This window comes from Rana temporaria, chromosome 3 (assembly GCF_905171775.1).
Source record: "Rana temporaria chromosome 3, aRanTem1.1, whole genome shotgun sequence".
NCBI lineage: Eukaryota > Metazoa > Chordata > Amphibia > Anura > Ranidae > Rana > Rana temporaria.
In genome coordinates this window covers 483,054,945-483,127,033 of record NC_053491.1, presented here as the reverse complement: position 1 = coordinate 483,127,033, position 72,089 = coordinate 483,054,945, and the positions used below count along the sequence as shown (strand labels likewise).

The window sequence follows — 72,089 nt, the reverse complement described above, 5'->3', positions numbered from 1 at the left end:
CCGAAATACTCTGCACTGCTGGAGGACTCTGCTCCTTCCTCTATAACTCTCCTCCCCTGAAATACTTTGCACTGCTGGGAATGTTGAGTTGCTCCATATGTTGGGATCACATACACAATACACATATATATGAGGGAAGGTCGGACACATCGGAGGAGGAAGTAAGGAGAAATGTTGCTCTCAGTGAGAAGAATGCGGTGAGGACACATTGTTAGATTGTACAGATATGACTTGTGTCTGAAGGGAACAGCAAGGTACAGGTCTACTGATCACTGTCACTGATAAACCGCAATGACAACGTCTTTTATCCCATATTCGCTGAGATCTTATGATGATTTTTCTTTTAAAGTATAGCTCCGCCCAGCATTGTTGACGTCATTCTTTCAGGGTGTCTTGTCAGATTCAGCGACCAGTCAGAAAGTGTAATGGAAGTGACGTTTCGATGCCGCCATCTTGCTACACCCCGCACTCCTCCATAGTAAGGATACACTGAGAAGGGGCAAGCGGACATCTTTTTACACCCATCGAAGTTTTGCATCTCACACTTATTTTCAACAGTAAACTGACTTTCTATAGTGAAATCCAGTGCTTACAACTCCGTCTTACTGTTTAGATGTTGAACTTTTTAAAATCTGCGGCAAGCCTGCTGATCTTACAGGTTTCTCAATCTGACAGAAGTTTGCTGCTTTTAAAATTCAACATGTAAACAGTCACATGTAGTTATAAGCAGGGCTTTTTTTCAGCGGGAATGCGGGGGAACGCAGTTCCAGCACCTCTAGCACTGAATGTATGTAATGGCAATGGGTACTGGGGTATGCTGGCAGGAATCTATTTTTGTGTGGGGATCTATTGGGGGAGGGTAATTGTTGAAGGAGAGGTCTATGGTTGCTGGCTGCTGGAGGGTCTATTGATGCTGGCTGCTGGGAAGCTTGTTGTTGTTTCTGGGGGGGGGGGGGTCTATTGTCATTGGGGTGGTATTTTGTAATGGGCTTTCTATTGTTGTGTGGAGATCTATTGTTGCTGGGGTGCTTCTAGTATTGCTGGGGGTATTTATTATTGCTGGGGGATCTATTGTTGCTGGGGGGGATTTATTGTTTCTGTGGTGAGGTCTATTGTTGCTGGGGGATCTATTATTGCTGTGGTATGTCTAGTGTTGCTGGGGTGTCTATTATTGCTAGGGGGTCTATTGTTGCTGGGGTGGGTCTAATGTTGCTGGGGTAGGTTTAGTGTTGCTGGGGTGGGTTGGGTTTTGCTGGGGTGGGTCTAGTGTTGCTAGCTGCGGAGGATCTCGTTTACTGCTTTTCTTGCAAACATACAAATTACTTGGCACCACAAAATAATACTTGGTTCTGTATTCTCTAAAAGGGCCGGTACTGGGAGGTGGGTAGGGGGTGAAACCAAGGGATGGTGCTCAGGGGTGGGTAGGGGGCGGAGTCAAGGAGGGGGGAGTTCCTGCACATAATCTCTGAGAAAAAAAGCCCTGGTTATAAGTACTGTGTAGCACTACCCCCGAAGGAGCTGCTGGTTTGTTATGGGTGGCACGTTACCTCTTTCTTCCCGCCGTCTAGGGTACTGGATGAGAGCTGTAATAAAGTCAATGTCCACGCTGTCGATGCCTTTTCTCTGCTTTATTACCCAACGGGGTAAGATGATAAAAGTAGTACTAGGTGAAGGGATAGAAGAAATGGAAGATAGGGGGATTCAGGGTTAACTGGTTACTGGAAACAGCCCTGCTTCCAAAGACAACTTTCTTCGCCACTCTAGCCAGAGTGGGTATAGTGCATCTGGATAGTCCTCTCTCCCCAGCCTAGTAGCCAAAGTGTCACTCGAAAACTTTAGGGTGAAGTCTCTGCCACAGACCCTCCTAAAAGGTGGAGATAGTCTCGGTCCAAAATCCTTCTCAACTGGATTCGGCACCCGGATCTCCTTCAAACAGCTTTAGTTACGTCAGGAACTGATAGGCGACCATCATCCAGCCTCTCAGATACGAAGTGTCCTTCAATGAGCAAGTAGGCCTCTCCTGAGACACCAGCCTGGTGCTCGGTGTCCCTCAGACAGGCTCTCCATCGATCGGCTTCCTCCCACGGGACGGACAGCCCAGGACCACTTGTAAATTTCAGACTCAGTCTACCTACTGAGTCTGCGAGGTAGAGTAATGCTCAGGACCAACGTGGCCCCGGAGCCAGGAACACTGCAACACACACACCCCAGTCAGGAGGGCCATGCACAAGGGTCTGGAATGGATATTTGGGGGGAACCCCACATATTTTTTTTTAAATCGAAGGTGGGGTCCCCCTTAATATCCATACCAGACCTGAAGGGCCTGGTAATTGAATTTGGGGGGGCCCCCACGCTTTTTTTTTTTTTTTATGAATGAATTCTCTCTGAATTGCCGGGAGCCGACAATTCATTATAGCCGCGAGTCATTTTAAAATGACTTTTTTTCCTTCAGAAATGACACTTTGTGCAGAGACAGTTCTAAGTACGGGAAACATGCGCTATTTCACATGCATACTTTACACCCCCCCTAGGTACGAAATTTGAAGGAATATTTCACTTTTATTGTTTCACTTTAAGCATTATTAAAATCACGGCTCCCAAAAAAACTTCAGTTTTAAAAACTTTTTTTTTGCATTGATACATGTCCCCTGGGGCAGGACCCAGGTCCCCAAACACTTTTTAGAACAATAACTTGGATATTAGCCTTTAAAATTAGCACTTTAGATTTCAAACGTTCGAGTCCCATAGACTTTAATAGGGTTCTAAAGTTCACACGAATATTTGGTGTGTTCCCAGGTTCTGGTGCGAACCGAACAGGGGGGTGTTCGGCTCATCCCTACCTGAAACAAAGCTGAGCCAATACCGGTGCCAAATTAAGGTCAGAAAACTGGTCAGTTCCCCTCCGAACCTGGACACCCAGATACCGAAACTGATCCGCCCAAAGTAATGGGACGTTTGAAGCAGCCTTTCTAGCTTGGGGATCCAATGGGAAGACCGTCGACTTAGCCCAGGTAATTTGAATGCCCGAGAACCTACCAAAATCATTAAAGAGACTCATCGGAATCCTGGAGATATAACAGTGCGTCGTCGGCATATAGTGAGATTCTTTCCTCCAGGGATCCCACCCTCAATATCCTAACCCGGTTGGAGCTTCGGATCAATATGGCCAAGGGCTCAAGGGCTAGGGCAAAAAGGGCAGAGGACAAGGGTCATCCCTAATGCGTGTCTCTCTGCAGTGGGAAAGACACCGATAGGCTGTTGTTTGTCCGGATTCGGGCTTTGGGTGCACTATGTAAAATAAGCAGCCACTGGAGAAACCTGGGGCCAAAGCCGAATCTATGCAGTGTCTCCCACAGGAAGTTCCATTGACCGAATTGAATGCCTTTTTGGCACCCAGGGAAGCAATAAATCTATGTCCACTGTTAGTATGGGATACTGAGAGGTTGAGAAAGAGGCATCGGAGGTTAATGTCAGTGCCCTTCTCGGGCATGAACCCGGTTTGATCAATATGGATTAGCTCCTCTAACACCCCGACAGCTGATTAGCCAAGATCTTATCCAAAATCTTGGCATCAATGTTTATGAGGGATATGGGCCTATAGGAGGAGCAGTCCTCATGGTTCTTGCCCGTTTTAAGCACCAACACCACCACCGCCCTGGACATAGATTCAGGTAAAGCACCCAGGGAGAAAAATTGGTCAAAAAGAGAAACCAGTCTAGCGCCAAGCAGCTCCTGGTGATGGAAGTAGAATTCAGTTGGGAGGCCATCCATCCAGGGAGTCTTCCCAGCCTGGAGTTGCGAGAGAGCGATCTGTATCTCCTCTAGGGTGATAGCAGACTCTAGTCCCTTACTCATCACAGGGTCAAGGGTAGGGAGGGCAACGTTATCTAGGAGAGTTGCCAAATCATCCAAAGTGTAGTCCACCCTAGAGGAGTACAGAGCCTTGTAGAAGTGAAAGAATCTCTTATTTATACTGCTAGGCAATCTCAGAATTTCTCCACTAGAGTCCTTTATCCCACTAATGTGGCTGATTGCAAACTGCCCCCTGGCTAACCAAGCCATCAATTGGCCATTCTTGTTGCCGTATTCAAAAACCCGCTGGGGGGTGTTTAAAAGGGATTTCTGCGTCATTTCAACCCTAAATAGGGAGACCTCTCTCAGGGCGAACTGCCAAGCCCCATAAGTGCGATGATCAGGGTTGGCAACGTAAGCAGCCTCCCTCTGTCTGGCCACCTCCTCCAACCCCTCCAGAGACGGCACAGATGCCCTTTGCTCCGCAGAATTCTGTATATACTCTCCCCTGGACCAGGCCTTAAAGGCATCCCACTGTATCGGGGGAATGGTAGTCTCAGCAATGGTCAACCAGTATGGGCATATTCCCTCCTGAACCGTCTCATTTTCAATCCAGTATCTGGACAGCCTCCACAACCTCTTACCTAGAGGACCCAGGGACAACCTCAGCAACATGGGAGCATGGCCCTAAATGCCTCTCTGTAAATTGTCGACTGCAGAGACCTTTCCGGAGTAAGGAATGGGAGGCATAAATTAGGTCGATACGGGAGAGAGTGCGAAAGGTAGAGGAGTGACATGTAAATTCCCATGCTGTGGGGTGAAAATTACACCAGACGTCCGTAAGGGCAAAAGTACTAGCCCACTGTGGCAAACCTGGGACCCATCTAAAGGCAGAGTGGAGCCTGTGCAGATCTGGGGAGGGGGTCAAATTGAATTCCCCAACCAGTGGCGTTGCTAGGGGGGGTGAGGGGGTTGCGGCCCGCATCCGGGTGACACCCGCCAGAGGGTGACACCAGGCTCAGACTGGTCTGACTGGCACAGTCGTCGTGGCTCCCTCCTTCCCTTCTGGGATTTCCTCAGCTGCACGTGATGTGCAGGGAGAGTGGGGGAGGAGGGAGTGAGACAGAGGTGCCCTGGGCCTGACCTCCCACAGGCTGCAATCATATCTCTCTCCCCACTGGCTGCACCCGCCTCCTCCTTGGCTCTGACGTTTCAAGTACACAGGCCGGGAGGAGGAGCCAAGGAGGAAGAAGAGAGATACTGTTGCCTGGCAACTAAATTTAAGAGCAAGCCTGCCTAAACATCAGGGTGCTACATAAGTATAAACACATCTCCACAGTAGTGTGCTAGTAGACAATAGCTGAGTTAATTAGCACAATAAACAATGGGTGAAAGAGCCTTAGAAGGCACACTAGACATACTTACAATAAACACATTATAGCAGACAACCCCGTTCAGGTGATTTGCTGATGACATCAACATCTGCTATGAGTCCCCACAGTGTGAAACAGTCACTATTTTTAATATGGCAGCTAGGCCTTACTTAGGAACCCCTCCAAAAGCCTACCAAGCTGTGATAATACTCCCCCGTTCCATACTTCGACAGACCCAGCTAGATCCAATACGGGTCAGCTTGGGGATGTCTGGGAGCTATAGTACAATCAAAGTTTGGTTTGCCGGGAAAGTCCATCTGCATTGCTGCTTTGTCATCCCGGCCTGTACTGCACAGTAAAGTTGTAGGGCAAGACTCCACCTCAATAAGCATCCATTGTCTCCAGATACTCGATTTAGCCAGATCAAATGGTTGTGGTCAGTGAGCACTGTGAAGGATCGTCCACAGAGGTACGGCTGATGTTTTTTCAAAGCCCACACCACTGCCAAACATTATTTTTCCTCGGCAGCATACCCCAACTCCCGGGGCAGTAAATCGTGACTGATGAAGGCAACAAGGTGCTCACTGCCATTGGCTCCCACTTGGCTTAGCACTGCTCGGTGTCCGTGAGTTCCTTCAGCCGATTCTGGAGCGCTAGTATGTATCTTACCACCGAGGTCTTCTCAGCTCTACACCTCCTTCCCAATGGGCTCTAAGTAGATCTAGTGGCCCCTTCACCATCTCCCATACAATACCTCAAATGGGGAGAACCCCGTAGATTCCTGCGTCACTTCCCTGTAAGTGAACAGGAGGTTACGGCAGAAATTTCTCCCAATCCTGGTGAGAAGTTGTTAATGACCGCAGTTTTTGCTACAGTGTTCCATTAAACCACTCACATAGTCCGTTAGTCTGGTGGTGGTAGGGAGAGCTCTGTATAGGCTTAATTCCACAGTGCTTTCACAACTGCCAGGTCAGGTTCGCACTAAACTGAGTCCCTTGGTCTGAGATAATCTCCTGAGGGAAACCCAACCTGGCAAAGATCCGGAGCAGGGCCTCTACTACTGTCTCTGCATGGATGTTGGTCAGAGGAACTGCCTCCGGGTAACAAGTAGCATAATCTACCACTGTCAAGATATATCTCTTCCCAGAGGGATGGGGTCAGGGTAACAGTCCTACCAGGTCTAAGGCTATCAGGCTAAAGGGCTCAGCTATGATCGGTAGGGGGTACATAGAAGCTTTAGATCGGTCGCCCTTATTTCCCACACGCTGACAAGTATCACAGGTACAACAATACTGTTTAATATCCCCGGTTATCCCTGGACAGAAGAATAGCTGAGTCAAACAGTGAATTTGTTTTGGTCACTCCAAAGTGACCAGCTAGGGGAATGTCATGTCTGATGCTAGGCAGGTCGCGCCAATATTTCTGTGGCACAACCAGCTGTCGATTGGGCACCAGATGAGATCCCTTCCCTTTGGTCACCCGATAAAGTAATCCCCGATCCCACTCTATTCATTCCCTTTCTAATTCTAATCCCTGCCCTCGCCCACTAACATCATGTCAGATAGTAGTTCCTGGGTAAAGTCAGTCGGGGAAGCCCAGGTAAGGGGTGGTACATTCTGGTCAGGGTTAGGGAAGTTAGGTCTTACCTGGGTCCCATCATAAAGTGCCATCATCCGGTGCCTCCTCTGTTCGCTTTGCTTGCTGCCGAGTGGCCATAAGAAATCCACATGGAAAGATGAAGAAAGATGCCCCAAATCATTTCCAAGTAGAATATCAGTCGTTATACCTCTCATAACGCCCACTTCCACATCTCTAGATCCCAAGCCCCAATCCATATGCACTTTGGCAATAGGGATGCATAGAACTTTGCCTCCAGCCACTCGCACGGCTATGAACCACCCTGTTTTCTTGGTCGATATAACCATCCTGGGCTGCACTAAGGTAATAATAGCTACGCTGTCCCTGGGTCCTTGGGAGGGTAGCCCATTTACCTTTATGGCCTGTCGGTGATGCCTGTGGTTGTCATTGGCAGCAGCTTGGATCGGGTTCACTTCATTAAGTAGCCCAAATTCCTCTTCACACTAGCTGGTAGAGGTAGATGGTGAGGTGGCCTCCAGGCAATGAGCGGCTGCTCGGGCTGGGCCAGGGGCAGCATGGTTCCATGAAGTAGCAGTGACACAAAGACAGTTAGCTCATAGGTGTCCCATTTGATTAAACCCATAGCAGCGAGACCCGGTCTTCTTGATGGGTATAGCCGGTCAGGCCATTGCAGGGAGGGTGACTGGCTGCTGGGTGGATGGCTGGATATGGGCAGATGCTGGCGGTGGTCTGGAAAAGCTGCGAGGCTCCTCTCAGTGGGATCTCCAGGTATCCATATACTGATCGGCTAGTTCCGCTGCTCTGTCTACCATCAAGGGCTTTTGGTCTTGGACCCACTGGTGGACGTCAATAGGGGATTGTTCGTAAAACTGTTCGGACCAGTTGGGCAGCATCCGTTAAGGTAGTCGCCTGACAGCCAGAGAACCATGCATCTACCGATCGGGACATCTGATGAGCCCATTCTATATAGGGCGCTTCCCATCGTAGGCTGCGAAATTTGAACCAATGAGCTTATGGGGTGATTGTGCATCTTGCCAGCAGCTGCTCCTTGACTCGCTCATAGTCTTTTTTTGTCTTCTGCAGGTATGGTTTCAAAAGCATCCAGTGCTCGACCAGACAGCTAGCTGATGAGCTTCGTCAATTCCCTGGAGACCACACTGGGTCTCGAAGACATGAAGGTACTGGTCGATTTCCTCCACCCCATTCTCGAAGGGTCGGAACAATGCATATGGAAGTTTGTTTGCGGCTACCCTGTTCTGCAGCTGCAGTACCCCCTATCTCCTTTTGGACCTCTAGCATTTTCAGATGGGTCGTGTCTGCAATAATCTGGGGTATCACCTCTTGGGGAGGAGTGGTGCTACAGAGTGACAGCCACCACTGGATCTCTGGCTGGAACTCTGACATCCTGGACCCCTCCATAGCTGCCCCTTTGCTTCGGTCACTGGCCTGGTCATTCTCCATCAACTCAGCAATTAGGGTGGCCTTTGACTTGTTGCTGGCATTCTGTCCCCTTGATTCCAGCAGATCCTTGAGTGTGCTTCACTTAAGGTCCCGTTGGTGGTTTAGATGTTCCAGGCAAAAGAAGCATCACACCACTGCTAACCAAATGTGACGAAATCCGGACACCCTGACTGGGTATTTCCACCAAGAAGCTTCTGCCGAGGTTCTGGAACATGAGACCAGTGTATCTGGCTATAGTAACCCCAAGAACTAGGCAACACCAGTCTTGGAGTAAATTAGAAATAAAACTGTTTATTAGAACCAGAATATAGGCTTTTAAACACTTGAGAAGGAGGTTCTCCCCTACTGATCATATTACACTTACCACTGGAGACAACTTGGCAATATGCTGTGGCTGGGGGAACACTACTGCCAATTTGTGTACCAGTGTTCTCCCCTCTCTGTACGTTTGTGTTCCTGCCTTCCTCAACCTGAGAACCAACATCTGAATCAAGTAATGGCTGTCCATCGTCAAGGAGCAAGTGGCTGAGGCTGTGTTTAAATAACTCAGCTGACTCCTCCAGGCCTGATGCTGGGGCTATGGCAGGAATGAAAAGTAGGGGAACACAATAGTGACCCCTACCTATGGGAATAAGGAACAACTCAAATAGGCAGTTTAAAGTTAGAATTATTTGATGGTTACTTACCTGTCAGGTGATTTTCAAATCTTCTGGAAAGTTCTACAGCTTGTCAGGTGACCCAACAGATCTATAAGATCAAAGAAGAAATATTAGAGACATCAGACAACGGTAGGAGCTGAAGAAGAGGCATCTCCTGTGTGGCTCTCCCTCTCACCATGGAATTCTTGCTGCGCCAGATTATAGAGCGGGCCTCTGCTTCTGACGGGGATGCCTGGATGCGACTGTCTTTCTTCCCTTCCTCCTAAGTCTTCTCAGCAGTTTATCGCCTCTTCACTTTCTTTTTCTAACTAATTTCTGTGCCAGTCTGCTCCATCTCCATCCTCTTCATCTCTCCTTCCTTCTGCGTCTTTTCCGGTGTTCCCTCTGGTCCATAGTTATTGGCTTCCTTCAGATCCGGCTTCTCCTTCTAACCATTAGAGATGAGCTGAACACCCCCCCCCCCCCCCCCGGTTCGGTTCTCATTTTAAAAGGCTTATATGCATGTTATTGCCATAAAAAGTATTTGGGAACCCGGGTACTGCCCCTGGGGATATGTATCAATGCAAAAACAGTTATGTTAATGGTGAGTAATGGTGGTATATATTTCTACCCAAAGCTTTGTACTCTATAGATTTGTAAAATCATGAAATCAAAAAAAAAAAAAAAATTAAAGTAAATCCTTGCCGTCCGGCGCTAAACTATACAGCAGTCTTCCTCACTATATGGTGTGGGGCTGGTCCCCATCACCCACAAAACATGTGGTAAAGCAAACCTTCTTTTTAAGTCCAAACAGAGCTCCTCTTAGATTCCCTTCTGAGTGTCATGCCAGGGTTCTCCTGTGCTCTCTTCCTTCTCATTTAAAGTCCACCTGTGGACTTAAGTGGACCACAACATCTGGACCAGAACCAAGCCTGCCACAGAGGCTATAAAAACCCAGGGCAGATTCTGGTTCATTCTCTTACCACAGAATGCATTCAAGGTGAAATATACCTATTATCCACTACTTCACCTTGCATACCGTCACAATATATATATATATATATATATATATATACATACACACACAGTTGCAATAAAAAGTATGTGAACCCTTTTGGAATGATATGGATTTCTGCACAAATTGGTCATAAAATGTGATCTGATCTTCATCTGAGGCCCCGTACACACGACCAAACATGTATGCTGAAACTGGTCCGCGGGCCAGTTTCAGCATACATGTTCGGTCGTGTGTGGGCGCGAGCGGGCCGAATTCCAGCAAACATTTGCCCGCCGGGCCTTTTCCCAGCGGGCAAATATTCCTGGACGTGTTTTAAAACCGTCCGCTGGAATCCTGCCCGCTCGGACATGTACGGTCGTCAGTACAGACCTACCGTACATGTCCAGGCGCCCGCCGTCCCTCGCATGCGTCGAATGACTTTGACGCATGCGTGGAAGCCTTTAAATGGCAGGCCCGCCCACGTCTCCGCGTCATCGCCGCGTCATCGTCGCGGCGACGACGCGGACACGCCCCGCGTATTGTTTACGCGCGGACTTCTGTACGATGGTGTGTACAACCATCGTACAGAAGACCTCTGGCAGACATGTACGGTGAAAACGGGAGTGGGCGTTCCTAACATGTCTGTGATTGACGTTTGACCAAAAACGAGCCCCCCCCCCGTCGCGTAAGCCGCGTCACGATTGGCGAAAGGAGCCGAACGGCGATGCGCATGCGCAGTATAGCGCCGACTCGCCGTTCGGCTCCTTTCGCCAACCGTGACGCGGCTTACGTGATGGGGGGGAGCTCGTTTTTGGTCAAACGTCAATCACAGACATGTTAGGAATGCCCACTCTCGCGGGACTCCCAAGCCGGATGCCACGGGTGAATATGCTGTACAAAGGTATGTACAGCATAAAAAAAAAATTAACACCCTTAATCGTATTGTAATGTGGGGGGGACAGTGTAATAAAAAAAAGTCGTTTTTAGGGTGAACCACCCCTTTAAGGACCGCCTCCTGCACATTTACGTCGGCAGAATGGCACATGTACGTACAGGTACGTCCTGTGCTAGTACCCAGACCCGGTCCGAAGCTCTGTGACCGGGACCGCGGGACCCAATCGCTGCTGGAGTTCCGCGATCGGTCCCCAGAGCTGAAGAACGGGGACAGCTGTGTGTAAATACAGCTTCCCCGTTCTTCACTGTGGCAGCGTCATCGATCGTGTGATCCCTTTTATAGGGGGACACAATCGATGACGTCACACCTACAGCCACACCCCCCTACAGTTGTAAACACACTTCAGGTCACACATAACCCCATCAGTGCCCCCTGTGGTTAACTCCCAAACTGCAATTGTCATTTTCACAATAAACAATGCATTTTAAATGCATTATTTGCTGTGAAAATGTCAATGGTCCCAAAAATGTGTCAAAATTGTCCGAAGTGTCCGCCATAATGTCGCAGTCACGGAAAAAATCACTTATCGCCGCCATTAGTAGTAAAAAAAAATTTTTTTTTATAAAAATGCAATAAAACTATCCCCTATTTTGTAAACGCTATAAATTTTGCGCAAACCAACCGATAAACGCTTATTGTGATTTTTTTTACCAAAAATAGGTAGAAGAATACGTATCCGCCTAAACTGAGGAAAGAAATAGTTTTTTTATATATTTTTGGGGGATATTTATTAAAGCAAAAATTAAAAAATACTGAATTTTTTTCAAAATTGTCGCTCTATTTTTGTTTATAACGCAAAAAATAAAAACCGCAGAGGTGATCAAATACCACCAAAAGAAAGCTCTATTTGTGGGGAAAAAAGGACGCCAATTTTGTTTGGGAGCTACGACGCACAACTGTCTGTTAAAGCGACGCAGTGCCGAATCGCAAAACCTGGCCGAGTCCTTTAGCTGCATTTTGGCCTGGGTCTTAAGTGGTTAAACTAATATCACACAAAGAATTAAATGTTACCATGTTTTTATTGAACACCCCATGTAAACATTCACAGTGCAGGTGTAAGGCTGCATTCACACTATAACGCAGCGTATTTTGCCGCGACAAATTGCGGCGTATTGTACCACGATTTGCCGCGACAAAACGGGTCGTTTTAACCTTTTTTTTTTACAACACATTGTTGTCTATGCCGAACGCCGAAAGCCGCCTGAAAAAAAGGGTCCGGGACTTGTTTTCAGGCAGCAGGCGTACGGCGTTCCGCGTGAGATGTGAACCATCTCATAGACAACAATGTAAAATCGCCCCTCCAGCGGCACGAGCGTCGGGCGTAAATACGCCAAGGTGTGAATGCAGCCTAAAAAGTATGTGAACCCTTGGATTTATTAACTGGTTGAAGCTCCTTTGGCAGCATAACTTCAACCAAACGTTTCATGTAGTTGCAGATCAGATGTACACAATGGTCAGGAGTAATTCTTGACCATTCTTCTTTACAGAACTGTTTCAGTTCAGCAATATTCTAGGGATGTCTGGTGTGAATCGCTTTCTTGAGGTCATGCCACAGCATCTCAATCGGGTTGAGGTCAGGACTCTGACTGGGCCACTCCAGAAGGCGTATTTTCTTCTGTTTAAGCCATTCTGTTGGTGATTTACTTCTATGCTTTGGATCATTGTGATTTTGCAACACCCATCTTCTGCTGGTGGACAGATGGTCTTAAGTTCTCCTGCAAAATGTCTTGATAAACTTGGGAATTAATTTTTCCTTCGATGATAGCAATCTGTCCAGGCCCTGACGCAGCAAAGCAGCCCCAAACCATGATGCCCCGCCACCATACTTCACAGTTGGGATGAGGTTTTGATGTTGGTGTGATGTGCCTCTTTTTCTCCACACATAGTGTTGTGTGTTTCTTCCAAACAACTCAACTTTGGTTTCACCTGTCCACAGAATATTTTGCCAGTACTGCTGTGGAACATCCAGGTGCTCTTGTGCAAACTGTAAATGTGCAGCAATGTTTTTTTTTTGGACAGCAGTGGCTTCCTCTGTGGTATCCTCCCATGGAATCCATTCTTGTTTAGTGTTTTACGTATCGTAGATTCACTAACAGGGATGTTAGCATATGCCAGAGACTTTTGTAAGTCTTTAGCTGACACTCTCGGATTCTTCTTCACCTCATTGAGCAGTCTGCGCTGTGCTCTTGCAGTCATCTTTACAGGACGGCCACTCCTAGGGAGAGTAGCAGCAGTGCTGAACTTTCTCCATTGATAGACAATTTGTCTTACCGTGGACTGATGAACAGCAAGGCTTTCGGAGATACTTTTATAACCCTTTTCAGCTTTATGCAAGTCAACAATTCTTAATAGTAGGTCTTCTGAGAGCTCTTTTGTGCGAGGCATCATTCACATCAGGCAATGCTTCTTGTGAAAAGCAAACCCAGAACTGGTGTGTGTTTTTTATAGGGCAGAGCAGCTGTAACCAACTCCTCCCATCTCATCTCATCGATTGGAGTGAGTTGTCAGCCAACAGGAGTCCAATTAGCTCTTGGAGATGTCATTGGTCTAGGGGTTCATATACCTTTTCCACCTGCACTGTGAATGTTTACATGGTAACATTACATTTTTTGTGTGGTATTAGTTTAAGCAGACTGTGATTGTCTATTGTTGTGACTTAGGCCTCGTACACACGGACGGACTGTCCGATGAAAACGGTCCGCCGGACCGTTTTCATCGGACATGTCCGCTCGGAGATTTCTGTCTGATGGTTGTACACACCATCAAACAGAAATCCGAGCGGACACGATACGGGGTGACGTGGCCGCGCCATCGCCGCGACGATGACGCAGCGACGTGCGTGGCCCTGGAAGGTCCATGATTCTACGCATGCGTCGAATCACTTCGACGAATGCGAGGGCTTTCGGACGAGCGGACATGTCCGGTGAGTCTGTACAGACGACCGAACATGTCCGACGGACAGGCTTCCAGCGGACATGTTTCTTAGCATGCTAAGAAACATTTGTCCGCTGGAAACCTGTCCGATCCGCCGGAAAATTGTCCGGTCGGACATACAGATGACCGAACATGTCCGCTGAAACTGGTCTGCGGACCAGTTTCAGCAGACATGTTCGGTCGTGTGTACAGGGCCTTAGATGATCAGATCATATTTTATGACCAATTTGTGCAGAAATCCATATTATTCCAAAAGGGTTCACATACTTTTTATTGCAACTATATATATATATATATATATATATATATATATATATATATATATATATATACACACACATATATATATATATATATATATATATATATATATATATATATATATACACATACAGACACACACACTAGTCTGACTGTATATATATACAGTTGTGCTCATAAGTTTGCAACCCTGGCAGAATTTATGATTTCTAGGCCTTTTTCCGAGAATATGAATAACACAAAAACTTTTCTTTCACTCATGGTTAGTGTTTGTCTGAAGCCATTTATTATAAATCAACTGTATTTACTCTTTTTAAATCATAATCACAACAGAAACTACCCAAATGACCCTGATCAAATGTTTACATACCCCAGTTCCTAATACTGTGTATTTCCCCCTTTAGCATCAATGACAGCTTGAAGTCTTTTGTGGTATTTGTGGATGAGGCTCTTTATCTTCTCAGATGGTAAAGCTGCCCATTCCACTTGGCAGAAACCCTCCAGTTCCTGTAAATTCTTGAGCTGTCTTGCATGAACGGCACGTTTGAGATCTCCCCAGAGTGGCTCAATGATATTGAGGTCAGGAGACTGAGATGGCCATTCCAGAACCTTCACTTTATTCTGCTGTAGCCAAATGACAGGTGGGCTTGGCCTTTTGTTTTGGATCATTGTCATGTCCAAGTACATCCCATGCACAGCTTCCTGATGAATACAAATGTTCCTCCAGTATTATTTGATAATACACTGCATTCAGTTTGCCATCAGTTTTGACCAGATTTCCGGTGCCTTTGTAGCCCACACATCCCCAAAACATCAGAGATCCACCATCATGTTTCACAGTAGGAATGGTGTACCTTTCATCATAGGCCTTGTTGACTCCTCTCCAAATGAAGCATTTATGGTTGTGGCCAAAAAGCAACATTTTGGTCTTATCACTCCAAATGACTTTGTGCCAGAAGGTTTGAGGCTTATCTCTGTGCTGTTTGGCGTATTGTAAGTGGGATACTTTATGGTATTTGTGTAGTAATGACTTTCTTCTGGCGACTTGACCAGCCCATCTTTCTTCAAGTGCCTCCTTATTGTGCATCTTGAAACAGCCACACCACATGTTTTCAGAGTCCCGTATTTCACCTGAAGTTATTTGTGGGTTTTTCTTTGCATCCCAAACAATTTTCCTGGCAGTTGTGGCTGAAATTTTAGTTGGTCTACCTGACCGTGGTTTTGTTTCAACAGAACCCCTCATTTTCCACTTCTTTATTAGAGGTTGAACACTACTGATTGGCATTCTCAATTCCCTAAATATCTTTTTTTATTTTTGCTATATACCTTGAAAAATTGTTTTGTTTGATTATACCATTGTGCGCTGGGATCAGAGTGATTTTAGGATTATTTCTGATATTTTTTGTATCTTTTTTTATTTATTTTTTAAATTTTAACGTTTTATTGAAAAATAAACATACAGTGGAACCTCGGTTGAAGAGTAACTTGGTTTGAGAGCGTTTTGATTTGCGAGCAACTTTTTTTATACCCAGGATGTTGTTTTTGTGTCTGAGGCTTTTCAGGGCCCTAGCCAAAAATGTGCCCATCTTGGCTCCATATTCATAGTAGATTTTCCTTTTAAAGAATAAAAAGTGTGTAGCATCCAGTGTTTGTTGCAGCATTTTCCTAGTGTCCAACAGTTCAGTTACGAGTCTCATTGTTAAAGACTGCTTGTGTTGGGCTCCCATGTCATTAAAGGGTCAACGTCAGGAGAGACATTGTGCTCAAAAAATTCCTTTAGAAGGGATGTCAGCTGTGGCAGTAGCTCGGGGTATAAGGAGGACTCTAGTTGCCAAGTGGGGGATCTGGAGTTAGGGGCTGTCAGGTCCAGTGTAAGTGAAATAGGGGCGTGGTATGATATGGATTGGAGGCCTATTTTTGCTTCCGTTACCGTGTGTAAATCTCTGCGGGATACAAATAGGTAGTCAGTCCAGGAATATCTAGCATGTGGAATAGAGTAAAAGGTGTAATCTCTATCTTCTGGGTGAAGATATCGCCAAGAGTCTATCAGATGTAGGGAGTTCAGTGTTCATTAGTGCATTAAGACTTTTCAGAATCCGGTATGTTATGTATGTTTTTGCTGATGAAGTATATGTCAAGGGGTTTAAGGGCAACTTGAAGTCTCCACCCAGGATTATGCATCCAGAGCTGAAGCTCTCAAGTTCCCTCACCAGTCGTCGGCAGATGGATAAGTGGGATGAATTCGGAAAAATACGCATTTGCTAACGTGATGGGGACACCATTATATTTCCCCTTGAGTAAAAGATATCTCCCTTCCGGGTCCGCAAGCTTGTCAGTCAATTCGAACGAGACTTCCCTGCTAATCAGGATTGAAATCCCTTTTGATTTCGCTAGGTCATTAGTGGCATGATGTGCATCAGTAAAATAGGAATCAGTGAGCCTATGAGTCTTGAAATTAGTTTCTTGTAAAAAGGCAATGTGCGGCCTACCTTTCTTCAGTTCTCGTAGCAGGGTTAACCCTTTCTCAGGGATATTCAGCCCTCTCACATTGTGAGAGATCACCGTGTGACTATGGCCTATAGAGGAGTACGCCATGGATCAGAAGTAGAGAGATTCAGAGAGCTGTGACCTGTAAACAACACTTAAAAAAACGTGAGGGTGAATAAATAAAACGCTATCAGATGACTACGTCAGGTACAAACAACCACTACTAGTAAAAAGAAACATAAAAAAATAAAGTAGAGTGAAATGGGGGATTGTGAGTTATTGTTCTGATACCTTTTAAATAGGTTTACTATCAACAAGGTTATACGTAGTGTACTCTGATGTGACCAGGTGTCACGGTGGGAGACACTTTGCGAGGCGATGGGAGGTACCGGCCGTGAGGAACAGTGGCCAGTAAACACCTGGCACTTTCTAGAGGGATTAAGAAACGTATAGGTGGAGTTTAGAGGTTCACAGCCTCGGTAAGGGGCTAATAATAAGGTTATTAGTAGATATTAAGTAGGAGATAGGATGATGAGCAGTTAGTCATAAACCAGACCCTCGTGGATGTACAATGCTTATACTAAACTTGTTACAACAGTTGGAGCGTATATCTATAATGTAAAACTGTGATAGATAACAGCAATATAACAAATAAAAACTGTTTCATAACTAAGATGATGGGAGTAAACAGTTTAGCATATAGTTTACAGTCCAATCAGAGGCACATATATAGAGATGTACAGAAAAGATATGAAAATGCGTGCTCTTGCAAACATATATAGACTCAGCTGAGTTAAAGAGCGACTTCCAGTTCTTGGTAAGTGTAAAATAATGCCAAGTTGTGATAGTTGCCATGGATTGGAAGACTGCTGCAGCCAATTGCATAGTGGATCTGCAGCCGGGATACTGTCCAGCGTCTCTGTGTGGTATTATGTGGAATTAAAGTTCTTGCAAGTAAACAAACAGCAGGGTGCAGTTTAAGGCAACATGTAGAGAGTCCAAAGTCCAGCTGTAGACGAACAATGAATATATCTTCCAGTGTTGGGCTATGCCATTCACGGACTGTTTGGTCAGGCTATGGGGCCAGAGATATATATTCTGGGTTTGTGATCCACGTTAGCTGCCTTTCCCATTGTAAACTGACTGAGTCAAACAAAATAAAATAGATACCCGTCCAACTAGAGGAAGAGCGGCTCCAAATCAAACAGGTGTAGTAAAATAAAATAAAATAGTAACAAGTACATACCGAATGATGGTAACATGTGTGGAGCGGTGGTCAAAACGCCATCTTCTGCATTTATGACTGAAAATTGTGGATCAGACATTAAGCATCATCATCATCCGGGGCTCTGAATGAGTGAGCCCTGTTGTTGTTGGGTGTTGCGGTGATCGAGCTTCCCTGGTGGCCTTGTTACAGCTTCTTGGGCTGATATTTCTCCTGGGATGCAAACGGTGAGCAAGGAGGGCTCCTTTCCAGAGAAGGAAGGCGGAATTCTTGATACCACTCCAGAAGATCTACTGGTCCCAGATGGAGGGAGAGAACTCTGGTAGATCGTCGGGGAAATGCAGGGAGTGCTGTCGACCGTTGTGAGTGACCAGCAGTGCAAATGGAAAGTTCCAGGTGTAGCGTAGGTCTTTCTCATGGAGCTTGTCTAAAAGGGGGCGCAGAGCCCTGCGGTTTTTCAAAGTTATTTGGGACAAGTCATGAAAAAGCATAATGGTTTCCCTATTAAAGATAATCTGATAGTTTCTGCGAGCCTTCTGCATGATATTTTCCTTTAGTACGAAGCTCTGCAGACAACAGCTCACATCCCATGGGGGCATGGTGTCTGGGCTTCGTGCTCTCACACACTCTATCTCGGTGTCTTCAGGCCTCTCTAATAAGCTATTAAACACCCTTTGCAAGGCTGGGATGATTTGTTCATTATCTACAGTTTCAGGGATCCCCCTGACCCTAATGTTGTTCCTTCTCCCTCTATTATCGAGGTCTTCCAAATGTCTGTTCATTTCAATGAAGTGGTAGGAATGTGAGGACGTCACTCTCTCTAGTCTGCTAATCGCTTTCTCCCTATGCTTCCCCGCCGCTTCAGCAGAAGCCATCTTGTCATTGAGTACCAGCAGGCTAGATTTGAGATCAGTTATTGCTGCCGAGAAGGTGGATTTAATGTCCGCTGCTATGATGGACATATTGGCATATGTGAGGGGAAGGTTAGGATGTGAGGGTCCCCTACCGTTGTCCTCCGTCGCTGACTGGGAGTCTTCACTGAAGTCTTCTGCCGTGGAGTCCGCGCCATCTTGCCTCCAGCCACGATGCTCCAGGAAAGAGACTGTTTTTTAAATGTGTCAGAGATGTTTCTGCCCATATATACTGCTGATGTGTGACATGGTCTGGAGTGGGGTGTCTGGTAGCTCTGTCTGCTCATTATCAGGGGTTGGAAGTGCAGAAAAACGGGCTATAGGCTGTGATTCCTCCAAAGCTCCTCTAGAATGCTGCCATCTCAGCCGTGCATCAAGCCACGCTCTGAATATCTTTTTATATCCCTGCTGGTCTGACAGGTGGCAGAATAGAAGAAATGGTTGGTAATCAGGAGCAGTGCTGGAATGTGAGGCACAGGCACCCAGCACTAAATGAGGGGCATGTGTCCAATGAGCCTGACTCTAGTTATGCCCCTGCCTATGGACACAATGGATATGCAATACAGGATGATAATTTTTCTGAAGTAGGTACATTATTCTTAGTGAGATTTTTTTATTATCTATATCCATTCATATATCTAACCCTGTGAATACAGTACAAGTCACAGATCAGCCTCACCCTGTGTAGGAGAATGTGACCCATCCCAACTGCATTCTTCCCCGGTGTCAGAGACTTTCATTTCTCTTTTCTGCTATCAGCAATGGCGTCTGCGAGTCTAGGAGCTGAACTGGAATGTTCCTTCTGTCTGAACATTTATACTGATCCTGTAAACCTGAAATGTGGACACAACTTCTGCCGGGTCTGTATTGATCGTGTGCTGGATAAACAGGAGGGGTCTGGAGGATATTCCTGTCCTGAATGCAGAGAGAAGTTTCAGGATCGGCCTGCACTGCAGAGGAACATAACACTACGTAACATAGTGGAGAATTTCCTGTCTGCTCAGCCAGATCAAGAGGAGTCCGGGATCTTCTGTACTTACTGTGTGGATTCTCCTGTACCTGCTGTTAGATCCTGTCTGCTCTGTGAGGTTTCTCTGTGTCATAAACACCTGAGAGTCCACAAAAATTCCCCAGAACACATCTTATGTGACCCCACCTTGTCCATGGAGAGCAGGAAATGCTCCATCCATAAGAAGATCCTGGAGTATTACTGCACTAAGGATGAGACCTGTATCTGTGTGTCCTGTTTTATGATTGGAGGACATAAAGGACATGAGATGGAGTCGCTGAATGAGGCTTTTGAGAAGAAGAAGAAGACACTGAGGAATGTTCTGCAGAAACTTCTGACAAAGAGAGAGGAGACGGAGGAAAGAGTCCAGAGTCTAAAGGAACACAGGATGAAAGTAGAAGAAGAAGCAGCTGTTGACACTGAGAGAGTCACTGTCCTGTTTAGAGATTTCAGGAAACATCTGGAAGACCTGGAGAAGAGAGTCCTGAGGGAAATCTCCGGGTGCGGAGAGAGGGTCTCGATATCCATCCGGGATCTGGAAATAAAGAAGGAGGAGCTGTCCAGGAAGATGCGTCACATTGAGGAGCTGTGTAACATGACGGATCCACTGACTGTCTTACAGGAATCAGACACAGGTGACTTGTGTGATACTGAGGATGGAGATAATGAGGACAGAGAGAGACATGAGAAGCTCCTCCATGATGGAGGGGGTCTGGATGTGGCTGGGATATCACACACATTACACACATTATCTGATATAATAACAGAGGTAAATGTAGACTTCTATATACAGGGAGCTGCAGACATATTACTGGATTTAAACACAGCCGATAATTTGCTACATATATCAGATGACAGGAAAACTGTATCCTGGTCAGATAGAAAACAGAATCGGCCAGAAAAAACAGAGAGATTTCAGAATCGTCCTCATGTGCTGAGCAGTCAGAGTTTCTCCTCAGGGAGACATTACTGGGAAGTGGATGTCGGGGGGACAGATTGGTGGATATTCGGGATGTGTTACCCCAGTATAGACAGGAGAGGGGGGCAGTCCCAGATTGGATGCAATAAGAAGTCCTGGGGTTTGTACAGGGGTGGTAATCACTATGAGGTGATACATGACAATAATAGGATCCTCTTACCCACCAATATCTTCAGTAACAGAGTCAGGATATACCTGGATTATGAGGCCGGGCGGATCTCCTTTTATGATCTGTGTGACCCGATCCGACATCTCCACACCTTCACCACCACCTTCTCTGAGCCCCTCCATGCTGGGTTTGGTGTATGGAGAGGTTGTATAAAGGTATGTGAGGGGAATCAGGAGATGTGAGAACTCCGCCCAGAGACTGGCAATGTCATAGGGGGGTTGGATTGGTGGAAAGATCATTTATTAGGGACATTTAGGTGATAGTTTTTCCTACCTCACAGTTCACTGTGATTGGCTGGAATAACTAACCAACTACAGGAGTCACTGCTATGGTACAGTCACTAAGATGATCTATCTAACATTTGTTTTCCTCTAATTCTCTAACCAGGAAGTTATCACAGTGAATGACAATGGGAATATTTCCTCCTTTCCCTCCCCCACCCCCTCCCCCCCCCCCCCCCCACATTTGGTTTCTCTGTATTGGGTTGCAGCAATGATCAGATTCAGAGGATGAAGCGTGGTCACTGTGATGGGATAGGATGTGGTCACCTCTCTTCTCTTTCCTCCTCCTATTCCATGTACACTGAGGAGCGGTGTTGGTGTCAGTGGTGGTGTCAGTTGGCGGCACTAAGATGGATGTTCCTGTGCAGCATGTTCTCCGGTCTCATGTGTTCTACATAATGCATGAGGAGTTTCGGTAGAATATCACACTCGCCGATCGATGAAGAAGCCGAGGATACACTTCAGTGCTGCTAACAGTGACACCAAGGCCACTCCTCAGTGTACATGGAATAGGAGGAGGAAAGAGAGGAGAGGTGACCACATCCTATCCCATCACAGTGACTACACTGCATCTTCTGTACATCTTGGACATGGAAAGGACAGAAGTAAGGTCTGGTAGATGGTGGTGGGTGATGAGCTCCATATGTCCTGGGGCGACTCATGGAGATCGAGGTGACTTTGGCCAATCGTGGCTCAGGGGGCTGAGTCCACACCCCACACTATGTAAGACTGCTTACATAGCGGCCATGCATTGTGTTATGAATGAGTGCAGCAAAATGACATTTGTAAAAGGAACATTTTTTAATTCAAAACTGCTTGCGACTGTAATGTATTGTCGGATCCTAGCAATATACATAAAAATCATTGAAAAAAAAATGGCCCAAGTTTTCCCCCGGTATGGTATTTTTTGAGGGATATGGATTGGATTTTAAGGGTATGGTATGGATTTTAAGAGAGACCCTGCACAAAAAAAAAATGGCATGGGTTCCCCTCAAAATCCAGACCCTTCAGGTCTGGTATGGATTTTAAGGGGGAACCCATGCATAAATTAAAAAAAAGAATTGTGGAGCCCCCCAAAATCTAAAACAGACCCTTATCCATGCACACAACCTGTCAGGCCGCAGGAAAAAGGGAGAACGAGAGAGCACCCCCCTCCTGAACCGTACCAGGCCACATGTCTCCCCAAAGCACCTTGTCCCCATGTTGTGGCGATCAACCCCACAACCCTTGTGGTTGTGGGGGGTCTACAGGCAGGGGGCTTATCAGAATCTGGAAGCCCCCTTTGTCAAGGGGACCCCCAGATCCCGCCCCCCTATGTGAATGGGTATGGGGTAGATTGTACCCATTCACCCAAAAAAGTGTAAAAAAAGTAAAAATGACCATAGACAATTTTGGACAAATCCTTTATTAACCACTTGACCACTGGGCACGTAAACCCACTAAATAACCAGACCAATTTTCAGCTTTCGGTGCTCTCACAATTTGAATGATAATTACTCAGTCATACAACATTGTACCCAAATGAAATTTTCGTCCTTTTTTTCACACAAATAGAGCTTTCTTTTGGTGGTATTTAATCACCGTTGGGTTTTTTATTTTTTGCGCTATAAGAGAAAAAAGACTGAAAATTCTGTAAAAAAAAAAAAAAATTCTTTGTTTCTGTTATAAAATTTGGCAAATTTAGTATTTCTTCTTCATTCTTTTGCATAAATGTGAAAGATGAAGTTACGCCGAGTAAATAGATACCCAACATGTCACCCTTCAAAATTGCACACGCTCGTGGAATGGCGCCAAACGTCGCTACTTAAAAACCCCCATAGACGACGTTGCAGGGTATTGTGGAGTATTGTGGGGTATTGCGGAGTATTGTGGGGTATTGCAGGGTATTGCGGAGTATTGTGGGGTATTGCGGAGTATTGCGGGGTATTGCGGAGTATTGCGGAGTATTGTGGGGTATTGCGGAGTATTGTGGGGTATTGCAGGGTATTGCGGAGTATTGCGGGATATTGCGGAGTATTGTGGGGTATTGTGGGGTATTGTGGGGTATTGCGGAGTATTGTGGGGTATTGTGGGGTATTGCGGAGTATTGCGGGGCATTGCGGAGTATTGCGGGGCATTGCGGAGTATTGCGGGGCATTGCAGAGTATGGGGGCATTGCAGAGTATTTTGGGGTATTGCAGAGTATTTTGGGGTATTGCAGAGTATGGGGGCATTGCAGAGTATGGGGGCATTGCAGAGTATTGCACAGGGAGGGATGGATGGCTGGATCTGTGACTGCATGTGTCACAGATCCAGCCCGCAGCAGCAGCTGCTGCTGCTTCCGCTCTCTCCCCTCTCCTCTCTCACACTGTACCGTTCGGTACAGAGAGGAGAGGGAGGAACCGGCGTCATCACATGACGCCGGTTTGTTTACTAGTGATCGCTCCGTCATTGGACGGAGCGATCACGTGGTAAACCGCCGCTATCAGCGGCGATTTACCGTGATCCGTGATCAGCCGGGTCCGGAGGACCCGGCGGTCACGGAGATTCCCGTGTGCGCGCCCCACAGGGCGCGCGATTCTGGAGGACGTACATTGACGCCCTCCCAGAGTTAAGCAACCGCCTTGTAGACGTATTTCGTCTATAGGGCGGTTGTTAAGTGGTTAAAAAATCGTGTCCTGTTATGCAACTCCATCTTCGATCACAGCGCCCTGACCGGAAAAACTTGCGGGACACTGTCTCCTGTCATTTTAACTTTTTTTACACTTTTATTGGTGAATGGGTAAGGGGTACAATGTACCTGATACCCATTCACATAGGGGGCTGCGATCTGGGGTCCACTTGTTAAAGAGGGCTTCCAAATTCCGAAAAAAACCCTGCCTGCAGACCCCCACAACCACCGGGCAAGGATTGTGGGGAAGAGGCCCTTGTCCCCATCAACATGGGGACAAGGTGTTTTGGGGTGGCGCCAACACACCCTCTCCATGTTGAGGGCATGTGGCCTGGTATGGTTCAGGAGGGGGGCGCTCTCTTGTCCCCCCTATTTTCTGCGGCCTGACAGGTTGCATGCTCAGATAAGGGTCTGGTATGGATTTTGGGGGGACCCCATGCCATTTTTTTTATTTGGCACGGGGTTCCCCTTAAAATCCATACTAGACCTGGAGGGCCTGGTATTGTTTTTGCGGGGACCCCATGCTATTTTTTTTTGGCGCGGGGTTCCCCTTAATATCCATACCAGACCCGAAGGGCCTGGTAATGTCTCACACCGTTTATTTCAATGATTTTTATCTATATTGCCGGGATCTGACAATACATTACAGCCTCGCGCAGTTTTAAATTATACTCTTTTCCTTTAGAAATGTATTATTGCTGTGGTACTGTTATAAAAACGGGACAGATGCGCTACTTTACAGGCATACTAAGGAGACCCCCCAGGCACGATATTTAAAGGAATATTACATTTTTATTGTTTTACTTTAAGCATTATTAAAATCACTGCTCCTTTTTTTTTTAGCATTGATACATGTCCCCTGGGGCAGGACCCGGGTCCCCAAACACTTTTTCTGGCAATAACATTCATTTTAGCCTTTAAATTAGCACTTTTGATTTTTCATGTTCGTGTCCCATAGACTTTAATGGTGTTCCCACAAATTTTTCCCCTGTACGCATGTTCTGCTGCAAACCAAACCAGGGGTGTTCGGCTCATCCCTACTGCAAATATATGATCACACACTAACCTGTCGGCATCCTACACAATTGTATTATAGGGGGCATGTAGGGAGGAAGTATAGCAGCAAACCTTGGGAACTACTTCTTCTATAAAATAATAGTTCCCTGGCTGTCATGCTGATCCAATGGCTTCCATACTCTCTAGGTAATTGACCCAGAATAAGTATTCAGTATGGTAGTTTTCAATGAAGTTGAATTTCTTCATCTGCATAAAAGTATTGAGACAATACAAGAAACAGCCAGGCAAACAGCATTTTCAGAAGGTGTCCATCATTGTCTTCTCCATAGTCCCCACAGTACAGGTTTCCTTTAAAGTCTCAGCATGGGAGATTATTTTGCTTTTTTAATTTTACGGATATACAAAATGCTTAACAATAACTATAATGTGTTTAGGTCACTTAAAAAAATTGTGTTGGTGATATTTACTATCTTTTGTGTCACTTTTTTCGATAACTTGTATATATACTGGTACAAATATTTCCATTGATGACAGGGCGCTTCCATGACACGGTGTCACTGGAAATTCTGGGCTTCCCTATCAGACAGACCAGCAGCAGCTGCTGACTTTTGGGTTGTCTCTCTCTCATTGATCCTCCACACAAAGCTGTATGAAGTAGAGGCGGGGAGGTGGGCGTGTCCTTCCTCTGACTCCTCCCGCTGTGTGTGGCCTGAATATCAGGAGATCAAATTACAGACTTCACAGCACATAAGTCAGCAACTGGAGGAGTGCTGGAGAACTGACCCTATAGCACCACCTGCTGTCTGCACTTGGCAAATGTGAAATATTCATATCCAATATTTTTTTATTAACCTGGGATAAAAAATGTTTACATTTTCTAATCAGACCTGATCATAATCATTATGTAATGCAAAGGTTCAGCAACAGAATTCATTCACCAACTCCAAGGAAGTAACAAGCACACCTCTAGTGTTTATAATTAAGTTCCATTGGGAGGAAACCTGTCAGAGGGAGGAGTTTGTGCAGATGGTGTTGTATCAATAAAGTTGATTGTCAGACTGGAATCCTGAGTGTGGATACTGCTTGTTTTTGGAATTGGTGAATATTCGGCTTGGATGAACCCAAAGATCAACCCAACGTATCTCCAGTCCTGATTTCATGATTTAAAGGAAAGTACAATGATTTATGGTTATATAGTAAAAAAAATGTTTAAACATTTTTAATCTGATCAGTGTGTTTGTTTTTATTTGTATGAAACCTTTATTTTAAAAATGTAAACGGAGCATCCATGACACTTTATTTATAAGCCCCCATTCACATCTAGGCGTTTTTACGCCTGTAGTGCTACGCCGCTGCCGCCAGAGGGATGAGAACACATGTCCCTCTATGGAGATGGTTCACATCTCCACGCCGAACGCCTGCCGCCTGAAAAAAGGTCCCGGACCTTTTTTTCAGGCGGCTTTCGGCGTTCGGCTAGGAGATGGGAAGCATCTCCATAGAGGGGGTCAATCTGGGGCACATCTAGGCGGACAATACCGGCGTTTTGTCGCCGCAAATCACGGTACAAAACGCCGCTATTTGTACCACGATTTTGTCTGACTAGGTGTGAATGGAGCCTAAGGCATGCTGGGTCTTTTTGGAATCTCCAGACTGGACAAGGAGCCTGACTAGGCCCAGTTTTCCATCCAAGTGCTGTCATGTCCATCCTCCGGTAGGCTGACCACATTTCCAAACTACCATTCAGGGACACCTTCCCAAAAATCAGCTTGTGCTGTAACGAATCGCAGTACAGTGATTGGACACAAGAGGCAGGATTTATGAATTCTCCAATCACAAGCAGGGGGCGGGGATTGTGCTCCTCCAGGCATTTCCGGCAAGGACAAGTACTGTCAGTGAGTAAAGCGGTGATGTGGCGGCCTTTTTTGGGGGCATCAGATTGGCCGGGAGGGTGGCTGTGTCAGTTTCATTCCGGGACACTGTATTGTCCTGGAATGAAGGTGCCCGGGACAGACCTGCAAAATGCGGTACTGTCCCAGGCAATCCGGGACACGTGGTCACCCTATCCTCCGGTGTCCTTTCTAATAGAGAACATGACATGATGGACATTGTTACAAGGATCTAGAGATTGATGGTAAAAATGAATTGGGAGTCCGAGAAATGGAAACCTTCAGTCACCCCCTATTACCAATGATAAGATTGCCGCCTCTACCAACACTTACAGCCCAGAAACACAGACTGTCCTACAAACTGCTGTAACCATTGTGTCATCCTGATACCATATATACATATAGCAGTGCCCCCCATGGGGTCGCTGAGTGTAGTAGTTCCACCCGTCACCCTGCTAGGCCACCTCCCGCAGCAGGCTGACCATGAGAATATATAGGAGGTCTGCCCCCTGCCAATCCTAGTTGGGGATTGGTTAGGGCTCCCAGATACACTCCATGTCACTCCCCAGCCCCCAGATCAAAACATACAGGCCTAGCTCACAGCCTAATTTTACCTGCACTGGCTGTAAATAAAAAACAACTACTTCTAGCAACCTACATAAGGTAGAGGGTGCTACACTCACCCCCACCAGAATTCAGCTGGTCGCCAGCTGTGAAAATGGAAAAGTGGCCCCTGGGCCCAAGACCAGGGGCATCCCATTAATTAAGTTGGATGGGGGAAGGGAAACAACTTGGGTGGGTAACTGCACAAATAAATTATGTATAAAAATAGATATACCGTATATACTCGAGTATAAACTGAATTTTTCAGCACATTTTTTTGTGCTGAAAATTCCCCCCTTGGCTTATACTCGAGTCCCCTTTTTGCGCCTGATCTCCTGGACTTTGGGGACCCGGTACTGGCCAGCCGTAGGTCTCATGGACCCCAAACTTGGCACACATGTAGCCCCACTCTTCCTCTGAAAGTGTGCAAAGTTTGTTGTCCGGGGGACCTATGGCTTTTTCTAAAGCCAGGAACCCCTTACATAGACTCCCATGTTAAACGCCAGTCTAGTCATGGGCACAGTGAGGCATGGGCATAGTGAGGCATGCACATGGACACAGCTAGGCAAAGTGAGGCACAGTGAGGCATGCAGACGGACACCCTAGGCTTAAACTCGAGTCAATACGTTTTCCCAGTTTTTTGTGGAAACACGGCTTGGGGACATGCAAATACTCCCAGAACACGTCATCCTCCCATCCACCCCAGGAGCTCTCAATGTCCTTCAAGATCTGAGAGGGGACGTATGGGAAGTCCAAGCCCCTGGTCATTAAGGGGGTAAATCCTTCCAGGGCTGAAGTGGTTATAAAATTGTGACAGCAACATCGACAGACTTTATAGTAACCAATAGGGAGCTTTCCTTCTCCACCCATAATAAAAATAAACTCCACATCAAAATAAAAATGTATGTTCTTCTGTGAAGCCGCCCCATCCCCCGATTTGTATGAATTATCACCGAAATCCATCCCTGGTCTGCTCTGCATACAGGAATGACATAAACACATTTGTACATCTGTAAGTATTAAAAGGTCACAAAACCTGAGCACAAGGATAAGAACTGTTCCAGAGCCATCCTCTATCCCCCTCATTGTACTCAGCTCCCCTCACACCACGTCCTGGTCACACTGTGATGATGAATCTTGGGAGGAGCTTGATGATGTCATCACAGTGTGACCAGGAAGTGGTGTGAGAGGAGCTGAGAACAGTGAGGGAGATAGAGGCCGGCTCTGGATCAGTTCTTATCCCTGTGCTCAGGTTTTGTGATCTTTTAATATGAATGCATTTTTATCTTAAACTCTTCTCCTTCCTCTATAACTCTCCTCTCCTGAAATACTCTGCTCTGCTGGAGAACTCTGCTCCTTCCTCTATATCTCTCCTGAAATAAAATACTCTGCACTGCTGGAGAACTCTGCTCCTTCCTCTATATCTCTCCTGAAATAAAATACTCTGCACTGCTGGAGGACTCTGCTCCTCCCTCTATACAGTGCCTTGCGAAAGTATTCGGCCCCCTTGAACTTTGCAACCTTTTGCCACATTTCAGGCTTCAAACATAAAGATATAAAACAATTTTTTTTTTGAAGAATCAACAACAAGTATCTCGTAAATCTCTGCAATAGGTCAGGGATGGTAAAAAAATAAACTGACAGGGGCTATAACCCTCCCTTACTCTATCCAAAATGAAAAAAAAAAGTTTTACCTATACAGTGGAACCTTGGATTACGAGCATAATCCATTCCAGGAGAATGCTTGTAATCCAAAGTACTCGCATATCAAAAAGAGTTTACCCATAGAAGTCAATGGAAACAAAGATATTTTGTTCCGCATTGACTTCTATTGCATGCAATACCGCATGTGGCCAGAGATGGGGGGCACCGGAGAGCCTTGGGAACAGCTCGGCTGATCTTGCAAAGGTTCGGAAATACTCGGGAATGGAGTATTTCCAAGTGATTCCGAATATTTCTGAACCGTTCTGAGTGTCATCGGTGCCCCCGCACCTCTGGCCAAATGCGGTACTGCTAACCCTATTAGCTTGAAGCCGGCGGGGACTCTTTCCATGCTGCCCCCCTGCAAAGTGCTGCCCTAGGCCTGGGCCTTGTTGGCCTAGGCCAGGATACAGCATTGCCTGGGACCATTCAGAGTGATCCCTGGTGTAGTGTGAAGTTAATTGGGTGGAGAAACTAGCATTGCACAGTGAGGTTTTGTGCAAGAGGAGTCCTGGGAGTAATAGACTGCAGGAATTGGTGCAGAGGAGGAGTTATGCCGCGTACACAATCATTTTTCAGCATGAAAAAGAACGTCTTTTTTCAGCATGTAGAAAAAACTAAGTTTTTCCAACTTCATCATTAAAACGACGTTGCCCACACACCATCGTTTTTAAAAAATGATCTAGCAAAGCGCGGTGATGTACAACACGTACGACGGCACTCTAAAGGGGAAGTTCTATTCTTTCGTGTTAGTAAAAGACGATTTGCGCTTTTCTGTCTGTTACAGCATGATGAATGTGCTTACTCCATTATGAACGGTAGTTTTACAAGAACGAGCGCTCCCGTCTCATAACTTGCTTCTGAGCATGCGCGGGTTTTTAGTATAGTTTTAGCCCACACACGATCATTTTTTTACAACCCGAAAAACGACATAGTTTAAAACGACGTTAAAAAATGCAGCATGTTCGAATTTTTTTTTGTCGTTTTTCAGAACCTGAAAAATGATGTGGAGCCCACACACCATCATTTTAAATTACATTTTTTAAAAACAACGTTTTTTTCATGCCGAAAAATGATCGTGTGTATGCGGCATAACGGTCTGCAGAAGTAAAAAAAAAAAAAAAAAAAAGAAAAAACAATAGAATATAAAGAATATAACCATTTCCCAAAATTCAAATAGAATCAATTAGAATTTGAATAAATTAGAATTGGAAGATGGTTATATTCATTCTATTCTGTTGTTTTTTCTATTCTATTCTTCTCTATTATTTTCAAATTGTATTTATTTATTTCAGGTACTTATATAGTGCCGTCAATTTACGCAGCACTTTACATATACATTGAACATTGACATCAGTCCCCGCCCTCAAGGAGCTTACAACCGAAGGTCCCTAACACACATTCATATAGACTAGGGACAATTTTTTAGACATCATCCCATTAACCTACCAGCATGTCTTTTAGAGTGTGGGAGGAAACCGGAGTACCCAGAAGAAACCCACGCAGGCACAGAGCAACATGCAAACTCTAGGCAGGTGGTGTCGTGGTCGGAATTCGAACCAGTAACCCTTTTTGCTGCTAGGTGAAAGTGCTAACCACTACACCACTGTGCTGCCCATTTGATTTTATTTGCATTTTGGAAAATGATTATATTATATATTATATTTTTTTTATTCCTATCTTTTTTTATTCTATTCGAATTTCAGAGGATGATTAAAATTTTCTTTTTAATTCTATTTTGTTCTTTTTTACTCTATTATATCCTATTCTTTTATTTTCTGTTAGATTATTTTCCATTCTATTACATGTTTTCTATTCTATTCCTTTATTTTCTATTCTATTTTATTCTCTTTGGAAATTGCAAAACTATTCAGAATTGATTCCACTTTGAATAAACAAAGCAAAATCTGAAAACGAATTAAATGAATGTAGCTAAACAAATTAATGTAAATAACAAATCTAATCAAATGTTTACATTCTGCACATGTCTAGAGGAAATAGTGGGTGGTCAGGGCAGTGCTGGGACTAAGAGTACTAAATGTGGGAAATGTATTTGGTGTGCCCAACTCTAGTTATGCCCCTGGCTATGGACACAGTGGGCATTCTGTACAAGATGAGCTTTTTTCCAGAACAGGTACATTTCTCTTAATGACGCCCTTTTATTATCTCTGTCCCTTTACATAGCTAATCCTACGAATACAGAAGTCACAGCCCAGCCTCACCCTGTGTAGGAGGAAGTGACCCTCCCAACTGCATTCTTCTCCGGTGTCAGAGAGTTTCAGTTTCATTTCCTCTTCTGCTGTCAGCGATGGCGTCTGGTGACCTGAGAGCTGAGCTGGAATGTTCCGTCTGTCTGAACATTTATACAGATCCTGTAAACCTGAGATGTGGTCACAACTTCTGCCGGGTGTGTATTGATCGTGTGCTGGATACACAGGAGGGGTCTGGAGGATATTCCTGTCCTGAATGTAGAGAGAAGTTTCCGGATCGTCCTGCACTGCAGAGGAACATAACACTACGTAACATAGTGGAGAATTTCCTGTCTGCTCAGCCAAATCAGGAGGAGTCCGGGGTCTTCTGTACTCACTGTGTGGACTCTCCTGTACCTGCTGTTAGATCCTGTCTACACTGTGAGGTTTCTCTGTGTGATAAACACCTGAAAGTCCACAAAAAGTCCCCAGAACACATCTTATGTGACCCCACCTTGTCCATGGAGAGCAGGAAATGCTCCGTCCATAAGAAGATCCTGGAGTATTACTGCATTGAGGATGATACTTGTGCGTGTATGTCTTGTGTGATTGGAGAACATAAAGGACATGAGATGGAGTCACTGGATGAGGCTTCTGAGAAGAAGAAGGAGACACTGAGGAATGTTCTGCAGAAACTTCTGACAAAGAGAGAGGAGACGGAGGAAAGAGTCCAGAGTCTGCAGGAACACAGGAGGAAAGTAGAAGAAGAAGCAGCTGGTGACACCGAGAGAGTCACTGTCCTGTTTAGAGATCTCAGGAGACGTCTGGAAGATCTGGAGAAGAGAGTCCTGAGGGAAATCTCCGGGAGGGCAGAGCGGATCTCCATCTCCATCCGGGATCTGGAAATAAAGAAGGAGGAGCTGTCCAGGAAGATGCGTCACATTGAGGAGCTGTGTAACATGACGGATCCACTGACTGTCTTACAGGAATCAGACACAGGTGACTTGTGTGATACTGAGGATGGAGATAATGAGGACAGCGAGAGACATGAGAAGCTCCTCCATGATGGAGAGGGTCTGGATGTGGCGGGGATATCACACACATTACACACATTATCTGATATGATAACAGAGGTAAATGTAGACTTCTATATACAGGGAGCTGCAGACATATTATTGGATGTAAACACAGCTCATAATAAGCTCCATATATCAGATGACAGGAAAACTGCATCCAGGTCACATAGAAACCAGAATCGTCCAGAAACTCCAGAGAGATTTCAGAATTATCCTCAGGTGTTGAGCAGTCGGAGTTTCTCCTCAGGGAGACATTACTGGGAAGTGGATGTCGGGGGATCAGATATATGGAGAGTCGGAATGTGTTACCCCAGTATAGAGAGAGGAGGATGGGAGTCATGGATTGGAAATAATAAGAAGTCCTGGGGATTGTACAGGAATAATGATCAGTATAAGGTGAGACATGACAGTAAAGAGATCCTCTTACCCTCCAATATCTCCAGTAACAGAGTCAGGATAGATCTGGATTATGAGGCCGGGCGGATCTCCTTTTATGATCTGTGTGACCCGATCCGACACCTCCACACCTTCACCACCACCTTCACTGAGCCCCTCCATGCTGGGATACATGTAGGGAGAGGTTGTATAAAGATCTGTGGGGGGAATCGGGAGATGTGAGAACTCTGCCCAGAGATTAGTAACATCACAGGGAGAGGGGGATGGGGTGGAAAGAAAAACGATTGGATATATATAATGTGGTATTAATCCCACAAGCAAACTAATTGTAGCATACTAATTGTTAGATATTGATGTCTGCATTTGTTTTCTTTTTTAAACTTCTTGTTTCTCTTTTCCATCTGGTGATCTGGCCAGTAAGTCTGCTGTTTAAAAAAAAAAAGCTCCTCTGTATCAATTTACAGGGATGAGACAAGCCATTTACCACTGACAGGGGGGCGTACAATGATCAGCTTTTATTTATGTAAATCGTTTATCCTAAAAAGAAAAAAAAAACTGTTTGTTGTAACTGATTATAAAATGTGAGTTGGAACTTGACTGCAATTTGTCAGTGTATTTAAATCTGCTAGTGCATCTAACACTCCCATCCCCCCAGACTGACTATGCTCTTGTCCATTAGTGTCTCCATTGCTCCTTCACCCAGAGTGGGGGGGAGGGTGCTCTAATACAGGAAGTGTGCTGTGGGGGGAGGGGGCTGGGAAGAACAGAAGTGAGGTCTGGTAGATGGTGGTGGGTGATGAGCTCTGTCTGTACTGGGAGGAGTCATGGAGATCGGAGGAGGGGTGAAGGGTGACAATAGAGCAGGTTGGGGGAGGGGTACACGCTTTTTTTAGCACCTGCCTCCTGGGCCGGGCCTTTTGGCTAGGACCGGAGGAATTTTTTATTCCTGGCCGGAGGGCCTGGTCATTGTTTCACCACAATGGCCAATTCTTTCACTCTCCTCTCCACTATCCCTTCCCCCACTTTATTTTATTTAAGCCTGTGTTTGTCACTTTTTTGTCTTTTTTTGTTGTACACGTTTTGTCACTGTGTGATTAGTAGGGTGCGGGTCCTCGGGCCAGCCCTGAACGTCTTGGGAGTGGGTGGACATGGCCTTCTGGCTTAGTTCGCCTACTCTCATGGGGTCTCCCTTCGGGGGAGCCCCACCTAGTACTGGGAGGGTTCTGTTTCGGCAGTCCCTCCGAGGAAGTTGGGTCCGTGTCGGCTTCGGTTGCTCGGACCACAGTACCTCAGTCCCCGTCTGGAGCCTAACGCCCCAGGGGATCAGGGTTTGGGTCCCTCTTCACAGGAGGACCACTTGACGTTGCACCCATCTGCACGTTTTTGTGAACACTCTTTATGTGTGTGCACATTTTTTCTGCACCGGGTGGAGTTTTTTGGGTGTGTTCACACGCCATAGGCTTTTCAAAAAAAAAAAAAAAACTAGTTCCCTGGCTGTCATTCTGATCCAATGGCTTCCAGTATTCCGATAGGTAGTTTTGAATGAACTCAGATTTCTTCATCTGCATAATTGTTCCAGGTCAGTGTCTCAAAGTACTGAGACAATTCTAGAGACAGTCAGGCAAACAGCATTTTCAGGAAGGGTCCAGCATTGTCTTCTCCATAGTCCCCTCAGTACAGATTTCCTTTAATGTCTCAGCATGGGAGTCTCTTGTATTTTTATCATTTTCATTTTTACTGAAATACAAAATGCTTAAAGGGGTTGCAAAGGTAAATGCATAGGCTGCATTAAGGTGAAAAAGACAATTTTAAAAAAAACACAATGGGCCGGATTCAGAGACAACTTACGCCGACGTATCTGTTGATACGCCGCGTAAGTTCCAGGATGCGCCGTCGTATCTATGCGCCGTATTCAGGAAACCATATATGCCTGAATTCTGGCTCCATCCGACCGACGTAAGTCTCCTACGCCGTCGTATCTTGGGTGCATATTTACGCTGGCCGCTAGGGGCGCTTCCATTGATTTACGCGTCGAATATGTAAATGGACTAGATACGCGATTCACGAACGTACTTACGCCCGTCGCAGTAATCTACGCCGTTTACATAAGGCGTACGTCCAGGGTATAGTTATCCCTCATAAAGAAGGGGGAAGTCATGTTTAGGTATGGACGTCGGAACAGCCGTCGTATTTTACGTCGTTTACGTAAGTCGTACGTGAATGGGGCTGGGCGTAAGTTACGTTCACGTCGTACGCATTGAGCCGTTGTATCTTAGGGAGTATATGCGACGTGATTCTGAGCATGCGCCGTTCGTACGGCCATTCATTTACATGGGGTCTGCCAACACTTACATCCCCGACACCGACTGTTCTACAACCTGCTGCCTCCATTGTGTCATCCTGATATCATATATATATATATATATATATATATATATATACACACACACACACATATACATATACACACAGTACATACAGTAAGTATCTCACAAAAGTAAGTACACCCCTCACATTTGTGTAAATATTGTATTCTATCTTTTCATGTGACAACACTGAAGAAATTATACTTTGTATCTACAATGTTGTGTAGTGGGTGTACAGCTTGTATAACAGTGTAAATTTGCTGTCCCCTCAGAATAACTCAACACACAGCCATTAATGTCTAAACTGCTGGCAACAAAAGTGAGTGCACCCCTAAGTGAAAATGTCCAAATTGGGCCCAATTAGTCATCTTCCCTCCCCGGTGTCATGTGACTTGTTAGTGTTACAAACAAGGTCTCAGGTGTGAATGAGGAACAGGTGTATTCAATTTGGTGTTATCGCGGAGTACTCACTTTTGTCTGCCTATACAGCATACATAAACCCAGATTCACAGAGAGGTGGGCGCACATTACGCCACCGTAACGCAAACGCCACGCCGACGCAGTGCAGAGCTGCAAGCATGGATATCAGCAAGCCAGTGCTCCCAACGTTGCACCAGCGTGGCGTGGGTTTCAAAGGCGCAGGCCGGCGTAGGTGGAAGTGGGCGTGACCCATGCAAATGAGGCGTGACCCCATGCAAATGATGGGCCGAGCGCCAGACAAGTACGTATAACGAACTGCGCATGCGCCATGACGTGGACGCATCCCCCTGCGCCTGCTCAAAACCACATCGGAACAACTGCCTAAGATACGCCAGATCACTGCGTACGCCATGAAAGTAACCTACGCCCAGCCAGACACACGTCCAATGTAAAATACGCCGGCTTGTGTTCCCTGGTGCAGACCTTTGCATGTCTGCTGCTGTGTTGCGCCTCCTTTATGGGGCATAACTTTACACCGGATGTACAACTTACGAGCACCTCTCGTAGCCTGCGTCGGGCGCAAGCAGGTTCGTGAATCGCCGTATTTCCCTCATTTGCATGTTTGAATGGCTAATCAATGGGAGCGGCACCATGCTCCCAGCCTAAATGTGGGCCCACTCTACGCCGGCGTAAGCAAGATACGTCGGCGGGGTGTAGCCTGGTTTTAGGCGCATATCTGTTTGTGGGTCTTGCGTACAGACGGCGCACATTTGCACTTACTTCGGCGTAACTTGTTATATGTCGGCGTAAGTGCTTTGTGAATCTGGGCCATCATATATACTGTATATTCCAGTAGTTGTCACTGCACACATATCTGAGATAAAATGGGCCCAGGTGCTCAGTAAAGCATGACGTCCATATAATACAAATGATAAGGCGGCACTCACGGGTCTTGAAAGGTGAACACTCAGTGATGGGGTTTTATTTTGATGTTTCGCTGAGGCACAAGCTCGTCTTCCTCAGGACAACAGTGAAGTGACACAAAACAACATGTATACCTTAAAAAAAAAAAAAACTCCCATCGCCACCCACATGTGATCACATCATCATGTGCAAAGGTCAAAGTTCTAACTAAAAAAATGGCAGCATATGTCCAAATTGCACAGAAAAACATCACCAAAGTAGTCCATGAAAATGGTGAAAAATGAAGGATGGAGCCAAACCCAGGCACCAATGGCAAGTGCCAGAGTGTTCAATTTACAAGAAAAAGTACAAGGGAGGCTCTGAGAACCTGCAACCCCAGAGATAGAGATAAGGAGACAAGCCCACAACCAGACATGAACCCGGTATAAAATAACCAAATAAATGTGCAGAGAGGGAAAATAAACAGAACTGGGAGACAATACTTGGGGAGCACAGATGGTTCCGGCATCCAGAGCAGAGTGTTCCCAGAGGCAGCAGAAGGATCCATGGAAAGGATGAGGAGCGAAATCTCCACAGACCTGTGATAGGGATCTCCGTAGGGAAGAGGACTGGAGGGGGCGGGACCCAGGAAAGGAGGGAAGGCTTCAGAGTGGATAGCAAGCAGCAGTGGGTGGAGACAAAGTGTGGGAGGCGGAGTGAGGGAGACATAGCAGAGAATGTCTGCTGATCACATGGTAAAGGGACATGAAGATTATAGACAAGGGGCTAGATTCAGAGAGAATTTACGCCGGCGTATCTATAGATACGCCACGTAAATTCAAATCTGCGCCGGCGTATCTTCTTTCTGTATTCAGAAAGCAAGATACGCCGACATTAGCCTAAGATGCGACTGGTGTAAGTCTCTTACACCGTCGTATCTTAGGGTGCATATTTACGCTGGCCGCTAGGTGGCGTTTTCGGCGTAGAATATGCAAATGACCTAGATACGCCAATTCACAAATTTACATACGCCCGGCGCTATTTTTTTACGTTGTTTACGTTAGGCTTTTTCGGCGTAAGGTTACTCCTGCTATTAGGAGGCGCACGCAATGTTAAGTATGGCCGTCGTTCCCGTGTCAAAATTTTAATTTTTTATGTTGTTTGCGTAAGTCGTTCGCGAATAGGGCTGGACGTAATTTATGTTCACGTCGAAACTAATGACGTCCTTGCGGCGTACTTAGGAGCAATGCACACTGGGAAATTCCACGGACGGCGCATGCGCCGTTCGAGAAAAATGTCAATCACGTTGGGTCACCAAGAATTTACATAAAACATGCCCCCTCATCCACATTTGAATTACGCGCGCTTACGCCGGCCCCATTTACGCTACGTCGCCGTAACTTAGAAGGCAAGTGCTTTGTGAATACAGCACTTACAGCGGCGTAGCATAAATATGATACGCTGCACCGCTGTAACATTGCGCGCCCCTACCTGAATCTAGCCCACAGTGACTGAACAGGAAATACAATCTCCACACAGAAATTGGGGCCAGAGATCAATATCTCCATTATAACCAGACCACAGTAACAATGATTATACCTCAGACAGGAGGCTCATATCTTATGCATTATCTTTCTTTAATAATGCCCATAGCAGAAATACAGTAAACATTTATTGTAACTTAAAAGAAAAAATTCAAGGAACTACCCTTCCCAGCAGTCCCTGGGCCAGCGTAGCCCCTCCCAGACCGTAATCTATATAAGGGACTGTCTGAGGTAACCTATTCCTCTTTCTTTCTGCTCATGGCAGAGCACACAAGATAAGTATTTCATGTACCTTTATTATTTACAAGATAGGTGTTTCATGTACCTTTATTGTTTGATTGTATAAATGGTCTCTGATACCGAGTGCCCCGGTGTCGGGTGATTTTGTTCAGTCTTGACTGATATGTTTGAGGTATTGTGGAACATGGGGAGTTTCCCTGGAATTCCTCCCTGATACCGAATGCCCCGGTGTCAGGTATTTTGTCGGAATTGATTGTTCTGTAGTTTTTGGAAGATGTGGAATACTGGGGGTTCTCCCTGCTATCCCCCGTTTCTGCGCTTTATTTCTGTCTGCCTGACACCGGAGCGGTGTCAGGCAGATATGTTTGAGAGGCCACGTTTGTTTGTTTCCAATTCTTTGATTCTTTGCTCAGTTTTTTTCCCTTTCTTTGACGCCGGAGCACTGGGGCGTCCGTGCGGGATCCGCGCTGTTTTTCATTCGCTCCCTCGGCAGGCGCCATGCCTGGGCAACTGTCCCCCCCCCTCCCTCCCCACGCTCCCCTTCGCGCGCTCAGGTGGGGGGCGGGGTCTCCGCCGCGGCCGCTCCTCTCCTCCTCTCCTCTCTTTCGGTGCCTCTCTCGGTATCGAGAGCGAGACGGGGGAGAACGGTTCTCATCGACCGTTCCGTCCCTCACAACCTCGGGCCAATAAGAACTCCAGAGGCCGTAGTCTCGCGAGACTTCGCCTCTGGAGTTAGAATCTCGTCAGGCTCCCCTCACACCGCAGGATGTCCTTCCCAGCGGTGTCGTAGCCAGGAACCTGCTGCTGTTTCACCATGCTTTCAACCACTAGATGGCAGTACATCTTTTCAGATATATATATATAAATATATATATTTCATTCCAATGAATCAATATCAAATAAATAAATAAATAAATAAATTAAATTAAATAATTTAAATAACCGAATCTACAAGATAGATCAATAAATCAATACATTAAATAAAGAAATTATAGCATGTTTATCTCCGGGGAATTTATTCCCTACAACATACTCCTAATAAATAATGTATTAAATAACTATCTAAGGATTGAATGAATAAATACATTTATTATTAATGATATTATTATTAATATATATTATTACTTATAATATATAACTAAATCCATTATTCAATTTTACAAATAATAAATTATAGATGGATTATACAAATTATATATTCATTATATAAATAAATTATACAAATATGTATAAAAAATTGTATTGAATTGTACAAAGATTCTACAATTTAATGAATATCATGGCATTGTTCATGCCGGTACCCCGGATAGGGTGGACACAGTCCTAGGAGGCCAAATCTCAACAGTGTTACACAGTTGCCAAAACTGATCGGTAGACCAATCTTTACGACCATGGCGTCGGTTACCCCCGCCTGCACACCATATGCCCGGACCATCCGGCAACGGTCTACCGCCCCTGAGAAGGGCTGGGCGTTCCAAAACGCTGCCACGTTTCTGTGGCCCTTGACTCCCCGACAGGGGAAGTAAATAATATGTCCCAGGCAGTACCCTACCCGGACTGCCGAACCACTGCCCTCCCAGACTCTGACCGACCCCCGAGCCTCGGGGAGATGCACATGCAGAGGCAGCGATCCGTTAGACGGACTAAGCCAGACCCATTCGTGGACTCTTCCGCGGAGTCTGAGGCGGCTAACACCTTGAGTCTGAGGTTGTAGATGATGAGAATGATGATGAGTGTTAGGGCAGTGGGCACATGGCGCTCTATGACGACGCCAACCCTGTTCCCAGGGTGACACTCTATGGATTCTCGTAGAGAGCCATTATAGATCCGGGGGCGATATGCCATCCACACTCCGATGACTGGGCACCTCCGCCCGAGGTGATCCAATATATCACATAATGGACCCCGAGATCGGTCGAAAAACTCACCGAATCATTTTCAGGGTGTAACCCCCTTCCTTTACCATTTATGGCTGTGCACACTCCCGAGGTGAACCCCATACCCTGGGGGTATCCCACCATACACGGGAAATCCCCCAAGCTGGGAATAGAGAGGTCCTTCGGATCATACAGACCAGGGCCTTGGATCTTTGGGACCTATCACCATCATCCCACACCTTAGTGAGCAGGCCACGCCGCTGAACAGCCGACTGACCTGTCCCAAATCGGGGCTGGGCCCAACGGGCGGTCGCCTCCTGGGATGCGTGGACACTACGGGTCCGACTGGACACCGCCGCTCGAATCTTAACGTGGCTTGTTCCCCAGCTGTCTCACCTAGCCGAATCAGACCCCGGTCCGACCACCGAGGGCAGGCTAGTCGGGATCACACTGATTAAGATATTCCAAGACGGTAGGGCTCTATTCCATCCCGGATGAGCCCAAACGTCATCAAAGTCTAACACGGTACAGTGCCGGTCTATCAGGATTATAGGACCGGAGATGGACCTAGTCCCTCTTTCCTCGGTCTTCAGACCTGAACACCGCCCTAATAGACAACGAATTGCAGGGCCTCTGGTTCACCCAAACGATAGTGGAGACGGACCCGCTCTCCCCGGGTTTCCCCAACAACGTCTTCCTGGTCAGGAAAGGAGGGCGGTTATCGCCCTGTAGTAACTTGAGAAATCTCTCGTAATTACCGTATACAGTGACGACATTCTGCGACACAAAGGGTGAGGTTGATTATCTACTTGGACGACCTACTCTTAATGGCTCGTACCCCTCGCCTGGCGAACGAACACGCCTCCGGGACAGTCCCCCATAGATCACGGGGAATCTATCCTCTCCCCATCTCAGGAGGTAGAGTTTTAGGGTTCTTGGTGGACACCAACCTAGTGCTCCTTCGGCTACCCATGACCACTTGGCCGCCATCTGCACGAGGTCAGTATCGTGCTGGGCTAACGACGGGTATCCTTACGCGGACTGGCTCGCCTGGTCGGCCTGTTTCCGGCGTTAATCCAGGCCATTTGTCCAGCTTCTTTTCACTATCGAGACCTTCAGAGTCTCAGTCCCTACGTCTTTGCCAGGGGCTTCACTGTGCAGACGTCGTCACTCTGGACACGGAAGCCATAATTGAACTACGGTGGTGGTACGTCAGGTCGACAGACGGCACGGCAGGTCCACCTGCAACTCCACGACGGATTCATCTTGGAATAGGTTGCCAACCACCTCGGTTGGGGTACTCGATGCGGTCCCTCGTCCACAGGAGGGGCGTGGCCCACAGCGGAGTCTCTGCTGCACATTCACACGTGGAAATCCTGACGACCGTCTTGCCATCAGGACTCTAATGCCACACACGTCCACCTACGGTGTGTTCTTGCGCATGGACACCGTATCCGCGGTCCAGTACGACCTTCGCTTGGGGGGTCCTTGACTCAAAATCCTAACGGATCTAGCAAGATCTCTGACATTTCTGCCTGGAACGCGACATCGTTCCAGCTGAGAAATGTACCCCAGGCACTTCCGCTATGGTGTTAGATTGGAATTCTCGTTACCCGCCCAATTCCATCGACTGACGACTGCACCGGTCAGTGTTCCTGGCCCTTGCTCCCTTATGGGATCCTTTCTCTCCCCAGTCTGTACGGGGATCTGCACCCTCTATTCACGACGCACGTCCTACTTCTCTTCGCATGGTTGGGTTTTCGGGGTGTCGGTCACGGACAGCGACCTTTTCTTTTATAACGGGGGTTCCACTTGCCTTGATCTAGGCCTTGGGACTAGATATACATTTCGATCATCCGGAGGACTCTGGGTTAGTTGGTGATCAACGACAAGTTAACCTCATGAAGGCGTTCGTCTGAGATGACCAACTACTTGGTGGACTCGTTTGAGTCCGGGAGGTCCTATAGCTCCCCTGCGCCTTCCGCGCTGCGAACTCGGACTACCGCTCCCTTGTAGACTTACTACCGGTGGGATAACACCCATGGTGTACCGACTTAGTAAGCGTTAAGTTTCAACGCCCATCACACCCAGGGTATCAACGCTCTTGGGAGGTGATCAGTGGTCCTGACCATGCGCCAGGACTGGGGGGACAATCTCACTCTGTCGGAGGTTATTGTCGTTTGAGCTACTGCCCCTTCGTGTCTGATTCCGTCAGACGCATATCAGGTGTCACGACGTTGGCCATTCCAGGCGTCGGATCCCGCCTCGGAGAGTCGGGGTTTTCGGGGACTTCATCGTTTTTTTCTACCCGTTCTTCCCCGCACATCGTACTCCGTTGTCTACGGATTTCTTAGTCCTTCACGGTTCCACTGCGATCTTCGCATCTCTTCCTACGCTAAACCTCAGTTTCCGGTTTCCTCAGCTACGCTAGCCAGAGGGGTACGATCAATCATGGAAATGGCAGGGTCTTACGTAACCCCGTTGGGCGCCCACCCCTCCAGAGGAGCGGTGGCTCCTAGGTCATCACCCCGGGCAGCTCCCTATAGGATTTACGGCTAGCGGCGGACTGGTAACCACGATTGCTTTCCGCCAATTCTGCTTGGATCGGAGGAACACATATCTATATCAATTTTGTAGTTGTTTCATTTGTTATCATCTATATATGCATTGTTATAGCTTTGAACTTGCATAAGATATGAGCCTCCTGTCTGAGGTATAATTCGAGATTTTCCTAGCTTGTGACGGAAAATATTGATTATATGAAGACAGGAGGCGAGTATCTTCCCTCCCGACCCAACCCTGTCACGAGGTTGTCTCTCTCTCGTTCTAGACTGTTGAACCACACACCCTGCAAGTCGGAGGCTGGTACGCCCCGGCAGTTCGTTTTCACTAACCCCGTCGGGATTGCTGTTCCGTTTCGATCCATGGGTTTAGTTCACCGCAGATGGAGGCTCCTACTACGTTCCAGATCCGGAGTCGGGATGCCGTTGACTGAATCCGTTGGTCCATGTTCCTGAAGACGACTGACCGGTCGGCTCCGAATGGTTTTGGTTTTCCTATAGTCCCCGTTGGGATGAAGTTGGTCCGGATGAAGTTGGTCCATGTTGGCCTTGTCCTTTCGTTTCCTCCAGATTCAGATGTTGTGTTCCGGTCGGAAGGTTCCCGGCAGCCGCGGAGATGTCTAATTGGACTTTGGGTTCCTGTTTACACTAATTCGCATGAAAAAAGAGGAATAGGTTACCTCAGACAGTCCCTTATATAGATTACGGTCTGGGAGGGGCTACGCTGGCCCAGGGACTGCTGGGAAGGGTAGTTCCTTGAATTTTTTCTTTTAAGTTACAATAAATGTTTACTGTATTTCTGCTATGGGCATTATTAAAGAAAGATAATGCATAAGATACTCGCCTCCTGTCTTCATATAATCAATATTTTCCGTCACAAGCTAGGAAAATCTCGAATTACATAGGATGAAGGTCAGGCAGATTGTACTGTGTGTGGGGGCAATGAAGCAATCACCATCTGAAAGAAGGACCACACACAGGACAATGGCTGCCACCAATCATCTCTATGAGGGATCATAAAATTGTGACAGCAACATCAACAGAGTTGATATTAACCAATCGGGAGCTTTCATCCTCCACCCATTATAAAAACAACTCCACATCAAAATAAAAATGTATGTTCTTCTGTGAAGCCCATCCAGCGCAGGATTTGTATGAATTATCACCGGAGTCCATCCCTGGTCTGCTCTGCATACAGGAATGACATAAACAGATTTGTACATCTGTAAGTATTAAAAGCTGACAAAACCTGAGCACAAGAATAAGAACTGATCCAGAGCCATCCTCTATCCCCCTCACTGTTCTCAGCTCCCCTCACACCACTTCCTGGTCACACTGTGATGATGATACCTGTGTGGAGCTTGGTGATGTCATCACAGTGTGACCAGGAAGTGGTGTGAGACTGTGAGAGGAACTGAGAACACTGAGGGAGATAGAGGCCGACTCTGGATGACTTCTTATTCTTGTGTTTTAGATTTTGTGAACTTTTATGTAAGTGAATTGTTATCTTAAACTCTTCTTCTTCCTCTATAACTCTCCTCTCCTGAGATACTCTGCACTGCTGGAGGACTCTGCTCCTTCCTCTTTAACCACTTAAGCCCCGGACCATATTGCTGCCTAAAGACCCAAGGGTTTTTTACAGTTCGGGACTGCGTCGCTTTAACAGACAATTGCGCGGTCGTGCGACGTGGCTCCCAAACAAAATTGGCGTCCTTTTTTCCCCACAAATAGAGCTTTCTTTTGGTGGTATTTGATCACCTCTGCGGTTTTAATTTTTTGCGCTATAAACAAAAATAGAGCGACACTTTTGAAAAAAATGCAATATTTTTTACTTTTTGCTGTAATAAATATCCCCCAAAAACATATATAACATTTTTTTTTTCCTCAGTTTAGGCCGATACGTATTCTTCTACCTATTTTTGGTAAAAAAAAACGCAATAATCGTTTATCGGTTGGTTTGCGCAAAATTTATAGCGTTTACAAAATAGGGGATAGTTTTTTTGCATTCTTATTTTTTTTTACTACTAATGGCGGCAATCAGCGATTTTTTTCGTGACTGCGACATTATGGAGGACACTTCGGACAATTTTGACACATTTTTGGGACAATTGTCATTTTCACAGCAAAAAATGCATTTAAATTGCATTGTTTATTGTGAAAATGACAGTTGCAGTTTGGGTGTTAAACACAGGGGGCGCTGTAGGATTTAGGGATCACTGTATGTGTGTTAACTAGTGTAGGGGGGTGTGGCTGTAGGATTGACAACATCGATCGAGTCTTCCCTATATAAGGGATCACTCGATCGATGCGCCGCCACAGTGAAGCACGGGGAAGCCGTGTTTACATACGGCTCTTCCCGTTCTTCAGCTCCGGGGAGCGATCGCGACGGAGCGGCTAAAAACAAATAGCCGCGCCGTCGTCTCGGATCGCTCCCCGAGCGGACCCGACCTCCGCATGTACCGGGGGGGGTCCCGATCGGACCCCCCACCCACGTCTAGCAGAGGACGTACAGGTACGTACATGTGCCTGTCCGTGCCATTCTGCTGACGTATATGTACATGAGGAGGTCGGGAAGTGGTTAACTCTCCTCTCCTGAAATACTCTGCTCTGCTGGAGGACTCTGCTCCTTCCTCTAAAACTCTCCTCTACTGAAATACTCTGCACTGCTGGAGGACTCTGCTCCTTCCTCTATAACTCTCCTCTCCTGAAATACTCTGCACTGCTGGAAGACTCTGCTCCTTCCTCTATTTAATTGTCCTCTCCTGAAATACAGTTACATTGCTCTAAATGAGGCCCTTCACATAGTCACATTCCAGCCTCACCCTGTGTAGGAGGAAGTGACCCCTCCCAACTGCATTCTTCCTCAGTGTCAGAGACTTTCAGTTTCGTTTCTCTCTTCTGCTGTCAGCGATGGCGTCTGCTAAACTGAGAGCTGAGCTGGAATGTTCCGTCTGTCTGAACATTTATACAGATCCTGTAAACCTGAGATGTGGACACAACTTCTGCCGGGTCTGTATTGATCGTGTGCTGGATACACAGGAGGGGTCTGGAGGATATTCCTGTCCTGAATGCAGAGAGAAGTTTCCGGATCGGCCTGCACTGCAGAGGAACATAACACTACGTAACATAGTGGAGAATTTCCTGTCTGTTCAACCAGATCAGGAGGAGTCCAAGGTCTTCTGTACTCACTGTGTGGACTCTCCTGTACCTGCTGTTAGATCCTGTCTGCACTGTGAGGTTTCTCTGTGTGATAAACACCTGAGAGTCCACAAAAAGTCCCCAGAACACGTCTTATGTGACCCCACCTTGTCCATGGAGAGCAGGAAATGCTCCGTCCATAAGAAGATCCTGGAGTATTACTGCACTGAGGATAATACTTGTATCTGTATGTTTTGTGTAACTGGAAAACATAAAGGACACCAGGTGGAGATGCTGGATGAGGCTTCCGGGAAGAAGAAGAAGAAACTGAGGAATGTTCTGCAGAAACTTCTGACAAAGAGAATGGAGACGGAGGAAAGAGTCCAGAGTCTGCAGGAACACAGGAGGAAAGTAGAAGAAGAAGCAGCTGGTGACACCGAGAGAGTCACTGTCCTGTTTAGAGATCTCAGGAGACGTCTGGAAGATCTGGAGAAGAGAGTCCTGAGGGAAATCTCCGGGAGGGCAGAGCGGATCTCCATCTCCATCCGGGATCTGGAAATAAAGAAGGAGGAGCTGTCCAGGAAGATGCGTCACATTGAGGAGCTGTGTAACACGGCGGATCCACTGACTGTCTTACAGGAATCAGACACAGGTGACTTGTGTGATACTGAGGATGGAGATAATGAGGACAGAGAGAGACATGAGAAGCTCCTCCATGATGGAGGGGGTCTGGATGTGGCTGGGATATCACACACATTACACACATTATCTGATATAATAAGAGAGGTAAATGTAGACTTCTATATACAGGGAGCTGCAGACATATTACTGGATGTAAATACAACTAATAATTATCTCCATATATCAGATGACAGGAAAACTGTATCCAGGTCAGATAGAAACCAGAATCGTCCAGAAACTCCAGAGAGATTTCAGCGTTATACTCAGGTGTTGAGCAGTCAGAGTTTCTCCTCAGGGAGACATTACTGGGAAGTGGATGTCGGGGGATCAGATGACTGGAGAGTCGGGATGTGTTACCCCAGTATAGACAGGAGAGGAGATCAGTCAGCGATTGGAAATAATAACAATTCCTGGTGTTTCTACAGGAATGATAATAAGTATGCAGTGAGACATGACAGTAATAAGATCCTCTTACCCTCAAATATCTCCAGTAACAGAGTCAGGATATATCTGGATTATGAGGCCGGGCGGATCTCCTTTTATGATCTGTGTGACCCGATCCGACACCTCCACACCTTCACCACCACCTTCACTGAGCCCCTCCATGCTGGGATATATGTATGGGAAGGTTGTATAAAGATCTGTGGGGGGAATCAGGAGATGTGAGAAGTCTGTCCAGAGACTGGTGACATCACAGGAAAAGGGGGGATGAGATTACTGAAAGGATAATTAACTAACCGACTCCTGGAATCACTTCTATTGAACAGTCACTAGGACAAGAAGATTGACACTCTGCCCCTCCCTCACATGTGCCCTCTTTGTGTGGGGTGGCAGCAATGAACAGATTCAGAGGATGCAGTGCGGTCATTGTGACGTGGTCACCTCTCCTCTATTTCCTCTTCCTATTTCATGTACACTGAGGAGTGGTGTCATTGTTGGCGTCATAGTCGGTGTTGGCGGCTCTAAGATGGACATTGCTGTGCAGCATGTTCTCTGGTCTCATGTGTTCTCCATAATGTGTGAGGCTTTATGTAGAATATCACACTCACCCATCGGTGGGGAAGCCGAGCAGGAGACTGAAGAACAGGATGTACTGTGACATACACTTCAGTGCTGCTAACAGTGACACCGACACCACTCTTCAGTGTACATGGAATAGGAGGAGGAAAGAGAGGAGAGGTGACCACATCCTATCCCATCACAGTGACCACACTGCACTCTGTACATCTAGGAGAGGTCACATGAACCCATTTGGGGGGAGGGGACTAGGAAGGACAGAAGTGAGGTCTGGTAGATGGTGGTGGGTGATGAGCTCCATCTGTACTGGGAGGAGTCATGGAGATCGGGGGAGGGGAGAGGGGTAAAGGGTGACAATAGATCAGGTTGGGGTAGGGGCAGATACAAGTTCCCTGGCTGTCATTCTGATCCAATGGCTTCCATAGTCTCTAGGTAACTGACCCAGAACAAGTATTCAGATTTGTCATTTTCAATGAACTTGGATTTCTTCATCTGCTGATTGTTCCAGGTCAGTGTCTGAAAGTACTGAGACAATACCAGAGACAGCCAGGCAAACAGCATTTTCAGAAGGGGTCTAGCATTGTCTTCGCCATAGTCCCCTCATTACAGGTTTCATTAAGGCCCCATGCACACGAGACGCTGCTAAACACGTGTTCAGAGGCATTTGGACAGCTTTTTCAACTGCCCCTGAACACATTCAAAGTTATCCTATGTGTCCATGCACACAGTCACGTTTTTCTGCGTTTTTCGGCAGTTGCGTTTATGCTAGTTTATGCTCGTTTTTTCAGAAGCAAAAAAAATGGGTTCAGACGCAAACATTTTCACGTTTCAGACGCAAAACGCAGCTAAACGTGGCACCCGCGGTTAGCCGCGTTTGCGTTTCTAAGCATTTTTAAAGGTACCCTTTTTTTTCCATCATAAACGCTGATAGACGCAAACGCGGTAAAACATGTGTTTAGATGTGTTTGCATTTGCTTCTCGTGTGCATGGGGCCTTAAAGTCTCAGCATGGGAGTCTCTTGTATTTTTATCATTTTCATTTTACTGAAATACAAAATGCTTAAAAAGAATAATGTGTTTAGATCAACTTTATATAAAAAAAGGTGTTGGGAATATTTCCTCATTTATAAATAATTTTTTATGTCACTTTTTTCTATAACTTGTATATATACTGATAAAACTATTCCCATTGATGACAGGGCGCTTCCATGACACGGTGTCACTGGAAATTCTGGGCTTCCCTATCAGACAGACCAGCAGCAGCTGCTGACTTTTGGGTTGTCTCTCTCTCATTGATCCTCCACACAAAGCTGTATGAAGTAGAGGCGGGGAGGGGGGCGTGTCCTTCCTCTGACTCATCCCGCTGTGTGTGGCCTGAATAGCAGGGGATCAAATTACAGACTTCACAGCACAAAAGTCAGTAACTGGAGGAGTGCTGGAGAACTGACCCAATAGCGCCACCCGCTGTCTGCACTTAGCAAATGTGAAATATTCATAGACAATACTTTATATGTACCTGGGGTAAAATATGTTTTACATTTTCTAATCAGACCTGATCATAATCATTATATAATGAAAAGGTTCAGCAACAGAATTCATTCACCAACTCCAAGGAAGTAACAACCACACCTCTAGTGTTTATAATTAAAGGGGTTGTAAAGGTTTGTTTTTTATTTTCTAAATAGGTTCCTTTAAGCTAGTGCATTGTTGGTTCACTTACCTTTTCCTTTGATTTTCCTTCTAAATTATTTTTTTTTCTTTGTCTGAACTTCTCACTTCCTGTTCCTCCTTAGTAAGCTTGCCCCCATCACCCGATCCGTTCTGGCTGGGGGTTAGTCAGCGTGCTCGCCCCCTCGCTTGGGACTACATCCCTGCAGGGAGACGCTGTGAACGTTTACAGCGTCTCCCCGCAGGGATGCAGTCCCAAGGGAGGGGGCGAGCACGTTGACTGTCCCCCAGCCAGAATGGCTCGAATGATGGGGGCAAGCTTACAGGAAGTGAGAAATTCAGACAAAGAAAAAAAAAACATTTAGAAGGGAAATAGAAGAAAAAGGTAAGTGAACCAACAATGCACTAGCTTAAAAGGAACCTATTTAGAAAATAAAAAACAAACCTTTACAACCCCTTTAATGCATTGGGAGGAAACCCATCAGAGAGAGGAGTTTGTGCAGATGGTGTTGTATCAATAAAGTTGATTGTCAGACTGGAATCCTGAGTGTGACTACTGATTTCTTTGTAATTGGTGAATATTCGGCTTGGATGAACCCAAAGATCGACCCAACGTATCTCCAGTCCTGATTTCATGATTTAAAGGAAAGTACAATGGTTTATGGTTCTATAATAAAACATTTTTAAACATTTATAATCTGATCCGTGTATTTGTTTTCATTTGTATAAAATCTTTATTTTAAAAATGTAAAGGGAGCAACCATGACACTCAGGCCGCGTACACACGATCGGTTAAACCGATGAGAACGGTCTGATGGACCATTTTCATCGGTCCAAACTGATCGTGTGTGGGCGCCATCGGTTATTTATCCATCGGTTAAACCGATAGAAAAAAAAACTTTTGTTTGTAGGCACGTCCATCGGTTAAAAATCCATTCATGTTCAGAATCAAGTCGACACATGCTTGAAAGCATTGAACTTCATTTTTTTTAGCACGTCGTTGTGTTTTACGTCACCACGTTCTGACACAATAGTTTTTTTAACCGATGGTGTGTAGGCACGACTGACCATCAGTCAGCTTCATCGGTTAACCGATGAAAACGGTCCATCAGACCGTTCTCATCGGATGGACCGATCGTGTGTACAGGGCTTTAGTTTATAAGTCATGCTGTTTTGTTTGTGGTCTCCAGACTGGACAAGTAGGCTGACTAGGCCCAGTTTGCCATCCAAGTGCTGTCATGTCCATGACATGATGACATTGTTACAAAGATCTAGAGATTGATGGTAAAAATGAATTGGGGTCGGAGAAATCGAAACCTTCAGTCACCTCCCCTTATTACCAATGAATAGATTGTCAGCTCTACCAACACTTTCATTGCAAATTTTTTGCAATGTAAAAAAATTGCAATTTATTTTAATCCACCCAGGAATAGACAAAGCAAATGCAGAAGATACGAATTGTATTTCAAAAACAAATCGGTTCGACATAAAGAATATGACGAAACAAAATTCTCCAATTAACCAAATCATCCAAAATTAAACAAATCAAAAAATTTCCAGCGTGTACATGTCTACCTTCCACGGGCTCAGTGTGCATCTGTACATGATCTCACTGCACTCCCAGAGGTTTGAGTGTGGGTGGACAATCAGCTGCCAGCTCCTGTCTCCACCCACCTGTCTGACCTGCAACATGAAGTCGAGGAGGAGTTTCAAAGCAATCCAGCATCTCTGTAATGCAGGTCTGACAGGTGGCACAATAGAAGAAATGGCAGGAGGTAAGGGCAGTGCTAGGACTCGGGGTTCACAGAACTAGATGCATCTAGTGTACCCTGGCTATGGACACATTGGGCATGAATTACAAATGTAGCGCTACCCCCTCAGGAGCCGCTGGTTAGATTTGGGATCGGCATATTTAAGTTACCTCTGCGATGTGTCTAGGGGTGATGATGGTGATGAGAGCAGTAACGGAATGTCCAGACTGTTGGTTGACATTTTCAATGCTTTATTTCTGGTCCAATATGACCAACAGTCAACTTGAGGTAGATAGCATAGATTGGTGAAAAGAGAATTAACTTCACAGATTCAGGCTATGGATAGAAGAAGCAGTCCTGCCTCCAATAACTTCACTTGTCACGTCGCCACTCCAGCCAGAGTGGGTAAAGTGCCCCTGGACAGACCCCTCTCACAGGCCTGGCAGCCAGAGCGTCACTTAGAGATTTCTAGGGGGGTCTCTGCCACAGACCCGGCTCTATTGGATTTCCTGGATTGGTAGAAGAGAAGGTAGAAGAGACCCCTGCCACAGGCCCAATGTATCAAGAGTGTGAATAGTAGAGCGAACCCTCCCCGTTAATGATCAGCCTGAATCTCCCTCAGGTAGACTTCTAGTCCTTGAGTCACCGACTGACAGTTTGCAGCATACAACCCACCAGTGTCCGGCCACCCAGATCCCCGATGGTTCGTCTAAGCCCTGTTGGATCACCTGCCTCCGGGTTCACCTCAGACCGACTCCCCATCGAACAGCACAACTCGCTTGGGATCTTCTTGGTGAGGGATGGGAACCCAGTCAATCACTGGGGCACCTTTTCAGCATCAGTCGCTCCGGGCAATGAGGGCCCACAGTCAGGATCTCCGCATAGCACGTGTGCCCCGGCCTGGTAGGTCATATCGCCCGGGGCCTGTGACGTGCGCACACCCCAAAGGTGGGTGCCGCACCTGGAACCAGGATTCCGCGAAGAACCCCGAACCACGGCTTCCGCCACAGAAATACCCCTCCCCTGCATGCCCCGCGAGGGAAAACTCTTCTCATTGGCTGCTGGGAAGAAGCGGCTCCGCCTGGACCCCTCTGGCGCCACCTGTCATCCAGAGATGAAACGGCATCTCTGGAGCCAGAGAGACCCCACAGGACAGTTCAGGGCTGGCGACAGCCACATTTAAATAAATCAACATGGATGAGAGCAAGTAAGTCTCTCATCCCACTAAATTTAACAATAGCACCTGTACTGATAAGTACACAGGCGCTACACACTCCCCCCACTTGAAATGACACTGTCCCCAGTGTCCTAAGGCATTCAAGCCTGAATGCCAGCCTGGATCTACTAAAACAGTAAAGGAAAGTAGGAAAAGAGGAGATAAACATTTGCATAACTTTAAAGTACAAATATTAGTTTCCTGCAGTAAGAACTATGGTATTACACAATACTACAATAACATACACATCCCTATCTATCAATTCTGCCCCAGTCTCCGACAGCGTTGATAGTAGGTGGGTCCAAAAACCTGAAGAAAAAAATAAAAGAACATACATACAAAATATATATACTCTAATATATTAATAATTTTTACTATTTACAACCTCCAAGGTCAGAGTTCAAACTGCACCCACTCGTCAGAGGAGTGACATTTCCCTTCCTCCCAGGGAGTTTAACCATAATAAGTGCTGAGCATTTCTCTTACTCTGAGCTGCAAGAAAATAAAACACAAAATACACATTGAAGTCCTGCAAAAAAAAAAAACATTGCAGAACGCCGCCCCCTAGCGGTCAGTGCGCTGGTACTACATGGCAGTCCAATATTCATTTTAACTGCTTGCCGACCTGCCGCCGCCATTCTACGGTGGCAGGTCGGCTCTCCTGCGCGAGAGCCCGTCAATCTACATCGGCTCTCTCGCAGGCTACCAGGGGCGCGCTACCAGGGGCTCGCCCCCGACTCCCGTGTGCGTGCCTACGGTGTGCGATCGCCGCCGGGCACACGCGATTGCTCGTTACAGAGCGGGGACCGGGAGCTGTGTGTGTAAACACACAGCTCCAATTCCTGTCAGGGGGGGGAATTCTGATCTTCTGCTCATACAACGTATGAACAGAAGATCAGTGGTTTCCCCTAGTGAGGCCACCCCCCCCACAGTAAGAACACACCCAGGGACATACTTAACCCCTTCCCCGCCCCTAGTGTTAACCCCTTTACTGCCAGTGGAATTTTTATAGTAATCCAATGCATTTTTATAGCACTGATCGCTATAAAAATGCCAATGGTCCCAAAAATTTGTCAAAAGTGTCCGCCATAATGTCGCAGTACCGAAAAAAATCGCTGATCGCCGCCATTACTAGTAAAAAAAATATTAATAAAAATGCCATAAAAATACCCCCTATTTTGTAAACGCTATAACTTTTGCGCAAACCAATCAATAAACGCTTATTGCGATTTTTTTTAACAAAAAATATGTAGAAGAATACGTATCAGCCTAAACTGAGGAAAAAAAAAGTTGTTTTATATATTTTTGGGGGATATTTATTACAGCAAAAAGTAAAAAATATATTTTTTTTTCAAAATTGTCGCTCTATTTTTGTTTATAGCGCAAAAACTAAAAACCGCAGAGGTGATCAAATACCACCAAAAGAAAGCTCTATTTGTGGGGAAAAAAGGACGCCAATTTTGTTTGGGAGCCACGTCGCACGACTGCGCAATTGTCAGTTAAAGCGACGCAGTGCCGAATCGCAAAAAGTACTCTGGTCTTTGACCAGCAATATGGTCCGGGGGTTAAGTGGTTAAAACACAAAGCAGGAGAAGGGAAATGTAGAAGATGACATCTTCTTTGTTAAAGTCATTCCTGATGTTGGGAAGAAGCTGGCAGGCCCCACTCTAACTGGCTGAAACCACCCCAACCCGAAGTTCTTCACCTGTACAATGATGCGGATCCGGAGAGGTAGGTAAAAAAAAAAAAACTTGAGTGGGGGCGAGTAATCTTGTCCAAGTCTTCTTAAAAAGTAACAAATTTAGTAACACAGGCATGGGACCTATTTGTGGAACCGAGGGTCAGGCAATGAGACAATGTCACCTCGGGCACTTGTGGAAGTCACCGAGAAAACCTGGTCATCTTTCAAAGGGCATTTCAAGACCACTCGGTTACGAAAAATATGACGGCCCCAACTCCACTCCTTGAGACAGTCCTCCAAGCTCTTTCCCACACAAATAAGAGCGTACGGCGTCTCACGCTCTTCTTTTGGAACATTCAAACGTTCCCATATGGCCTCACGGTACCATCCCTCTCTCTCCTGGTCAATTTGGTAAAGGAGAGGGGGTGGCACATACGGGTATTCCCATCCGTACTTGGCGGCAACCTTCTGTATCACCACGCGCTGCAGCCTGGCTAAGTTGGGCAGCATGCGTGGGTCTCCGCGTCCCGGCAGCACAATAGCGTCTGGTGCCCGTCTGAGAGCAGGCACAGCAGGGGGCAGGGGAGCGGTGAGGGTAAGGGTAGAAACAGACTCACCCTCTCCCCAGGTCAGCTGCGGGACTTTCGGATATGGGGAGCTGGGCCCAGTAGGTGCACTCCAGCCGGAGCGTTCCTTCCGTCTTGTACGGGGGGCTCGAAATCCTCCATAGCCCTGTGACTCCGGGAACGTAGGCTCAAACAAATGGTCAATGGTCTCATTGTCGGAAAGTGACTCCAGTTCTGAGGAGTCGTACTCCTCCGCGGGCAAGTAACCGCAGGCCTTAGAGGAGTCCTTTGGCCAATCTGGTAAACAGCGACGGGCAGGTAGGCCTGGATCGCAGCCACGGGAGGCCTGTGCCCTCGCCAATAGCAGCACGCCACACGGAGACCGCTGTGGTTGTGGTGGTCTCCGGTTCAATCTCGGGCCGCGCACTGGTCACACTGGTCGGGTCATAGTCTATATCCATCTTGTCTATTGGGCTTACCTCCGGAGAGCAGGGTCAAGGTAGACGAGACGGTGATGACCTCTGAACTTGTAGCCTCCGGTTCCACGATCTCCACCGACAGGGAGGGTTACGGCCGCGGGGTCTCCTCCTCCGCGGTAACGATCCCGGAGATCCAATTCACCCTATACTCACAGGGAGTTTTAGCAGGTGGCTTCACTGTGAATAGGTAGGCCCGGCATCGGTGGCATCGGGCAAAGGGGTAGGATCTGTATGGCCAACGCCTCGCAGCGCGGGCAGGATTGTCCAAGGGCCCCTTGGATCCTCCACTCGAGAATAGAACAAATTGTCCTTCCGTACTCATCCAGATCCCCGTATCAGTGAGGGGTACTCCGGATGCGGCAGACATGGTGGAGACTCCCGGTGTGGTTGTCAGGGGTCTCAGTCGCTGAAAAAACGCGGACGGCAACAAGGAAGCAGACACCTTTGCACGTGGCAGTCTCTCTCGCAGGTGGGCAGCAACTACTGGTTTGGCACGAAACTTCTCCCCTATGTCTCACGCAGGGGTGGGTTACTCCTTCCACTTGAAGACTTGTCTGGGCACGTTGCAGGCACGCACTCCGCTGTACGTACGCCCAGGCTTTGGCTTTCTGAGGTTAACTCCCTCCTTGCCACACAGTTCAGCACACAACACTCCTTGCTCTCAATAATGAACTTGAACTCACGGTTCCGTTGCCAGAGGTAACAGCCGAATCCCGGACGAGCCCCCACGTGTAGCGCTACCCCCTTAGGAGCCGCTGGTTAGATTTGGGATAGGCGTATTTAAGTTACCTCTGCAATGTGTCTAGGGGTAATGATGGTGATGAGAGCAGTAACGGAATGTCCAGACTGTTAGTTGACTTTTTCAATGCTTTATTTCTGGTCCAACATGACCAACAGTCAACTTAAGGTAGATAGCATAGATTGGTGAAAAGAGAATAAACTTTACAGATTCAGGCTATAGGTAGAAGAAGCAGTCCTGCCTCCAATAACTTCACTTGTCATGTCGCCACTCCAGCCGGAGTGGGTAAAGTGCCCCTGGACAGACCCCTCTCACAGGCCTGGCAGCCAGAGCATCACTTAGAGCTTTCTGGGGGGAATGGGTCTCTGCCACAGACCCGGCTCTATTGGATTTCCTGGATTGGTAAGAGACCCCTGCCATAGGCCCAATGTATCAAGAGCGTGAATAGTAGAGCGAATTCTCCCCGTTAATGATCAGCCTGAATCTCCCTCAGGTAGACTTCTTGTCCTTGAGTCACCGACTGACAATTTGCAGCATACAACCCGCCAGTGTCCGGCCACCAAGATCCCCAATGGTTTGTCTAAGCCCTGTTGGATCACCTGCCTCCGGGTTCACCTCAGACCGACTCCCCATCGAACAGCACAACTCGCTTGGGATCTTTTTGGTGAGGGATGGGAACCCAGTCAATCACTGGGGCCCCTTTTCAGCATCAGTCGCTCTGGGCCATGAGGGCCCAGAGTCAGGAACTCCGCGTAGCATGTGCACCCCGGCCTGGTAGGCCATATCGCCCGGGGCCCGTGACATGCGCACACCCCAAAGGTGGGTGCCGCACCTGGAACCAGGAACCCGCGAAGAACCCCGAACCACGGCTTCCGCCACAGAAATACCCCTCCCCAGCATGCCCCGCAAGGGAAAACTCCTCTCATTGGCTGCTGGGAAGAAACGGCTCCGCCTGGACCCCTCTGGCGCCACCTGTCATCCAGAGATGAAACGGCATCTTTGGAGCCAGAATGACCCCACAGGACAGTTCAGGACTGGCGACAGCCAAATTTAAATAAATCAACATGGATGAGAGCAAGTAAGTCTCTCATCCCACTAAATTTAACAATAGCACCTGTACTGATAAGTACACAGGCGCTACACAAAATTAGCATTTTTCCAGAACAGTTACATTGTTCTAAATGAGGTCCTTTTATTATCTCTGTCAATTCATACAACTAGTCCTATGAATACAGAAGCTACAGCTCAGCCTCACCCTGTGTAGGAGGATGTGACCCCCTCCTAATTGCATTCTTCCCCGATGTCAGAAAGTTTTAGTTTCATTTCTCTCTTCTACTGTCAGCGATGGCGTCTGGTGATCTGAGAGCTGAGCTGGAATGTTCCGTCTGTCTGAACATTTATACAGATCCTGTAATGCTGAGATGTGGTCACAACTTCTGCCGGGTCTGTATTGATCGTGTGCTGGATACGCAGGGGGGGTCTGGAGGATATTCCTGTCCTGAATGCAGAGAGAAGTTTCCGGATCGTCCTGCACTGCACAGGAACATAACACTACGTAACATAGTGGAGAATTTCCTGTCTGCTCAGCCAGATCAGGAGGAGTCCGGGGTCTTCTGTACTTACTGTGTGGACTCTCCTGTACCCGCTGTTAGATCCTGTCTGCTCTGTGAGGTTTTGCTGTGCGATAAACACCTGAAAGTCCACAAAAAGTCCCCAGAACACATCTTATGTGACCCCACCTTGTCCATGGAGAGCAGGAAATGTTCTGTCCATAAGAAGATCCTGGAGTATTACTGCACTGAGGATGATACCTGTATCTGTATGTCTTGTTTTATGATTGGAGGACGAAAAGGACATAAGATGGAGTCACTGGATGAGGCTTCTGAGAAGAAGAAGGAGACACTGAGGAATGTTCTGCAGAAACTTCTGACAGAGAGAGAGGAGACGGAGGAAAGAGTCCGGAGTCTGCAGGAACACAGGAGGAAAGTAGAAGAAGAAGCAGCTGGTGACACCGAGAGAGTCACTGTCCTGTTTAGAGATCTCAGGAGACGTCTGGAAGATCTGGAGAAGAGAGTCCTGAGGGAAATCTCCGGGAGGGCAGAGCGGATCTCCATCTCCATCCGGGATCTGGAAATAAAGAAGGAGGAGCTGTCCAGGAAGATGCGTCACATTGAGGAGCTGTGTAACATGACGGATCCACTGACTGTCTTACAGGAATCAGACACAGGTGACTTGTGTGATACTGAGGATGGAGATAATGAGGACAGAGAGAGACATGAGAAGCTCCTCCATGATGGAGGGGGTCTGGATGTGGCTGGGATATCACACACATTACACACATTATCTGATATAATAACAGAGGTAAATGTAGACTTCTATATACAGCGAGCTGCAGACATATTACTGGATGTAAACACGGCTGGTAATAAGCTGCATATATCAGATGACAGGAAAACTGCATCCAAGTCAGATAAATACCAGAAGCGCCCAAAAACACCAGAGAGATTTCAGTATTATTCTCAGGTGATAAGCAGTCGGAGTTTCTCCTCAGGGAGACATTACTGGGATGTGGATGTCGGGGGATCAGATAAATGGATAGTCGGGATGTGTTACCCCAGTATAGACAGGGAAGGATGGTGGTCAGGAATTGGAAAAAATAACAAGTCCTGGGGGTTGTACAGGGCTGATAATCATTTTGGGCTGATACATGATGGTGATGAGGTGCCCTTACCCCCCAATATCTCCAGTAACAGAGTCAGGATATATCTGGATTATGAGGCCAGACAGATCTCCTTTTATGATCTGTGTGACCCGATCCGACACCTCCGCACCTTCACCACCACCTTCACTGAGCCCCTCCATGCTGGGATATGGGTAGCGAGAGGATGTATAAAGATGTGGGCGGGGGAATCGGGAGATGTGAGGACTCCTCCCAGAGACCGGTGACATCACATGGAGAGGGGGATGGAACTGGAGGGAAAAAATGGGGGGGGGGATATCTCCAAACCCCTAAAGAGAAATGCCCACATCCGAGCATGGACAATACCATAAATCTATGAACTCTATAAATCTAGATTATCTAGTCAGGTGTCCAAAAGATGGCAAAGTACAAAAGGTGAGAAGCCCTAGTTAGTATATATATTGTGACTCCAAAAGAGTTTCTGTATTTCAAGTGATATGACGTGCATCCAGTATAGTGTATGTTGCTATACTGCAGGAAGGCATTTCTCTTTGGGAGCGGTTGAAGATATTCCCCACGGGCCCCCCGGGCTACCTATTACAAGCTTTGATACAATATTACAGGGATCAAAATTTCAAATCCTGAGCTACTAGCCAGGCCTCAAGAGTTACTCGCCACCAGTTGCCGCACCTAATTCATACACTGCTCTGCGCCTAATTGCACCCGTAAACACGCCCTCGTAGAATATCTCATGAAATGACAATGTTTTATGCAGAATCAAGTTACAAAATTAAATATTACCAACAACAACTTTAACAAAATGGGACAGGGCACTGGGGGCAGACCAGAGGGACAGGGCACTGGGGGCAGACCAGAGGGACAGGGCACTGGGGGCAGACCAGAGGGACAGGGCACTGTGGGCAGATCAGAGGAAAAAGCGCCCAGAGGCGATTCAGTTCGCATGTGTTGCGCTATACAAGTCATTCATTCATTCATTCATTCAGAGGGACAGGGCACTGGGAGCAGACCAGAGGGACAGGGCACTAGAACTCTTTGAAATTGTATAATTGATCAGTGCTGCTAACAGTGACAGCAACACTATCTTAGGGAGTAGTTCCAAAGTGATTCTGAGCATGCGCACTGGGATGCGTCCACGGGACGGCGCATGCGCCGTTCATTATACATATCTGTCTGGCGCTCGGCCCATCATTTGCATGGGGTCACGCCTCATTTGCATGGCTCACGCCCACTTCCACATACGCCGGCTTACGCCTAGGAAACCCAGCGCAGTTTTGGCAGCACTGGCTTTGTGAATACAGTGCTTGCCTCTCTGCGATGCGTCGGCGTAGCGTAAAGGAGATACGCTACGGCGGCATAAATGTGTGCCGCTGTATGTGAATCCGGGCCTCACTCAACAAATAGACCCTCCAATGCAAATTGGTCTTATGGGGCATATTTATTATTGGCCACCAGATGTCACTCTCCCTCTTCGTCACTCTTCTCATCAATAAAATCTTCTATTCCATATATTCTTCCAGAGAGAACAGCATAACTCCCAACTGTCCCTGATTTCTAGGGACTGTCCCTGATTCGGAACAATGTCCCTCTGTCCCTTTTTCTTCCTTTCATCTAATTTCTAAATTGCTATATTTGTAAATTCCAATATACAAAGTCCCAAACCTCTTTGTAATTGTATAATTGATCAGTGCTGCTAACAGTGACAGCAACACCACTCCTCAGTATATACTGTAGATACTAGTAAAAATATTTCCATTGATGACAGGGCGCTTCCATGACACAGTGTCACTGGAAATTCTGGGCTTCCCTATCAGACAGACCAGCAGCAGCTGCTGACTTTTGGGTTGTCTCTCTCTCATTGATCCTCCACACAAAGCTGTATGAAGTAGAGGCGGGGAGGTGGGCGTGTCCTTCCTCTGACTCATCCCGCGGTGTGTGGCCTGAATAGCAGGAGATCAAATTACAGACTTCACAGCACATAAGTCAGTAACTGGAGGAGTGCTGGAGAACTGACCCAATAGCACCACCTGCTGTTTGCACTTGGCAAATGTGAAATATTCTTATGCTATATTTTATATTTACCTGGGTAATTTTTTTTTTAACATTTTCTAGTTGTTCCAGAACATGATATTATGAATATATGTTCAGCAACAGAATACATTCATCAACTCCAAATAAATAACAGCTGCAATTCTGTTTTCTGGCAATTTAAGTGGAACTTGACTCTCGCAATCAACATGAAACTATGTTTAATCCTTGTGCTGTTGGCATTAACAACTTCAGCCCCGAGCCTCTTTCTGAGATTTGGTGTTTACAAGTTAAAAACAATTTTTTTTTTGCTAGAAAATTACTTAGAGCCCCCAAACATTATATATATTTTTTCTAACACTATAGAGAATAAAATGGCAGATGTTGCAATACTTTTAGTCATACCGTATTTGTGCAGCGGTCTTACAATCACCCATTGCTCCTGGGGCCGCTCTGCCAGGAATTTTATCTGTAACTCTCATTGTTCACTGGCCTGCTGCTCTGGGGTTGGAAAGCACTTGCCCTGTTGCATACCAGCAACCTGGAGGGCTCTAATCCAGTGTTTTATCCAAATATGCTGCCTGACCTCCAGGTAATTATCCACAGACACAGACCTGGTGTATGCTGAAAGGTCGATCTGCAGCAGCCCCGGGAACTCTGATGCCAGATCCATATTTCCACTGGGGTATCCCAATCTTGGAACCAGGTGGAGGTTTTTACATCTTCACAGCCAGGAAGGGTGGGTCTTGCAGGGGTCTCAGAGCTTAAACCTGATCTAGACTATTTGTTAACCACTTCGTTACCGGGCCTATTTTGGCACTGTTCTCCTTTATGTAAAAATCACAATTTTTTTTGCTAGAAAATTAATCAGAACCCCCAAACATTATATATTTTTTTTTAGTAGACACCCTAGGGAATAAAATGGCGGTCATTGCAACTTTTTTTCTCGCACGGTATTTGCGCAATAATTTTTCAAACGCCTTTTTTTAGGGAAAAAAACAGTTTCATGAATTAAAAAATAACAAAACAGTAAAGTTTGCCCAATTTTTTTGTATAATGTGAAAGACGATGTTACGCCGAGTAAATAGATACCTAACATGTCACGCTTTAAAATTGCGCACACTCATGGAATGGCGCCAAACTTCGGTACTTAAAAATCTCCATAGGCGACGCTTTAAAAAATTTTACAGGTTACTATTTTTGAGTTACAGAGTAGCTCTAGTGATAGAATTGTTGCACACGCTCTAACGCACGTGATGATACCTCACATGTGGGGTTTGAACGGTGTTTACATATGTGGGCGGGACTTGCATGCGCGTTCGCTTCTGCACGCGAGCGACCGGGACAGGGGCGTTTTAAATTTTTTTTTTTATTATTTTATTTTATTTTTTTACTTCATTTTTTTATTTTTACACTTTTTTTGACATTTTTTTTTTTTGATCACTTTTATTCCTATTACAAGGAATGTACACATCCCTTGTAATAGGAATCACTGTGACAGGTCCTCTTTATGGAGAGATGTGGGGTCAATAAGACCCCACATCTCTCCTACAGGCTTAGAAGCATGAAATCGGTGAAAAACATTTCACCGATTACATGCCGACAGCCGCGATTGCGGCTTTGTTTACTTCCGGGTACTGGGCGTGACGTCATAACGTCGCGCCCGGCCCTCCGACGGTCATAGAGATGACTGTGACCGTCTGCTCACCAGTCATCTCTATAGTTCAGCAACGCGCGCTGGCCGATTCGCTCTCCGGGCCCCCGATGGCACGGGAGAGCCCGGAGAAGCACCGGATGGCGGCGGGAGGGGGGGACGTCCCCTCCCGCTGCATAGAAGAACGATCGAGCGGCGGAACCGCCGCTTTGATCGTTCTTCTGGTGCACAGAATCGCCGGCTGAAGACAGAGATATCTGAATGATGCCTGCAGCTGCAGGCATCATTCAGATATCACCACTCAAAGTCCAGGACGTCCCAGGACGTCCTACGGATCTGAAGTGGTTAAGGAACTGGAAGGAACAGTATCTGGAAAGGGCATACAGTAAACTGCTAGAATGTGTTCAGTGTAAACTTCGGAGATTGCCGTCCCCAAACCTGAAGTGCTGACAACAGGGCAGAGCCCTGCTAACCTCTACCCAGCACCAACAGTGGCTTCAGCCTTCTTGAGAGAAGAGGTAGTCAGCCTTTCTCCCACAACACTGACAGGGGCATTGGATTTTTTTGCCAGCAGCATCTATAGAGTTACAACAAACTTCTCCAGCTGAAGCGCTGGCAACCGAACAGAGGGTCCAAGACCTCGGTTCCACACTTTTAGCAATTCCACAGACTGGGGATTTAATAGACATTTCTGAAGAGGAGGAACCATCTAGTAAATCCCCAGCAGAAGACCCTTGCTCCACACCCGTGGCAGTTTGAGAGGCCCGAGGTGAGGAGGTGGTGTTTCTTTTTCCCCAGTGGATTTCAGAGATGCAGGGAGGGGAAGCTGCCATTCCCCCTCCCCAACAAGGATTTGTGAACCTGGGAGACAATAAAAGAGAAAGGGAGTTTCAGCAGCAGAAGGCACCCCTGAATTATGACACCAACCCAGCTTGAGTGCTGGCAACCGGACAAAGGGTCCAAGACCTCTGCTCCACACCTGAAGACATTCTGGAGGCCCAGGGTGAGGAGGTGGCAGTCTGTCCCGAGCTGCAGATCAGGATCCAAAGAGAGAATGCAGTCGTAACGTCACAACTGCAGCTTGATCTGGTGTCAGTGGAAGGGCCTGTGGTCTCCATTAACATAAAACCAGCAGAAGTGCTGGCAACAGGGCAGAGTGCTACCAACCTCTGCCCAGCACTGGCAACAACTACAGAGTTCCAGGGAGCTGGGGCAGTCGGCCTCTCTCCCAACAGTTAGTTGGAGTAGATTATGTAGGGAAGCTCCTATGCCCAGCTGAACTGCTGGCAACGGGACAGAGCGCTGCTGGCCTCTGCCCTCCACTAAAAAACAATGGATTTCCCCAGGAAAAGTCCTAGTAGGACAAAATGCGTCGGGCCAGGTACACCGCTTTTATTCATCTGTGATCACTTTTTAACATATGTATGATGGGTTTTTTTTTCAATAAAAACCCACCTTTTTTGACCTGCACTATTGGAAGCCCCCCTTTTTTCTTTTCATGTTCTTGTGGATGTTTTTTTTTTCCATCTGGTCATCGTCACCCCAGTTTGTGGCTGTCACCATCAAGATTTCACTGAACATCTCTGGATTTCCTCTTGGGTCGTTTGGTCTGTTCACAGATCAGGGGAATCCATGCCTGACTGATTCTTGGTCGGGAGCAGCTGGGTCCAACGGTTCCATTCGTGGCTACCTCCATCCAGATTCCATTGAGAGGCTTCTTGAGTCCCCCCCAGATCTCTTGGATTGTCCGGTCCACCTGCCGATTGGGAATATTCATGTCTGATTGATCCGTTGTCGCTGACAGTCGGGTCCAACGGTTTCGGTAGGCGTGTTTAGTCATATCATTTATTTGAAGGCGTGTTCCTTATGACGGTCCATACAGCCACTATGACATCCTCATCGTGAGAACCACTATCCATTTGTGACGGACATTGTCACTATACAAGCTGCACTGTGTGGACTTATTTTTGTTTCTCACTGTTTATTTTTTCCTATTGGGTTTAGATTGCTAGTGATTTTTATATATTTCACGGTTGCTTAATTTTAGCGCTACATATTTTACTCCAAAAATAAACTCTCAGGCCCAGATTCACAAAGCACTTACGCCGACGTATCTCGAGATACACTGCGTAAGTGCAAATATGCGCCATCGTATCTATGCGCCGGACCCACATACTAAGATACGCCTAAAAACAGGCTTCATCCGGCCGACGTAACTTTCCTATGCCGGCGTAGAGTGGGCGCATATTTACGCTGGACGCATTTGGCGCTCCCATTGATTTTCTATTCAAATATGCAAATGAGGTAGATACGCCGATTCACGAACGTACGTGCGCCCGACACAGTGCGCGTAAAGTTCTACGTCCGGCGTAAAGTTATGCCCCATAAAGGAGGTGTAACTCAGCAGCATCCATGCAAAGGGCTGCACCAGGGAACACAAGCCGACGTATTTTACGTTGGACGTGAATATGACTAGGCGTAGGTTACGTTCACGCCGTAGGCAGTGATCTGACATATCTTAGGGAGTAGTTCCGACGTGATTCTGAGCATGCGTACTGGGATGCGTCCACGGGACGGCGCATGCGCCGTTCATTATACATATATGTCTGACGCTCGGCCCATCATTTGCATGGGGTCACGCCTCATTTGCATGGCTCACGCCCACTTCCACATACGCCGGCTTACGCCTAGGAAACCCAGCGCAGTTTTGGCAGCACTGGCTTTGTGAATACAGTGCTTGCCTCTCTGCGTTGCGTCGGCGTAGCGTAAAGGAGATACGCTACGGCGGCATAAATGTGCGCCGCTGTATGTGAATCCGGGCCTCACTCAACAAATAGACCCTCCAATGCAAATGGGTCTTATGGGGCATATTTATTATTGGCCACCAGATGTCACTCTCCCTCTTCGTCACTCTTCTCATCAATAAAATCTTCTATTCCATATATTCTTCCAGAGAGAACAGCATAACTCCCAACTGTCCCTGATTTCTAGGGACTGTCCCTGATTCGGAACAATGTCCCTCTGTCCCTTTTTCTTCCTTTCATCTAATTTCTAAATTGCTATATTTGTAAATTCCAAAAGCCAATATAAAGGAATAGTAATAGTAAAAATAGTGGTAAAAAAGCACTTAAGTGTTTAACCAACCATTTTTTCACGCAAAAGTGCTGAATCCCCGCACATCCCCCGCCCGGTCCATAGAAAAGCATTCTTGAGCGACACTGCAGCTACTATTGCTAATTTGCTAAGCAACAATATCTGCAGAGTCGCTCAACAAAGCTTTTCTATGGGGCAGGCAGGAGAAGCCACTTACCCCCCCAGTATAAAGCTCCCCTCACCCCCTAGCCCCCATCCCAGTACATAGAGCCCCCCAGTACAGTGCTCCCCCCAACCTCCTAGCCCTCCCCTAGAACAGAGCTCAACCATCCTTACATTCTCCACTACAGAGCATCCCCTAGCCTTCCCAGAAGAGAGTCCCTCACCTCCTAGCCCCCCCCCACCACAGTACACAGAGCTCCTCCTTTCTCCAAACCTTTAGTACATAGAGCTCCTCCTTCTTTTCATCCACCAGTGCAGAGCTCCCCCACCCCGTAGCCCCCCAAAACAGAGCTACCCCCAACCACTAGTCCCCCCCAATACACAGTGTTCCCCCTTTCTCCAAACTTTCAGTACATAGAGGTATCCTCCTCCTCCCATCCACCAGTGCAGAACTCCCCCCACCCCGTAGCCCCCCAGAACAGAGCTGCTTCCACCCACTAGTTCCCCCCAGTACACAGAGCTCCCCCTTTTTCCAAACCTGCAGTACATAGAGCTCCCCCTTCCTTCCATCCACCAGTGCAGAGCTCCCCCCACCCCGTAGCCCCCCAAAACAGAGCTACCCCCACCCACTAGTCCCCCAGTACACATAGTTCCCCCTTTCTCCAAACCTGCAGTACATAGAGTTTCCCTCCCTCCTCCCATCCACAAGTGTAGAGCTCCCCCCACCCCGTAGCCCCCCAGAACAGCGCTAACCCCACCCACATAGTTCCCCCTTTCTCCAAACCTTCAGTACATAGAGCTCCCCCTCCTCACATCCACCAGTGCAGAGCTTGCCCCACCCCGTAGCCCCCCCAAAACAGAGCTACCCCCAACCACTAGTCCCCCAATACACAGAGCTCCCCCTTTCTCCAAACCTTCAGTACATAGTTATCCTCCTCCTCCCATCCACCAGTGCAGAACTCCCCCCACCCCGTAGCCCCCCAAAACAGAGCTACCCCCACCCACTAGTCCCCCAGTACACATAGTTCCCCCTTTCTCCAAACCTGCAGTACATAGAGTTTCCCTCCCTCCTCCCATCCACAAGTGTAGAGCTCCCCCCACCCCGTAGCCCCCCCAGAACAGCGCTAACCCCACCCACTAGTCCCCCAGTACACATAGTTCCCCCTTTCTCCAAACCTTCAGTACATAGAGCTCCCCCTCCTCACATCCACCAGTGCAGAGCTTGCCCCACCCCGTAGCCCCCCAAAACAGAGCTATCCCCAACCACTAGTCCCCCAATACACAGAGCTCCCCCTTTCTCCAAACCTTCAGTACGTAGTTATCCTCCTCCTCCCACCCACCAGTGCAGAACTCCCCCCACCCCGTAGCCCCCCAGAACAGAGCCGCTTCCACCCACTAGTTCCCCCAGTACACAGAGCTCCCCCTTTTTCCAAACCTGCAGTACATAGAGCTCCCCCTTCCTTCCATCCACCAGTGCAGAGCTCCCCCCACCCCGTAGCCCCCCAAAACAGAGCTACCCCCACCCACTAGTCCCCCAGTACACATAGTTCCCCCTTTCTCCAAACCTGCAGTACATAGAGTTTCCCTCCCTCCTCCCATCCACAAGTGTAGAGCTCCCCCCACCCCGTAGCCCCCCAGAACAGCGCTAACCCCACCCACATAGTTCCCCCTTTCTCCAAACCTTCAGTACATAGAGCTCCCCCTCCTCACATCCACCAGTGCAGAGCTTGCCCCACCCCGTAGCCCCCCCAAAACAGAGCTACCCCCAACCACTAGTCCCCCAATACACAGAGCTCCCCCTTTCTCCAAACCTTCAGTACATAGTTATCCTCCTCCTCCCATCCACCAGTGCAGAACTCCCCCCACCCCGTAGCCCCCCAGAACAAAGCTGCTTCCACCCACTAGTCCCCCCAGTACACAGAGCTCCCCCTTTTTCCAACCCTGCAGTACATAGAGCTTCCCTCCCTCCTCCCATCCACAAGTGTAGAGCTCCCCCACCCTGTAGCCCCCCAAAACAGAGCTACCCCCACCCACTAGTCCCCCAGTACACATAGTTCCCCCTTTCTCCAAACCTTCAGTACATAGAGCTCCCCCTCCTCACATCCACCAGTGCAGAGCTCCCCCCACCCCGTAGCCCCCCCCAAAACAGAGCTAACCCCAACCACTAGTCCCCCAATACACAGAGCTCCCCCTTTCTCCAAACCTTCAGTACATAGTTATCCTCCTCCTCCCATCCACCAGTGCAGAACTCCCCCCACCCCGTAGCCCCCCAGAACAGAGCTGCTTCCACCCACTAGTCCCCCCAGTACACAGAGCTCCCCCTTTTTCCAAACCTGCAGTACATAGAGTTTCCCTCCCTCCTCCTATCCACAAGTGTAGAGCTCCCCCCACCCCGTAGCCCCCCAGAACAGAGCTAACCCCAACCACTAGTCCCCCAATACACAGAGCTCCCCCTTTCTCCAAACCTTCAGTACATAGAGGTATCCTCCTCCTCCCATCCACCAGTGCAGAACTCCCCCCACCCCGTAGCCCCCCAGAACAGCGCTAACCCCACCCACTAGTCCCCCAGTACACATAGTTCCCCCTTTCTCCAAACCTTCAGTACATAGAGCTCCCCCTCCTCACATCCACCAGTGCAGAGCTCCCCCCACCCCGTAGCCCCCCAAAACAGAGCTACCCCCAACCACTAGTCCCCCAATACACAGAGCTCCCCCTTTCTCCAAACCTTCAGTACATTGTTATCCTCCTCCTCCCATCCACCAGTGCAGAACTCCCCCCACCCTGTAGCCCCCCAAAACAGAGCTCCCCCCACCCACTAGTCCCCCCAGTACACAGAGCTCCCCCTTTTTCCAACCCTGCAGTACATAGAGCTTCCCTCCCTCCTCCCATCCACAAGTGTAGAGCTCCCCCACCCTGTAGCCCCCCAAAACAGAGCTCCCCCCACCCACTAGTCCCCCCAGTACACAGTGTTCCCCTCTCCTCCCACTCCCCAGTACACAGAGCTATTGCTTCCTCCCATCCCCCAGTACAGAGCTCCCACCATCCCCTAGTTTCCCCCTCCGAATAGATAGATGTACCCCTTCCTCCCCAGTACAGAGCCCCCCCACCACCTCCTAAACCCTCCAGTACACTGAGCTTCCCCCTCCTCCCACTCCCCCAATACACTGATCTCTCTCCTACCAAATCCCCCCTTCCCCAAATACTGCACTCTACCAACCACACCAAGCTTTTGCCAAGTCCTGTCATGCTTGCTTCATCTGAACTGAGGAGGCGCTGTCCTTTTTCAACAGAAACGGCACAGTAAGGTGCTCCAGTGTTTACAACAAGTGGCTAGTGCTGGAGGTGGAGGCACTCCTCTCTGTGAAATGCAGGGAGAAGAGAGCGCCCAGCGTGTTCCCCCGCACCATAAAGCTGCCACCCGGGGCTCGTGTTCCTTCTGCCCCCCCTATGTCCTGACCCTGTTCCCCGATCAGGGATAATTTTTGCCTTAAAGAGGTTGTAAACCTCAGAAAAAAAAAAACCTTTAAGACAAAGGCATAATGAGCTAGTATGCTTTGCATACTATTAGAATGATGCCCTGTAGCAGCGTCCGCACTCCGCTCCCATGGCCAACATCTTTCACCGGAGTTACTTCCGGGTTCGTGTGCTCCGCACGGGTGCCACCAGTCACGGCACGGGTACTGAAGAAACGGTACCTACAGGCAGGGCTGGTGCAAGGATTTTTGACACCCTAGGCGAAACCTCATTTTGCAGCCTCTCCAGCGCCCATTAAATGCAGCCTCTCCAGTGCCCATCAAATGCAGCCTCACCAGCGCCCATTAAATGCAGCCTCTCCAGCGCCCATCAAATGCAGCCTCTCCAGCGCCCATCAAATGCAGCCTCTCCAGTGCCCATCAAATGCAGCCCCAACAGTGCCCATCAAATGCAGCCCCACCAGTGCCTATTAAATGCAGCCTCTCCAGCGCCCATCAAATGCAGCCTCACCAGCGCCCATCAAATGCAGCCTCACCAGCGCCCATTATATACAGTCTCACCAGCGCCCATCAAATGCAGCCTCACCGGCGCCCATCAAATGCAGCCTCACCAGCGCCCATTAAATGCAGCCTCACCAGTGCCCATTAAATGCAGCCTCACCAGTGCCCATTAAATTCAGCCTCACCAGCACCCATTAAATGCAGCCTCACCAACGCCCATCAAATGCAGCCTCACCAACGCCCATCAAATGCAGCCTCACCAGCGCCCATTAAATGCAGCCTCACCAGTGCCCATTAAATTCAGCCTCACCAGCGCCCATCAAATGCAGCCTCACCAGCGCCCATTAAATGCAGCTTCACCAGTGCCCATCACTTGCAGCCTCACCAGCGCCCATTATATACAGTCTCACCAGCGCCCATCAAATGCAGCCTCACCAGCGCCCATCAAATGCAGCCTCACCTGCGCCCATTAAATGCAGCCTCACCAGTGCCCATTAAATGCAGCCTCATCAGTGCCCATCAAATGCAGCCTCACCAGCGCCCATTATATACAATCTCACCAGCGCCCATCAAATGCAGCCTCACCCGCGCCCATCAAATGCAGCCTCACCAGCGCCCATCAAATGCAGCCTCACCCGCGCCCATCAAATGCAGCCTCACCAGCGCCCATCAAATGCAGCCTCACCAGTGCCCTTCAATGAATGTTTGCTTGTTTCCTTTTATTCGGGAGTCGGGACTCAGACACAGTCCTCCGCTGCCGCTGCACCTCTGACACAATGTGCGACGAAGCGGCGCCTGCCTGCTGATGAGGAGACTTACTTGCTGCAGAGAGAAGAGAGAATGAACACCAGTGACTAGGCGCTCTAGACAACAGTGCGCCCTAGGCAGCTGCCTAGTTTGCATAGTGGTAGCACCGGCCCTGCCTACAGGTAATCCTTGTTTTAGGCCTTATTACAGGCTTACCTGTAGGCACTAGTGGTGTAACAGAGTTTACAAGCGTTTTAAGTGGAAGTAATGTACACCTATTGATACTGTAATAAGACTCACCTGTAGGTACAGTGAACATCTCCTGAACTTGCACTGTTTAGGAGATATTCACAGTGGCCCGGATTCAGTAATAATTGCGCTTTTTTTTACGGAGGCGCAGGGCAACGATTTTGCCCTGCGCCCCCGCAATTTTTTTGGCGCTGCCCTCGATTCACGGAGCAGAAGCTCCGTAAATTGCGCGGGCGCGCCGGCAAAATGCCCGGCGCAAGAGCGCGCAATTTAAATGATCCCGTAGGGGGCGGGAATCATTTAAATTAGGCGCGTTCCCGCGCCGATCGTAGAGCGCATGCTCCGTCGGGAAACTTTCCCGACGTGCATTGCGGCAAATGATGTCGCAAGGACGTCATTTGCTTCAAAGTGAACGGCGTCCAGCGCCATTCACGATTCACTTACGCAAACTACGTAAAATTCTAATTTCGCGACGCGGGAACGACGGGTATACGTAACATGGGCTGCCCCTGCTAATAGCAGGGGCAGCCTTGCGCGAAAACCGCCGTACGTAAACGACGTAAATTGCGTACGCAGGGCTCGCGCGACGTTGTGAATCGGTGTTAGTATGCAATTTGCATACTATACGCTGAGCACAACGGGAACGCCACCTAGCGGCCATCGCAAGAATGCAGCCTAAGATATGCGGGCATAAGAGCCTTATGCCGCGCAGATCTTAGGCTGCAGTCGGCGTAACGAGGTTCCTGAATCAGGAGCACTCGTTACGCCGGGGCAAGTGAGCAATTGCGCTGTGTAACCTATGGTTACACAGGCGCAATTGCTTCTTGAATCCAGGCCATTGGGTGCAGCTTGTGACGTCACTGGCGCATGCGTTCTGAAGGGGCGACATACCTGTACCGTTCCTTTAAGGCTCAGTTTCTGGGCTTCCGATGCACATGTGCAGGAGTGATGTCACCGTGGCCCCCGGCCATTCATACGGCTGGAGCCCGCAAACCCAAACAGAAGACCGGGTATAAAGATGGAAGCGCTGGGGATTGGGTTGACACTTTTTCTTCAAGCCAAACCCGAACACTTTCGCGGCGCAGAGCAAAAATATATATTGTTTAGCATACACTATAGGATTGTAACAGACCTTTGGACACCCTTGGGGGGCTCGAAAGAGAATAGTAATGTGGCGCACATAGTGCCCACTCACCCTCCTACAGGGCCCTGTTCTGAGCCATGTTCCTGTCTGAATATTGTGTCCGGGTTTTAGGCGGACTAAAACCCGAACACATGATTCAAAACCCGGGCTGTCCGGGTGAATCCCAGACAGGTGGCAACCCTAAGTCTGGGGAGCCTTGACAGCACTGCGCTGGAGGGCTCAGTATGCAGGTAAGTCTCTTATAAACAGTGGCCTGGATTCAAGAAGCAATTACGCCTGCCTATCCATAGATACGCAGCGTAATTGCTAAGTAGCTCCGGCGTATCGACTTTTCTGTATTCAGAAAGCTCGATACGCCGACTGTAGCCTAAGATACGACTGGCATAAGGCTCTTATGCCGTCGTATCTTAGGCTGCATTCTGACGCTGGCCGCTAGGTGGCGCAACCGTAGTTGTCAGCGTAGAGTATGCAAATTGCATACTCACGCCGATTCACAAACGTACGCACGGCCGGCGCTCGTTTTTTACGTCGTTCGCGTACGGCGCTTCCGTCGTAAGGCTGCTCCTGCTATTAGGAGGCGCAGCCAATGGTAAGTATGGACGTCGTTCCCGCGTCGCGATTTTCAAAATTTGCGTTGTTTGCGTAACTCGTTCGTGAATTCCGCTGGACGCCATTTACGTTCATGTCGAAGCCAATGACGTCCTTGCGACGTCATTTACCGCAATGCACGTCGGGAAGTTTTCCCGCCGGAGCATGCGCAGTACGTTCGGCGCGGGAACGCGCCTAATTTAAATGATCCAAGCCCCCTACGGGATCATTTAAATTACGCGCGCTTACACCGGCCCCTTTTACGAAACGCCGCCGCAAATTACGGAGCAAAGGCTTCGTGAATGAAGAGTAGCTCC

General features: G+C 47.5%; 3 protein-coding genes across 3 annotated transcripts; all 3 read left to right on the top strand.

Annotated features, from left to right (window-relative positions):
• The first annotated feature begins 31,102 nt into the window (after positions 1-31,102).
• On the top strand, positions 31,103-32,972 carry LOC120933694 (E3 ubiquitin/ISG15 ligase TRIM25-like). The gene has a single exon (XM_040347045.1). The coding sequence runs from the start codon at positions 31,237-31,239 to the stop codon at positions 32,809-32,811; it is 1,575 nt and encodes a 524-aa protein (XP_040202979.1). The 5' UTR covers positions 31,103-31,236; the 3' UTR covers positions 32,812-32,972.
• A 12,422-nt stretch (positions 32,973-45,394) lies between these two features.
• On the top strand, positions 45,395-47,962 carry LOC120933693 (E3 ubiquitin-protein ligase TRIM39-like). Its single transcript, XM_040347044.1, has one exon. The coding sequence runs from the start codon at positions 45,411-45,413 to the stop codon at positions 46,983-46,985; it is 1,575 nt and encodes a 524-aa protein (XP_040202978.1). The 5' UTR covers positions 45,395-45,410; the 3' UTR covers positions 46,986-47,962.
• Positions 47,963-56,758: 8,796 nt separating this feature from the next.
• On the top strand, positions 56,759-58,381 carry LOC120930790 (E3 ubiquitin-protein ligase Midline-1-like). Its single transcript, XM_040341963.1, has one exon. The coding sequence runs from the start codon at positions 56,780-56,782 to the stop codon at positions 58,379-58,381; it is 1,602 nt and encodes a 533-aa protein (XP_040197897.1). The 5' UTR covers positions 56,759-56,779.
• Positions 58,382-72,089: the final 13,708 nt, after the last annotated feature.

Coding starts and splice junctions, on each gene's coding strand:
- LOC120933693 (XM_040347044.1), top strand. CDS start 45,411: ATGGCGTCTGCTAAACTGAGAGCTGAGCTGGAATGTTCCGTCTGTCTG.
- LOC120930790 (XM_040341963.1), top strand. CDS start 56,780: ATGGCGTCTGGTGATCTGAGAGCTGAGCTGGAATGTTCCGTCTGTCTG.
- LOC120933694 (XM_040347045.1), top strand. CDS start 31,237: ATGGCGTCTGGTGACCTGAGAGCTGAGCTGGAATGTTCCGTCTGTCTG.